The sequence below is a fragment of the Hydractinia symbiolongicarpus genome, chromosome 1 (genome assembly GCF_029227915.1).
Source record: "Hydractinia symbiolongicarpus strain clone_291-10 chromosome 1, HSymV2.1, whole genome shotgun sequence".
Taxonomy (NCBI): Eukaryota; Metazoa; Cnidaria; class Hydrozoa; order Anthoathecata; family Hydractiniidae; genus Hydractinia; species Hydractinia symbiolongicarpus.
This window is the reverse complement of record NC_079875.1, coordinates 30,220,317-30,292,405: the sequence shown is the minus strand read 5'-3', so window position 1 is coordinate 30,292,405 and position 72,089 is coordinate 30,220,317. Positions and strand designations below refer to the sequence as shown.

General features: G+C 34.8%; 5 protein-coding genes and 2 long non-coding RNA genes across 7 annotated transcripts; 3 read left to right on the top strand and 4 right to left on the bottom strand.

Moving 5' to 3' along the window:
• Positions 1-3,497: 3,497 nt before the first annotated feature.
• On the top strand, positions 3,498-4,246 carry LOC130640953 (uncharacterized). Its single transcript, XR_008982417.1, has 3 exons — positions 3,498-3,852; positions 3,939-3,993; positions 4,065-4,246. It is a non-coding gene; the product is annotated as an uncharacterized LOC130640953 (long non-coding RNA).
• Positions 4,247-5,596: 1,350 nt separating this feature from the next.
• Positions 5,597-7,167, bottom strand: LOC130629901 (uncharacterized). The gene is made up of 2 exons (XM_057443280.1): positions 6,760-7,167; positions 5,597-6,673 (listed from the first exon to the last, which is right to left on the bottom strand). Exons 1-2 carry the CDS (start codon positions 7,165-7,167, stop codon positions 5,597-5,599), a joined length of 1,485 nt encoding a protein of 494 aa, XP_057299263.1.
• Positions 7,168-8,552: 1,385 nt separating this feature from the next.
• Positions 8,553-9,883, bottom strand: LOC130629891 (uncharacterized). The gene is made up of 3 exons (XM_057443271.1): positions 9,842-9,883; positions 8,700-9,705; positions 8,553-8,626 (listed from the first exon to the last, which is right to left on the bottom strand). The coding sequence occupies exons 2-3, from the start codon at positions 9,673-9,675 to the stop codon at positions 8,553-8,555; spliced, it is 1,050 nt and encodes a 349-aa protein (XP_057299254.1). The 5' UTR covers positions 9,676-9,705; positions 9,842-9,883.
• A 6,522-nt stretch (positions 9,884-16,405) lies between these two features.
• Positions 16,406-17,102, top strand: LOC130649302 (uncharacterized). Its single transcript, XR_008983034.1, has 2 exons — positions 16,406-16,700; positions 16,902-17,102. It is a non-coding gene; the product is annotated as an uncharacterized LOC130649302 (long non-coding RNA).
• Positions 17,103-44,055: 26,953 nt separating this feature from the next.
• LOC130629882 (uncharacterized protein F54H12.2-like) lies at positions 44,056-45,369 on the bottom strand. Its single transcript, XM_057443263.1, has one exon. It carries the CDS (start codon positions 45,367-45,369, stop codon positions 44,056-44,058), a length of 1,314 nt encoding a protein of 437 aa, XP_057299246.1.
• A 2,692-nt stretch (positions 45,370-48,061) lies between these two features.
• Positions 48,062-49,072, bottom strand: LOC130629866 (uncharacterized). The gene has a single exon (XM_057443243.1). It carries the CDS (start codon positions 49,070-49,072, stop codon positions 48,062-48,064), a length of 1,011 nt encoding a protein of 336 aa, XP_057299226.1.
• Positions 49,073-66,326: 17,254 nt separating this feature from the next.
• On the top strand, positions 66,327-66,922 carry LOC130649277 (uncharacterized). Its single transcript, XM_057455534.1, has 2 exons — positions 66,327-66,437; positions 66,546-66,922. Exons 1-2 carry the CDS (start codon positions 66,369-66,371, stop codon positions 66,804-66,806), a joined length of 330 nt encoding a protein of 109 aa, XP_057311517.1. The 5' UTR covers positions 66,327-66,368; the 3' UTR covers positions 66,807-66,922.
• The last annotated feature ends 5,167 nt before the right edge of the window (positions 66,923-72,089 follow it).

Genomic DNA, 72,089 nt, shown 5'->3' with positions numbered 1-72,089 from the left:
TAAAATGGTTATGTAAGTCAAATCGGATTTTGAAATTTTTATTTTTTTCAGTCCAAAAGTTGAATTTTGGGGGGTAGGCTAAAAAATTTGTAACTAAAATCAGAGTAGCACTGTAAATATAATCCTTTTTTGGTTGTATTTTAGTACAGGACCTAGATCATGGAGTATTGAAAAAGTCTTGAAAATTTGAAGTAAAAAGCTCAAGGCATTTAAAAGTTAGCTTCGTTCAAATTTAGTAAAGTATGCAAAAATGTACAAATGCGATAATAAGCAAAATAAAAAAAAATTGTCCAAAACACATCAAAAGTTGCCAGATTTATAAAATTCCCCTCCTTCAAGTTCTTTCTCTTTGTCCACCCAACCTTTTCTAATAGCTCTCAATTGTCTTCTTCTATTTTTAACCTTTAAAGTGTCTTTTCTAGCCATATTCGACAAGCGGGCTTTATCCTTACGAGATGACGACAAAATGGTTTTAGCGCCAATTTCAAGATTCAAAAAATTCAAGACTCTTTTAACACCAGCTGTTCCCTCATTAAAATGCAATACGGCAGAATTGACTCCCATTTCGAAAGAAGATTTATGTAAGAATATATTTTTGGGACACCTTGATCAAATTACATTATTAAGACTCTCATTAGCGTTCTGTGTCTTTCCATGGGTACACCTTTTTAAAATTTTATCATCGCTTAATTCCTCAAAGTCTTTCCTTACAATATCGTATATCCAAATTGGCAAGTATGTGACGACGAGTTGTGTCAGGGAAATCAGTACAATGGTACAAAACTGCTCGAATGTTTTTTTTCATTTGGTACACTTTTTCTTTATCATTTAACGACTTTAAAGCTGATGTTTGACGTATGGCCATACCAAAATAATTTTGCATGGCATTAACTGCAACTTCAGTTAGTTTGCCATGGCCTGTCAGCTTCATCCCATTATGTTTTTCCTTGCGTCGGTTGCGTAGTCTGGTTCCAATACGTTTTTGTATATGACCAACACACAAAGTTCCTAAACGTTCTCAACACAATCCTTAATTTTATACAGTTTATAGCATTTTATACAAACTACGTACTACGTACCTGTAAAATCTCATTTTGTACATCCGAAATACTTGTGAAACATATGTAACGAGCGAGGAAACATATCAAAACGAATATTAAACGAGACCTTCTTTTGAATAACAGAGAAAAAAGCATCCAAAAAATTGAGCAAACATGCTATAGCTGTGTCCGTGATTCCAAATATATATATTACCATAGTCCCAGAAATGTACATAATAAAGAAATTAAACTTGCTCTTTTTATTGTATTCTGTTGATGAACATCTGTGGAAAAGTCCTGAACCAATTCATCAAAATTCCCATCAGAAACTAAATCTTCATCAACATTGTCTTCGCTACTTCTTTCAGAATATTCAGTATCACCATACTGAATCTATCCGCCATTATTTCTATTGTCATCTGCCATGCTGCGGTTCCCCGTGTTTTACCTTATATCGTCGGCGAAGAAGCGCAAGCTTAAAAAATTGACAAATCACAAGCCAGTATCTCATCATTCATTTTTTGCCGCCAAAATATTTTTAAAGAAAGAATTCTGAACAAAGAAGAAGGTTAAAAGTAGTATAGTAAAGTCGAACAGCATAATAAGTATAAGTACCAGGGATATAGAATTTACGGATTTTAGAAGCAGTTGCTTGGATCATTTTTCCAAAGCCAAGGAGCATCCAAAATCGCCATATAATTACACTTTTGAAAAAAGTACTGAAAACAACAAAATGGTTTGTTACTTATAGCATTTTTGCCAAACAAGTATTTAGTTTGATCAGGTGAGCATATTTGCTAAAGAGTTTATAATGAATAAGTTTTTACCCCCTGGATATCTAAAACTTTTATATGCTTTCTTTACTCAAAAAACTCCCTTGTGAGTCTAAGCCTTGAAAAGGTATTCCTTATCTATATTAATAAACATGAAAAGTTTTTAGAACAAAAATAGCACAAAATGCTGTTTAATCTACCACATATTTTTTTTTAGCTTGGATCCTTTGAAAAACGAGATTTTGGGGGCATCAATAGCGACAAAGCAATATGTTTTATCCAATTTATTACAATTTTGTGAAATTCTATAATAAACAACCTATATGCAAAAAGTAACAATTACAGTGGACATTTAAATATGTCGAATCTACTTACTTATGGTACAAAACGTCATGAAGATGAACAAAATATTCGTATCAATGAATATAGATAATGAACAAATCCTACAAATATATAACATAAACTAAAGAATAATGTAGATAATTGCTCGAGATAATTGACGTATTTTTCGGGCTATAAATGTTAAAGATGATGATGTGAGTATAGTTTTCAAAAGTGGTGGTAAGAGAAAAGTATTTGAACTAATACTGCAACCAAAAAAAACGAAGCCAACAAGCGTAAAGAAATATCTCTACTCTTTAATTGATTTATGTGAATTCTTAATCGCAGAAGATGTTGCCCTACCAAACGTTTCCAGACACGATATTACAACAATGATTGGTAAACTCAAACAATGGAGAAAGAACTTCAGAAAGGAGAAGCTAGTGAGATTTGAAAGAATGTCGGAAGATCAGGAAATGTTGGTCACTAAAGATCAAGTACTGAAATACACAAACAGTGATCGGGCTCGAAAAGCCACAGAAATTATTTAAAAAAGCACACTATGGGGCTTACCCCATATGTCAAACTGATTATTGTATGGTGAGAGATCATATTTACTTCACGATACATTTTGCATGCCAACATGACCATGAATGAGTTCTTGAAAACAAAGAAAACAGACGAAGTGTGGATTATCGATGTATGGAACCAAGAAACAGTCGAGACTTATGGACCAGCTAAAGTCACATTATCAATATTCTGAAAACTAGTAGGAAAGTTTTAAAACAAAATAATACCCAAAAATCTATCGTCGAACAAATAGAAGTCATTCGTTTCAAAATTATGCAATTCATTTCGGGACTACTTATTTACAAAAATAGTCTTACGACATTATTATTTTCATTACGCTTCCTGTGCTTTTAGTAATCCTACAATCTATTAGGAAATTTAGAAGGAGTATGTCCTTAATATGTTCTTTTTCGCACAACTAACAAAAAATTCCTATAAAGGGGTTGTTTATTAGACTTTTTAACCTCTCTAATACACTTGAAAATTAGTGTGATATAAATTCTCAATTTGATTCATCATATAGTTCTTCTGCCGTAAGTTTGATAGTATAATTCACTTTTTTCGGAGGAACACAAATGAGAATATATATAAAGCTGAAAAAAGTATTAAAACAATGAACACATCCGGCCTTCATCTTACCGTCGACACATCATACCTATGTATAGGAGATGCACATAGACAAAATTTAGCAATATTTGATATTAAACACGATTGGAATGTTTGTAGAATTTTTCATTACTTTTTAACGAAGTGTCATGACAGTTTTTTACATTAAAGATTTTTAGGACTTTGATGATGATTGTTATCAACCGTCTTTTTCAGACAGTATTACAATATTAACATCGCATGCTTTCCGTAATTATAAAATTCATGTTTCTATATCTTATAAAAACATATTTCCCAAGCGTAACTTTAATGGTTTTTCGCTTTAATTATAACTACCCATTAAGGAATTAATAATGACATTGTATCTTGCTCATGTAGGGAATTCATACCAGAGTTACTGATGTCCCATGACTTTTTAAGAAAAGAAATTAATTAACTAGAACGATTTTATTCCACGCCTAGTCGAGATAACCCATGTTGAGGGAGAGGAAAGAGTTTCTGACGATGAGAAAAAGTAACATGAAAGTTTGTAGTAGCCGATGGTAAGTTGCGTTTTTACTGATTCATTATCTATTTTTTCGTTTACCTCATCCAAAGAACGGTGCATCTGTTTTTAATTTATTTATAGAATGACAAAAGAAACTTCAGAAGCAAGAAAAGAAATTATGTCACACTGAAGGATGGTAAGTCGAATTTTTACAATTCGAACAATCTTACAATCTTAGTAAGTTATAACTTGCGATCATTTTTTTAGTTTAGTTTACCAGCATTTTATGTAAAGGTGGAAAAAGCAATTGGGGGAGCCCAGAAGAGGTTGGAATCGACAATCTGGATGTGATTTTTTTTACTTTTTAATATATCACGTATTATATCCTATAAAGCCGTGCACACCGGCTACCCGCTAAACAGCAAACTGCAATACACTCAAACATATAATTACCCACGTATTTATTTTCCAGCCGCGCTCCTTGCAGTTTAAGTAGAATAGAATCATTATGTACCGTTTTGTATGGCTGTCAAATACTTAACCCCTTTTATTAAATGCCAACCTGCATTTCAACTCCAGAGCAATTGTGCATATAGCTGGTCCTACAAAAATTATTTGTTTATGAAAAATAATATTCCGCGCACAAAACGAAAGTATCCCGCTTTTCTTAACAATATCGACGCAAAGGTAGAACTCCTCTAATAAAATTTTTACTATTTTCAACCTTGCGGGTTGTCTTAAAAGTTTCCACTATGGTAGATCTTGTTACGACAAACAATGCTTAATAAACCGTTTTATCGACTTTGTTTGTTCTATGTTTGTTCACAGTGCTTCTTTATCAAAGAATGATTGTAAACAAACACAGTAATAGGAAATGTTGCATCTAGTCACAAACAAATCTGTAGTTATCTTAAAACAGACACAAGAACTTACATTAACCTTTATATTTATTGTAAAACAAACTAATTCTCGGCTAATTTGTACTAAATCTGTTTTTAGTTGTTTGTTTTTGGGTAAGGAAATGCGCTAAGAAAATAAAGAAATGCCACGACCCAAACGAAGCAGTAATTATTTTAAAAAAGCCAGTTAGATTTTGAACCAATTTTCTGTTTTTGTATATCGTTAGCGCTTTTTTATAGAACCCGTTTTGTCACTGAGTGCACTATTGAAGCTTGCAGTTAGGTAAAAATCTGAAACACAAATAAAGTAAAGTCGTGTCTTCATCTCCAAGTCATTATGCAGAAAGATGCGCAAGTTAATATATGCTTATCCTTTGAGAAAATATGCTCTTTCGTTTTTGTAACGTAACTGGTGAGATATGACAGCAACATATTCCGTCATTGCATAATTGAAGGATTAATCGAGTACTTACGTATGATGATTGATCCAGATTTTATTTTCCAAATCTTCTGCGTAAGCATGAGGGTGAGAGCGAAGTTCGATAACCCAAAATCCTACTTTGAAGACAGAACGTGACTCGCTGGCCGAGTGTACCTGCTAAAGCCAAAAAGGCATAGGGCAGGGAGGGCAGGGCACCCTCATGCTTACGCAGAAGATTTGGAAACTAAAATCTGGATCAATCATCATACGTAAGTACTCGATTAATCCTTCAATTTTATTTCCCAATCTTGTGCGCAAGCAGAGTATGAGACTTCAAAGCATAAACGCGGCCAGCGAGTGTGGTGAAAACAAAACAAAGGGTGAGAAGGATAAGATAAAGAAAATTTGAATAACTGAGCAAACTTCTTTTAACAATATAATGTTACAATCAGTATGGAAATGTAAAAAAAAAACGCAAACTAAGATTCATGACTTGTCGCTTCCATAACTGAGTCCAAGAGCGAGGCACCAAGATCATGAAGACTTGTCACACTACCAATAACATCTCTACAATAATAACGATAAAAGGTAGAATCCCTACTCCAAGTGCCATACTTTAAAATGACATCTAGAGGTACCCCGGTAATTTTTGCTTTACTCCCAGAGGCTGAACGACAGCTGCCTGGGGAAAAAACGCTGGTATCAATACCGGCTGAGGTCATAGCTGATTTTATCCATCTTGATAGTGTATCCTTAGAGGCAGCATGATGAGGTTTCCCAAAAGTTACAAAAAGCGTAGCAATTTCCTTAGATATCAACTGTTCTCTTTTTGACAGGTAGGCTTTGGTACATTGGAGTGGGCATAAATCTGGGTCAGAAGGGAATGCCCTGTACATCAAGGTCCTATCAGTCTTTTTAGGCCGTGTTGTTTTAAGCAAGCCAGGTAAGTGACATAGCATCACATCGTCTGTCAAATCTATATACGGAACAGATATATTATGGACACTGTGAACTCTTTGACCTGCTAAAATAGTAAGGAGACAAGCCAGCTTGATGTTAATATCCTTAAAGGATAAATCTTTGTTAGGACTAAGAAACTTTAAATAAGTCAAAAGAACATTTGTATCCCATATTAAAGAGTATTTGGGGGTACTTGGTCTTATATTAAAAACTCCTTTTATAAAACGGCTTATCAATGGATGCTCTGAAAGAGAACTGTAACCACTGATTGAAACAACTGAAGCAATAGCACTTCTAGTTGTACATAAAACACTATATCCAGACCCACCTTTGAATAATTCAGTAAGGTGTATTAACACATCTTTCACATTTGGATGATAGGGATCAATCGACCTCCCAGTGCAATATTGTATCCATCGTCTGATTGGACCCGAGTATTGTTTCTGGGTACCTTCTCTCCATGATGCTGCAATGATATCGACAGTGTCTGATGGAAGCTCTTTACCTTGTAACGATTCCCGGAGACAGGCAGCATGAGCAGCGACAAGGTTTGGTGTAGAGGATGTTGTCCTTTTGTTCCCGGTAGAAACAATAATCTAGATGAAGGAGGAAATAACACAGGTGTCCTGTATAACATATTAATTGCTTGAGGAAACCAAGGCTGCGAAGACCAGAAAGGTACTACAAGAATGCCTGTGGCTTGATCTATATTTATCTTTGCAAGAACTTTTCCAATCAAATTAAATGGTGGGAAGGCATAAAAGTTTAAATTCGACCAGGTCTGAGCGAAGGCATTTACAGCTTTAGCATCTGGATCAGGTCTTAAAGAAAAATAATCCTCACATTTTGCATTGAGTCTGGATGCAAAAAGGTCAATATCAAATTTCCAAAAAATGTCGGAAATTATGTTAAATTGTTTTACATTCAAGGACCATGCAATGTTATCCTGAAATTGTCTTGATTTATAATCAGCTATAGTATTTAATACACCAGGTATATGACAAGCTGATAACCAAACATCACATGTTCTAGCAAATTCCCATATTTCAACAGCCAATTTATTACAAGCAATGAAGTGAAGGCCCCCCATCTTTGTTATGTAGGCCACAGCTGTGGTGTTATCCAATCTTAACTGAACATGTCTAAAATGTCTTATTTTCAAGAAGGCTTTGAGTGTAAAAAATGCAGCCAACAACTCTAAAGTATTGATATGCTCAGGTAATTCTCCTTCAGACCAACACCCCCCCTATTTGAGAGTTTCCGTCAGTGCCACCCCATCCTTGAAGACTAGCATAAGAGGATAAAATAAGATCAATTTTAGGCAATTGTATAGGTCTGGTAAACTGAGCCATTGTGAGCCACCACTGTAAATCCTTAATAGAAAACTCTGAAATAAAAACCTTTGAATCAAAATTTCCATGGCCTAGTTTGAGTGCTAGATTCTTATCTGTCTCCAAGGACCTGTAATGTAACTTGCCATACTTCACGGCATCAAAGGCAGAAACTAATGTTCCAATAACCCTGGAAACAAACCTAACTGTGGGGTGATGCATGTACAGCAAGTCCTTACATAGACACTTTAATTTTATGACCCTTTCCTCGCTTAAGGCTATTGTCATCTGAGCAGAGTTTAACACAAACCCTAAAAACACCATACATTGGGTAGGCACAAGAATTGACTTGTTTGGATGTACAGTAAATCCTAAGCTGCTCAAAAGTGAGACAGTTGCCGTAATGTTTCTTTGGCATGATTCATAAGTGTCACCTTGCAAATAAGAATCATCTATATATACAACAGATACATGACCTGCCCCTCTTAGTACTTTAAAGGGTGCTTTAAGAACTTTGGTGAAGATCCTAACAGCTGGACCAAATCCAAAGGGTAAAGCTAGAAATTGGTAAAACTGTCCATCCCAAGAAAAAGCTAAGAACTTTTGGAAGTCAATATGAAAAGGGATGCTGTGGTATGCGTCCTTTAAGTCAATACTTCCCATCCAAACACCTGGTTTGATAAGACATAAAACATCTTGCAGTGTTTCCATTTTAAAATGGCGATATCTGACAGATCTATTTAACTGTTTAAGGTTGATAATCATTCTTGAGCTACCATCTTTTTTAGGGACAATAAATATACCTGAAAGAAAACAGTTATTTGTTGCTTGTACCTGCTGGATTGCCTTCTTTTGTAAAAGTTGTTGAATTTCCTTACTTATAGTTATACAATCTTTTTGTGAAAACTTCACTGGGTGGTAAGATGACACTGGGACACTAATAAATTCAATTTTAACCCCATGCTCAATTATGTCTAGAATATACTGGTTTGAAGTGATAGTCCTCCAAACTTCCAAAAATTTGTGAGTATTACAAGCTTGATAACGCCTAACTGCTAACTCAAGGTCAGCAACAACAAGGTCTTTACCTACCATTGTTTTCTCCCTTTGTACCCTTTGTACTTCAGGGTTTGAGTGTACCTTCTCAGGGAGTGGTTTCGATCTTTTGAGAAGGTCTTCTCGTTTTTTGACTGGTTATACTTTGCAGAGGAGGAATAACTGGAGGATGGCTGTTTGTACTTTTTAAAATTATTTTTTGAATATGTTGTAGATGGTCGTGAGAGCACTTTACTAGCATTCTCCTCATCTTGCAATGATTGGATTCTTTTGTCCAAATCATCTCCAAACAGCAACAAGTCTTCTTCAGACACATCCTTTGCCAATCCTTTTAGGTGAGGCATTGCACCGATTAATCCGACTCTTCGATACTGATTTAGCTGCTGGTTGGCGTTACCGATTAGACAAAGAGCATCTTTAGCCAAATTTAATAAAATGGATGGTTCTATTACAATAAGGTTTCCTTGTTTGGGTGCCTTAATAATTTGGTCTGCCAATTGTAAGATATGCACTTGGCTTTTCGAAACAGTGGTTTGCAGTTTCTGCAATACCAGATCACTTGATCTTTTCCTGTCTGCCTTGGCCCATATAGGTTTATTGCAGCTCTTTACAGACAAAAAACGGCAATTCGTGGGAATTTGGACTTTTTCTAGTCTGCCTTTCAATTTTTCATTGGTAAGTTTCTTCGACCACATGAGTTTAGCCATAGATGCTAAAGGTGGAGCTACTTCTGTGCCAAAGGAGTCCTCATCGTTATACTCTTTGATGAGGTCAGACCAGACATCTTGGTCTGGGTCCTCTAACTGGTTGGATGCTGATGTACTTATGGCATCAACATCTTTTTTACTAGGCCTCCTAGTAGAAGAACTAGATTCTACATGACTGAGGCAAGTTTCTGCTGATGAAGACCTGGATCTTTTCCTTCCTCTAGGGTGATCTGCAGATATGGAAGCATTTGCTTCATTTTGTTTATCTGCACCATGACTTAGACCAGGAGAATTGTCTCCACTGCGGTCCACATGGAAGTTATTATCATTGTTTAAAACATCGGCTCGGAGGCTGTTCAAGGAAGTAGAAAATTTTTCTCCTAGGGCTGTGATTGCTTCCAGCTGCTGTTGTTGCATGGCTGGAAGGAGCTTAGTTAAAAAATCCATTGGAGTTTCTAACACTATGGGTTCACCACCTTCTTTTGGAGCTGAGGTGTCTGCCATTTTGATTGCAGCTCACCATAAATTTTAGATCTATAGCAGTAAGTAAATAAATAAAATTATATAAGAGAAGGCATAAATATAATTCTCTACTACTTATGGAAAAATAATAAAATATAGCTAGCTATAGAAAAAGAATTAAAAACGGATTAGCATAGCTGAAGTTTACCAATCGCAAACACCAACAAATTGCACACGTCCTTCACCTTCAGTAAGATTTGGGAAATGAATTGCTGAGGATTTTGGGTTATCGAGCTTCGCTCTCATACTCTGCTTGCGCAGAAGATTAGGAAATAAAATTGTCATTTAGGGACGACAATCTCGTCTCTTGTTCTATATATTTTAGTCGTAAAAATGATAAACGAGGCATTTAAAAGAGACAAATGTCTGATATATTTGCCAATTTTCGTATTGATACAAGATAATTGTCATTTAGGGACGAAAATCTCGTCTCAGGTTCTATATATTTTAACCGTAATATTGATAAACGAGGCATTTAAAAGAAACAAATGTCTCATATATTTGCGATTCTTCGTGTTGATACAAGATAATTGTCATTTAGTGACGACAATCTCGTCTCAGGTTCCATATATTTTAGTTGTAAAATTGATAAACGAGGCATTTCAAAGTAACGAATGTCATGTATTTGCGATTACAAGATAATTGTCATTTAGTGACGACAATCTCGTCTCAGTTTCCATATCTTTTAGTCGTAAAATTAATAAACGAGGCATTTAAAAGAGACAAATGTCTGATATATTTGCCAATTTTCGTATTGATACAAGATAATTGTCATTTAGGGACGACAATCTCGTCTCAGGTTCTATATATTTTAACCGTAATATTGATAAACGAGGCATTTAAAAGAAACAAATGTCTCATATATTTGCGATTCTTCGTGTTGATACAAGATAATTGTCATTTAGGGTCGACAACCTCGTCTCAGGTTCTATATATTTTAGTCGTAGAATTGCTAAACAAGGCATTTCAAAGTGACATGTATTTGTGATTTTTGGTATTGATACAAGATAATTGTCATTTAGGGACGACAATCTCGTCCCAGTTTCCATATATTTTAGTCGTAAAGTTGATAAACGAGGCATTTAAAAAAGGCAAATGTCTGATATATTTGCGATTCTTCGTGTTGATACAAGATAATTGTCATTTAGGGACGACAATCTCGTCTCAGGTTCCATATATTTTAGATGTAAAATTGATAAACGAGGCATTTCAAAGTGACGAATGTCATGTATTTGCGATTACAAGATAATTGTCATTTAGGGACGACAATCTCGTCTCTTGTTCCATATATTTTAGTCGTAAAATTGATAAACGAGGCATTTAAAAGAGACAAATGTCTGATATATTTGCCAATTTTCGTATTGATACAAGATAATTCTCATTTAGGGACGAAAATCTCGTCTCAAAAAAAAAAACGGATTAGCATAGCTGAAGTTTACCAATCGCAAACACCAACAAATCGCACACGTCCTTCACCTTCAGTAAGATTTGGGAAATGAACTGCTGAGGATTTTGGGTTATCGAGCTTCGCTCTCATACTCTGCTTGCGCAGAAGATTGGGAAATAAAATTGTCATTTAGGGACGACAATCTCGTCTCTTGTTCTATATATTTTAGTCGTAAAAATGATAAACGAGGCATTTAAAAGAGACAAATGTGTGATATATTTGCCAATTTTCGTATTGATACAAGATAATTGTCATTTAGGGACGAAAATCTCGTCTCAGGTTCTATATATTTTAACCGTAATATTGATAAACGAGGCATTTAAAAGAAACAAATGTCTCATATATTTGCGATTCTTCGTGTTGATACAAGATAATTGTCATTTAGTGACGACAATCTCGTCTCAGGTTCCATATATTTTAGTTGTAAAATTGATAAACGAGGCATTTCAAAGTAACGAATGTCATGTATTTGCGATTACAAGATAATTGTCATTTAGTGACGACAATCTCGTCTCAGTTTCCATATCTTTTAGTCGTAAAATTAATAAACGAGGCATTTAAAAGAGACAAATGTCTGATATATTTGCCAATTTTCGTATTGATACAAGATAATTGTCATTTAGGGACGACAATCTCGTCTCAGTTTCTATATAATTTAGCCGCAAAATTGATAAACGAGGCATTTAAAAGAAACAAATGTCTCATATATTTGCGATTCTTCGTGTTGATACAAGATAATTGTCATTTAGGGTCGACAACCTCGTCTCAGGTTCTATATATTTTAGTTGTAAAATTGCTTAAGGAGGCATTTCAAAGAGACATGTATTTGCGATTTTTCGTATTGATACAAGATAATTGTCATTTAGGGTCAACAACCTCGTCCCAGGTTCTATATATTTTAGCCTTAAAATTGATAGACGAGTTACTAAAAAGAGAGAAATGGCTCATATATTTCCGATTCTTTGTGTTGATACAAGATAATTGTCGTTTAGGGTTGACAACCTCGTCTCAGGTTCTATATATTTTAGTCGTAGAATTGCTAAACAAGGCATTTCAAAGTGACATGTATTTGTGATTTTTGGTATTGATACAAGATAATTGTCATTTAGGGACGACAATCTCGTCTCAGTTTCCATATCTTTTAGTCGTAAAATTAATAAACGAGGCATTTAAAAGAGACAAATGTCTGATATATTTGCCAATTTTCGTATTGATACAAGATAATTGTCATTTAGGGACGACAATCTCGTCTCAGTTTCTATATAATTTAGCCGCAAAATTGATAAACGAGGCATTTAAAAGAAACAAATGTCTCATATATTTGCGATTCTTCGTGTTGATACAAGATAATTGTCATTTAGGGTCGACAACCTCGTCTCAGGTTCTATATATTTTAGTTGTAAAATTGCTTAAGGAGGCATTTCAAAGAGACATGTATTTGCGATTTTTCGTATTGATACAAGATAATTGTCATTTAGGGTCAACAACCTCGTCCCAGGTTCTATATATTTTAGCCTTAAAATTGATAGACGAGTTACTAAAAAGAGAGAAATGGCTCATATATTTCCGATTCTTTGTGTTGATACAAGATAATTGTCGTTTAGGGTTGACAACCTCGTCTCAGGTTCTATATATTTTAGTCGTAGAATTGCTAAACAAGGCATTTCAAAGTGACATGTATTTGTGATTTTTGGTATTGATACAAGATAATTGTCATTTAGGGACGACAATCTCGTCCCAGTTTCCATATATTTTAGTCGTAAAGTTGATAAACGAGGCATTTAAAAAAGGCAAATGTCTGATATATTTGCGATTCTTCGTGTTGATACAAGATAATTGTCATTTAGGGACGACAATCTCGTCTCAGGTTCCATATATTTTAGATGTAAAATTGATCAACGAGGCATTTCAAAGTGACGAATGTCATGTATTTGCGATTACAAGATTATTGTCATTTAGGGACGACAATCTCGTCTCAGGTTCCATATATTATAGTCGTAAAGTTGATAAACGAGGCATTTAAAAGAGACAAATGTCTGATATATTTGCTATTTTTCGTATTGATACAAGATAATTGTCATTTAGGGACGACAATCTCGTCTCTTGTTCCATATATTTTAGTCGTAAAATTGATAAACGAGGCATTTAAAAGAGACAAATGTCTGATATATTTGCCAATTTTCGTATTGATACAAGATAATTCTCATTTAGGGACGAAAATCTCGTCTCAGGTTCTATATATTTTAACCGTAATATTGATAAACGAGGCATTTAAAAGAAACAAATGTCTCATATATTTGCGATTCTTCGTGTTGATACAAGATAATTGTCATTTAGGGACGACAATCTCGTCTCAGGTTCCATATATTTTAGATGTAAAATTGATCAACGAGGCATTTCAAAGTGACGAATGTCATGTATTTGCGATTACAAGATTATTGTCATTTAGGGACGACAATCTCGTCTCAGCTTCCATATATTATAGTCGTAAAGTTGATAAACGAGGCATTTAAAAGAGACAAATGTCTGATATATTTGCCAATTTTCGTATTGATACAAGATAATTCTCATTTAGTGACGACAATCTCGTCTCAGGTTCCATATATTTTAGTTGTAAAATTGATAAACGAGGCATTTCAAAGTAACGAATGTCATGTATTTGTGATTACAAGATAATTGTCATTTAGTGACGACAATCTCGTCTCAGTTTCCATATCTTTTAGTCGTAAAATTAATAAACGAGGCATTTAAAAGAGACAAATGTCTGATATATTTGCCCATTTTCGTATTGATACAAGATAATTGTCATTTAGGGACGACAATCTCGTCTCAGGTTCCATATATTTTAGTTGTAAAATTGATAAACGAGTCATTTCAAAGTGACGAACGTCATGTATTAGCGATTACAAGATAATTGTCATTTAGTGACGACAATCTCGTCTCAGGTATCATATCTTTTAGTCGTAAAATTAATAAACGAGGCATTTAAAAGAGACAAATGTCTGATATATTTGCCAATTTTCGTATTGATACAAGATAATTGTCATTTAGGGACGACAATCTCGTCTCTTGTTCCATATATTTTAGTCGTAAAATTAATAAACGAGGCATTTAAAAGAGACAAATGTCTGATATATTTGCCAATTTTCGTATTGATACAAGATAATTGTCATTTAGGGACGAAAATCTCGTCTCAGTTTCTACATATTTTAACCGTAATATTGATAAACGAAGCATTTAAAACAAACAAATGTCTCATATATTTGCGATTCTTCGTGTTGATACAAGATAATTGTTATTTAGTGACGACAATCTCGTCTCAGGTTCCATATCTTTTAGTCGTAAAATTGATAAACGAGGCATTTAAAAGAGACAAATGTCTGATATATTTGCTATTTTTTGTATTGATACAAGATAATTGTCATTTTGGGTCGACAACCTCGTCCCAGTTTTTATGTATTTTAGCCGTAAAATTGATAAACGAGGCATTTAAAAGAGACAAATGTGTGATATATTTGCTATTTTTCGTATTGATACAAGATAATTGACATTTAGGGTCGACAACCTCGTCCCAGTTTCTATATATTTTAGCCGCAAAATTAATAAACGAGGCATTTAAAAGAAATAAATCTGATATATTTGCAATTCTCCGTGTTGATAGAAGATAATTGCCATTTAGGGTCGACAACCTTGTCTCAGTTTCTATTTAATTTAGCCGTAAAATTGAGAAACGAGGTATTTAAAAGAAACAAATGTCTCATATATTTGCGATTCTTCGTGTTGATACAAGATAATTGTCATTTAGGATCGACAACCTCGTCTCAGGTTCCATATATTTTAGTCGTAAAATTGCTAAACGAGGCATTTCAAAGTGACATGTATTTGTGATTTTTGGTATTGATACAAGATAATTGTCATTTAGGGACGACAATCTCGTCCCAGGTTCCATATATTTTAGTCGTAAAGTTGATAAACGAGGCATTTAAAAGAGACAAATGTCTGATATATTTGCTATTTTTCGTGTTGATACAAGATAATTGTCATATAGGGTCGACAATCTCGTCTCAGGTTCCATATCTTTTAGTCGTAAAATTGATAAACGAGGCATTTAAAAGAGACAAATGTCTGATATATTTGCTATTTTTCGTATTGATACAAGATAATTGTCATTTTGGGTCGACAACCTCGTCCCAGTTTTTATGTATTTTAGCCGTAAAATTGATAAACGAGGCATTTAAAAGAGACAAATGTCTGATATATTTGCTATTTTTCGTATTGATACAAGATAATTGACATTTAGGGTCGACAACCTCGTCCCAGTTTCTATATATTTTAGCCGCAAAATTGATAAACGAGGCATTTAAAAGAAATAAATCTGATATATTTGCAATTCGCCGTGTTGATAGAAGATAATTGCCATTTAGGGTCGACAACCTTGTCTCAGTTTCTATTTAATTTAGCCGTAAAATTGAGAAACGAGGTATTTAAAAGAAACAAATGTCTCATATATTTGCGATTCTTCGTGTTGATACAAGATAATTGTCATTTAGGATCGACAACCTCGTCTCAGGTTCTATATATTTTAGTTGTAAAATTGCTTAAGGAGGCATTTCAAAGAGACATGTATTTGCGATTTTTCGTATTGATACAAGATATTTGTCATTTAGGGTCAACAACCTCGTCTTAGGTTCTATATATTTTAGCCGTAAAATGGATAAACGAGGCATTTAAAAGAAACAAATCTGATATATTTGCGATTCTCCGTGTTGATCGAAGATAATTGTCATTTAGGGTCGACAACCTCGTCTCATGTTCTATATATTTTAGCCGTGAAATTGATGAACGAGGCAATTAAAAGAAACAAATTTCTCATATAATTGCGATTCTTCGTGTTGATACAAGATAATTGTCGTTTAGGGTCGACAACCTCGTCTCAGGTTCTATATATTTTAGTCGTAAAATTGCTAAACGAGGCATTTCAAAGTGACATGTATTTGTGATTTTTGGTATTGATACAAGATAATTGTCATTTAGGGACGACAATCTCGTCCCAGGTTCCATATATTTTAGTCGTAAAGTTGATAAACGAGGCATTTAAAAGAGACACATGTCTGATATATTTGCTATTTTTCGTATTGATACAAGATAATTGTCATTTAGGGTCGACAACCTTGTCCCAGTTTTTATGTATTTTAGCCGTAAAATTGATAAACGAGGCATTTAAAAGAGACACATGTCTGATATATTTGCTATTTTTCGTATTGATACAAGTAGGCTGTTCAGTCACGTGACTTTTTGCCGTGTTCGGAAATTCAGCTTAAAACAAGCTCGCACACGGCAACGCGTATTTTGTTATTGCGCGTGATGGCACTTATTTTAAATCGTCGAATTCGGCACCTATTTCGCTTAAGACAGATGGTGTATGGGCAGATAGTGATTGTTAAGTACCTTAAATTTGTTTTTTTGAATGAGACTTGTTTAAACGACCAACAGTGTATTCAGATTTCGACGAGGGAAATGTAAACTTGGCGCAAACAGAGGAAAGTGCATGACGTATCAGGTATTCTCACTTGAAATTAGTTTATATTAAAAATATACTTTCAATTTCTATTCTTATTCCTAACTTTCCTGCATGACAAATCTGGAGAAAAAGCATTTTTTGTTTATATCGAACCCCCGTCTTAAAGTTCTATGTGACTTGCTGCAGTGCAACAACGAATTTCGACTTTTTATTTATTTTATTTTATTATATAATTTATAGTCTTGGAATGATGGCTATTAATCATGGCTATGTGCTAGATATTCCAGTTAACATTAGACACAGCTACTAAACTAAAGCACCAAAGCTAGCTAGCTACCTAGCTATATATATATTAGCCGAAGTAGTGGACCAGAAGATGGAGTGTGTGATGTTGTGTTTAATTATTCCATACCACTGTGTGGTTAATAGATAAAGGTATATTTTGCTTACTACTAGTGTGATTTGGTTTTTAAACACTTAAAGTATTAGTCTTGGAAATTTGTTGATTCCAGATACCAATTTGTTACCCACTCAGTTCTTGCAAACTGTTTACTGTTTACCATTATTCTTTTTTACAAAAACGTCTCTCTTCCAACTTTCCAGGCCTAAAGTTAGCTAAGAGTCAGAGTAGGTTACTTTATAGCTAGCTTATACTGTTTTAAAAAGCAAGATTTAGATAATAATTGAAGAGATAATGATTATATAATGTTATTTTTGTAAATATTCCATTGTTTAGTATGTATAGCTATATCATAATTGCTGACGTAAACTAGAAAGGCAGATAATACACAGTCTAGGTAGGAATGGTATTTTAAAAATAATATGCATTGGTTGAAAGTTTTGCAGCTTATGTTAGACAATAAAATTATTAGTGCAGTTTCGCTTGATATATTTTCAGCTTTAAAAATGAGTATTAAAAATAAACAAGTTTATGATCTTTTTTCTTCATTGAATGAAAAAAGCATTAAAGAAGTAAGTGATGGATTTGTTTTACTTGGTGTTGAAATAACATGTCCAGAAAAAGCGTTATATACAAAAGTTAAAAGACTAGTAGAGAAAGTAAATGGTCTGAAAAAAAGGAAAGCTAATTCTGCTATAGAAACTTTGTTGGAAGCTGAGTTTAGTGTTCCAGTGCAAATTACCCCACATCAGCGATCTATTGATGCGGCTAGTTCTAGAAATGAAGTTTTGTTTAAAGAGAAAATGAAACAATTAAAGGAGGAAAACAAAAGTTTAAAAAGAAAGTGCGAAAATTTTCAAGAATTAGAAATTCAATACAACACACAAGTCGAAGAGGTTAAGAAACTTAGTAACGAGTTATTTGTAGCAATGAAGGATGAAAATAAGTTGACAGCAGAATATCGTCGTATAAAGAACAATTATCTTGAAGTAGAGGAAAAACTTAGAAATGTGGAATTGAAATTTAAAGATAATAGCAAAGCGAGGGCAGATAAATTGAGAAATTTATCAAAGAAAATTAAAAACAGAGATGATAAAATTAATAAAATGGAATCAGAAATAGCTGAATTGATATCTGGTACTGAGAATAAAAGTGATGAGTTGGATGACATGAAAGTAAACTTGAACAGACTCAATGATAAATTAGAAAACAGTGAAACTATAGTTGATGATCTGCGGAATGAGAAAGCAAAACTGAAAAGAAAGACGCACAGTTTGTTGTTAAAAATTGAAAACCAGAAAAAATTGATTGACCACAAAGAAGTGAATGATATGAAGTGTTTAAAAAGTGATTATGACAAACTCTGTACAAACATGAAGCAACTTACTGAAGAAAATCGTGATTTGCAAATGCTCGTTTCGTTATTAAACGACAATGAAATTGTAACATTTGAAGGTGGTCGTTATTCAGACGAAATAAGAGAAGTTGTTATGGAATTACTTTCCTTGAATGTCAGCATGGGAAAGGTAAATGATGTGATCAAGGTTGTACTTGAAAAACTTGCAAAAAAAAGGGTTGACAGGTTGCCTTCACAAGGTTTAAAAAGTCATTTAATGCAAGAAGCATTAATTTTAGCACAATTACAGGTTGCAGAAGCAATGATTGATAATGACAAGGAGGCGTTTGGTAATTGTTTACATGGAGATGGTACATCAAAATACCATAAACATTATCAAAATTTTCAGATTACAACATCGAAAGGAAAAACTTTAACATTTGGATTATCAGAAGTTGCAGGTGGCGATGCGGCAACAGTAATGAAAAATTTTACTGACACAATTGATGACATGTGTGACATTCTGAAAGAATGTGACAAGGATGCAAATTTTTCCCGGCTTGTCACATCAATCAAATCTACAATGTCGGATCTTGGCCCTATTAATCCTTTATTTAACTCACAACTGAAATCTTTAAGGGAAAAATTATTACCAAATGTTGTAGAAAACTGGAATTATTTAAGCGAAACACAAAAAACGGACATGACCGATATGGGAAATTTCTTTTGCAAATTACATCTTCTGGCAAATTTTGCCTCAGAGGCAGATAAAGTTCTGCATTCATTTGAGAGAATGGTCCTCTGTGATGACTATGAAACAGTATTTGCCTTCAATAGTGCAAAAGAATCTTCTGCTTCTAGATTAGTGCGTACAGCTTGTAAAGCTTTTCATGTGCGTGGAAGTGACGAATGTGGAGTAGCATCGTATTTTAACTCGTTTTTAGCTGGTCGCAATCAGAAATTTTACTTTGTACCATTTATTGGAAATCGTTTTAACATATTGTTTTATAACGCTGCTGCATTATATTACCATCGTGATGCAGTCGTATCTTTTCTTTCATCATGGCCTGATCCTAATAATTTACTGAAAGCTGTAAATGAAGACGTATCAAATAAGTTGTTTCTTAGTGAAGTCAGAGCACTTGGCATTATTGATAAATTATTGACTGGTCCATTGTGGCGATTAATAGAGTCTTGTGAAAGTATCCTCGAAATAAATCCATACCTGTTACAACTTAAAGTCAAACTATCTGCACTCTCCAACAATTGTTCATCACTTCTATCTGGCAGTCATATTTTCCAGAAGGATGGTATTATTGTGCACAACAAAGATGAATTATTTATCAAGCTATTTGAGGATACAGGTGATGATGAATTGGATATTCTAACACAGCAAGCCCTTGAAATTATTTGCCATGCAATTCTCATCATCTTAGAGCGTCAATGTAAGGATCAACTGCCTGGAGGAAAGTACTGGAGCCCCAGTCAGATAATAAAGGAGACGTCATCAATTGTACCAGTAACCAATAAGGCTTCTGAAAGTGACTTTGCAATTTTGGATTTGTTAGTGAAAACGAAGCCACGTGCCAATGTTGAAACATTGCAGGCTTTAACCATGTGGTCGCGTAACAAAACACTTGATTGGTTTGAACAGAAGTCTTATGATGAGAAAAAAAGTATGATGGAATCAGCCAGACATAATGTGGAAAAAATGAAGGCGAAGTATAAATCAAGGAGAAAAGAACTGTTGGAGGAGAGGAAAAGGAAATTGCTTGCTAAACAAGATATGAAAAAGAAAGCTGAAGAGAAAATAGCATTGAAGAAAGTGGAAGCTTTTAACAAATTGCTTGAGCTAAATGTCCAGGCTTGGATATCTGTTGATGAACTGAAAAAAAACATCATGGATATATCATCACAAAAACGTGCAGAAGTTTTGCTAGCGCAAATGAATTTTTGCAGGCATGTTATGCCTTTCAAATGCAATTCCAAATTGTTTAACAAAACAAAACAGAGTGGAAACAAAAGAGTTGATTTGTCTTGGGAAGAGCTTCTTGAAAACTTTGTTAAAATCATGCATGTAACATTTTCATCATCTGCAGAAAAGGTAACAAAGGATAACCTGAAGTCGAAGGAAGATAGAGATGAAGTAGTTGCAACCCAAAAAAAGGAACTGATGGAAAAGATCAAGAAAGAAAGGATGAAAAAACTGTCTGAACAACAAAAAAGCAACATACTCCCTTCCTTCATCAAAGACCCTGATTGTTTAGTTGGTTTACACATACGGCATCATTTAAAGGAAGAAGATGAAGAGGATGCATATTGGTGTAAAGGGGAAATTCTAAGTGTAGCAAAACGACATTCCAATCCTAAACGCACGTTGTTTAATGTAGTATATGAGTCAGAACCTGAGACAGTTTGGAGTTTTCCAATAATTTTAGATTTTGAGAAGGGAGACATTATTATGTTATCTTTATATATTTATATATTTGAGGGAAGAAATTTTTGTGGTAATGTAACTCGTTCAAACCGTGGAACTTTTTTATGGCAAAAACTTCTTCCTTTGAGGATCATTGTTTTGTCAACTTGTGACATCTCTTTAATAATAGCCGTATTCCGTCTGTCTGTCTCTGCGCAACATGGCGGAGCAAGTAGCGAGACCCGCCGAAAATCTCCGCGGCCCTGCAGCTTTATTTCGAATCCCCGGCAGACCCCGTTTTTTTACCGGCCTTGCTTTGCCGCTCATTGTAATAAACCAATCACGAGGCTCCATTTTCACTAATGACCAATCCAAGTGCTTCGCGGCCTCAACATGCCGACGGGAGGAAACATGCTACCCCTACGAAGGCCATTTTGGTTTGGAAGTGATGGTGTGAAGTTTGTAGGTTTCCTTTCAATCCTCCTTGTTTCTTCTAAGTACTTTTTATCCTATAGGATTATTTAGTTTGTTTTCACATGTTAAGGTGAATATTTCATCACGTTTTCTAGCTAAACAAACCAATTTTAAGTTTTTGGCTAGCTACAAAATGTACATTTTGAGGCAGCTAGCTATAGCTATCTTATAGCTATCTATTTATTCCTATTCTTTTAAAGTTTTTATTCAGTTTGGTATATTGTTCTTTATTTTTATGTTGAAGTTGGGTCTACCTATCTAGCTCCTTTTAGCTCTACCTCTGGCTAAAAAGTGAAAGTAGCTAAATGCAGTTATAGGCAGCTACCAATTTTATTACTGCTATGAAAGCTTATGCTGAAAAATAAAATTGCTGAGTATACATTTTTTTCACTGAACTTGATCACGACAGGCGGTTTCCTGATTTTTTTTAAACTGAAGTCGCGATAAAGTTTTTTTAAAAATGGTGTTATACCTATACTCATGTGCGACAGAGTCTAGATGTACTAACGCTTAGTCCGGTGGTAACAACGGGCTGTTTCCTGTGTTTCTGTTTAACCGAAGTTGTGATAACGTTTTTTACAGAAAAAAAGTACACACTGTTTACTTATACTAAGCGCTCAGCTTAACATTTTTTTGAACTTTTCCCGGGAACATTCCCTGAAAAATGAAGAAGGTTGGCCAGCTGCTTTCGCTATGACGGGGTAACATTGAATTGTAATCTGGGTTTTTATTTTACCTAAGTTGTCGAAAGTTATTTTTTGAATAGTATATTACACCGGAAAAACCATAAAGTTGTGTGCACTTCACTTGATTTTCTACACACTATATGGCTGTACTAAAGCGCTTTACCTGAATGTGTGGCACAGTTGACGGTTCTTATTAATCACTCAATCTGGTGTTTAACGCTGGGTAACACAGCTACTTGTGGCTTAACCCGGCATTTCACCAGAGTGTATTCTGTGTTGTGTAAACCAAAGCTTCAATAGTTTTTTTGAATAGGGTCTTGAGCCTAAACGCATGTGTCGCACGATTTACCTGTACTAAGTGCCCAGTCCAGTGTCACAATTAATTTGTTAACCTTTACTGAAACTTATTTCGCAAAATAAAATAAAATTGACCAATTGTTTTTCCTATGACGGGGTAACAAATGGTTGTAAATTGTGTTTTTATTTTGGCTAAAGTTACAGTAGAGTTATATTTTCAAAAAATACACTGCAGCCGAAACACTATAGTGTTGTGTGCGCTTTACTCGATTAACGACATACTGCGTACCTGTACTAAAGCGCTTCACCTGACCGTGTAGTACAGTTTACGGCTCTTATTAAGCGCTCCACATAGTGTTCAATGGCGGGTCACACCTTGACTTGTGGCTTACCGCGGCGTTTCGACGCCGGGTTTCCCGGCTAGTCTCGTTAATAATAGCCGTATTCTGTCTGTGTGTCCGCGAAAGCCGTGTCCCGTAACGGAAACACGAAATTTTTAAAATACGCACGAATATCAAATGCGATAAATTTTTGTCCACTTTGTTTTGACCGCTCGCGCGTAGAATACCATTCACAACGCCTGATTCTTTAAAAAAAAACCAAGATTTTCGCGACCAGAAAGAATCCAAGATCTTCGCGGAACGAAGGCCATTTTGATAATGGTCGTGTTTGTGGTCAGTGTGTGAGGTTTGTAGGCCTGTTTGACTTTTTTATCTTCTAAAAGCCTTATATATTTGTAATATTTGTTTTCTGTTTGTTTTCAATGTTAGGATAAATATATTGTCACGTTTTTTAGCCACGTACAGATCTTAAACGCATCAGTTTTAGGATGTTTGGCTAGGAACGAAAATTAGCTAATTATAGCTACTAGCTAGCTAGAGCCTCACTTATTGCTATTCTGTTTGGTATAAGAGCTTTTTATCCTAGCCAAAATTTATTTTTATGTTGAGGCTGTGGCTATTTAGCTAGCTCCTTAAAAAGTGAAAGTATAAAAATGCAGTTTGGCTACAACAATATTCTTAAGCAATATATAATTTTTATGCTAAATGCAGTTAGCTAGCTAGGTATAGCTACATATTTTATTATTTTTCTGCAAACTTTTTCTGCAAATGAAATGGCTGAGCGATTGTTTTGGCTGGACGAGTAACGACAGGCTGTTCCCTGTGTTTTTATTTAAACCGAAGTTGCAATGAACATTTTTGGAAAAAGGTAATATGCCTTATGCGCCTGTTCAACTGCGTTTAACTGTACTAAGCGGTTAGCCCAGTGTTAAAAACAGACTGTTTTTTGTAAAAGCCTGTTACGCCTATGGGCATGTGCAACACCGTTTACCTGTATATACTAAAGTCAGCCCACCACTGTGACAATTAAATTTTAAACTTTCTTGGGAATCACGCCTGGACTAACCGCTTAGCCCTGTGTCTGCGAGAAAGTTTTTTTCAAAAGGGTATTATTCCTATACGCTGTACAACACGGTTTAACTGTACTAAGTGCTCAGCCCAGTGTCACAATTAATTTTTTAACTTTTAAAAAGACTTATTCCACAAAATAAAATAATATTGACCGATTGTTTTTGCTATGACAGGGTAACAACGGTTTGTAAACTCTGTTTTCATATCAGCTATTGTTGCGGGAAAGTAATTTAAAAAAAAATATGTTACAGTCGCACACTATAATGGTGTATGCGCTTAACTTGATTTACGCCTGTGCAACACGGTTTAACTGTACTAAGCGTTCAGCTCAGTGTCACGATTAATTTTTTAACTTGCGCAAAAAGTTATTCCGCAAAATGAAATAAAATTGACGATTGTTTTTGCTATGATGGAGTAACAACACTTTGTAAACTCTGTTTTTATATCAGTTATCGTTGCGGGAAAGTTATTTTTTGAAAAATATGTTACAGTCGCACACCATAATGTTGTATGCGCTTCAAATGATTAACGACATACTGTATACCTGTACTAAAGCGCTCCACCTGATCGTGTGGGACAGTTTACGGCTCTTATTAAGCGCTCCACAGAGTGTTCAATGCCGGATCACACCTTTACCTGTGGCTTAACCCGGCGTTTCGACGCCGGGTTTCCCGGCTAGTGTGGTATATATTGTTCTATTAAAACATTTAGCACTTATGGTAGCTTAATATTTTGCGTTCTTTTTTTTATTTAGGTGCTAAAAGGTGCAGTTGTTCCATTTTCATCTGGTCTGCATATTTATACTCTGTCAAATATTTTGCAAGCTTTAAGAGTGTTTGTCAAAGTTTTATAGTTACCAACTTAGTGTTTTACAGTGGTTCCTGTGGACTTTCTTTTTACATTTCCTTAAATTTGAAATATCTTTTCAGCTATTACGTTATTTTCTCTGGCTGGTCTGCAAATATAAATTTCGTACATTTCTATGAAGTCTCTCAATGTTAAGATTACAGTTTATAAACATTTTTGCCGGTTATTGTATAATTGTTTTGCTTTTATACATTGATTTTATGTTATTTTTGAGCTACAGCATCATTTTTTCTATCTGGTCTGCAAATTTACACCCTTGTCCGAAATTTCGTACACTCTAATGAACTTTGTTTAACGTTAAGATTACAGTTTATAAAATTGTTTACTGGTTGTTGTATACTTTCTTGCGCTTTTAGAGCAATTTGTAGTAATATTTGAGCTATGACGTCATCATTACGTCATTTCTAAAAATAAACCATCAAAAATTAATATATTTTTTCTTTTACAAATATACTATCTACTGTAAAAATTTTAAGTTCTTACCATGTCTCAATCTGAAGTTATTGATTTTTAAAGATAGAAATTGTTAAAAAAAAAAACCTATACATGACCCCCGTCTTTGTGCCGTGTTTTGTTGCGAAATTGGCCGAAAAACGCAACAAAAAAGGGCTATACTATCTATCATAAAAATAACAATAACTAGAGAATGGCTTGGAGTTAGGAGTTGCGCGACCCCTCGTTGAAACCGTAGAAAACATGTAGAAAACGTTGCATACGGCTAGAAGGTCGAGCGGCGCATAGAAAAATTTGACCTGAACAGCCTATTGATACAAGATAATTGTCATTTGGGGTCAAGAACCTCGTCTCAGGTTCTATATATTTCAGCCGTAAAGTTGATAAACAAGGCATTTAAAATTGACGAGTGTCTCATATATTTGCGATTATTCGTATTGACACAGGATAGCTGTACTTTAGGGTCAACAATTTCGTTTTGGGTTCTTATATTTTAGTCCTAAAATTGATAAACGAGGCTTTTAAATGAGACGAGTGTTACATATTTGCGATTTTTCGTATTGATACAAGATAATTGTAATTTTGTGCCTCCAACCTCGTCTCAGGTTCTATGTATTTTTGCGGTGAAATTGATAAAAAGGGTATTTAAAATTGACAAGTGTCTCATATATTTGCGATTTTTCGTATTGACACCGGATAGCTATACTTTAGGGTCAACAATTTCGTTTCGGGTTCTTTTATTTTAGTCCTAAAATTGATACGCTTCATTTCGCATTCTTCTACGAACGCTTCGATTTCCCCTATATTTGACAGCGACCTAGAGCTCTTAGTTTTGTGGTAATCAGACACATCGCCCCCACCCTTGTAAATATGACAGCTAAAGCTGTACACAACCTTAACGCGCATATCCACATGTGGTATAATTTTTTGGATAAACGAGTCCTTTAGATATTGGTTTAGATGCTTGTTGAATTGCCATGTTCTGATCCTATTTCAGTCCTCCAACATCTGGGTATCGTCCTCGAGGCCTTGATATTCAATATCCTCTACGTTGTCCTTCCTTGCCTCCTGTTCAATCTCGTCGTGAAGGGTTGTCCCTCCCGAAATTTGATCCCTTGCCTTGTTGTAGTAGAAGGCAACGGTATCCCGCACACTCTGTAGTCTATCAGCAAGGTCGTCGCAAGTTATTGCCAGTGGTGCTGATGCGGTGCTGTATAGTTTGCGGATAGCACTCTTAAACCAACTCATCTTTATTATATACACGGTTTTTTTGGAAAAATGGTGCTCTGGCCTTTGCTCAATTTTTTGCCTAGCAAGCCTGGATTTTTCACCCCACTTGCGTTACGGACTTACCCTTGATATGCATGACTAACCACCGCTTATTAGTGATTTTACTCCACTTGCGTATGATAGCACTGAGCTTTACTGCGCATGCGTTGATTTTTTGATGATTATTAGCGGCATTATGTGCAATAAGGCGTGACAAAAAATTGTGACGTCGCAAGTGAAATTGTGTGTGATATTTTTTACGAGAGTTTGACCGTGTATTTTGGAAAAGTGTGGTTATCGTTACCCCCTAAACTAGCTTCATGAGCTCCAATGTCTTCACGAAAAACGAATTAATTCAATAATGAATACCTCTGTTGACAACAAATGTGTCTTTTGTTATAATCTTGAGAAGGCTAGAAGTGTTTCTAACCAATGACAATATCTCCACCAAGTAACGAATCTAGAAACTGTAAACCTACTTCTCATTTGCTCATTAAAACCCAGCTTTATTAGCATTTAATTTCTTATTAATAATTTTTATTAAGTAATAAGTACAAAATAATTGTATTTTTTCTCCGTTACCATGTAATTTTGGTGTCACTTGGAATTATTTTTTCTGGTTTTACAATTTCAAACTTTCTTCATCCCTTAATTAAGTAAACAGTGCCAGCAACTTCTCACACCTTAGGCCTTTAAGTTCGCATTTCTTTTTCATTTTATGTATTTTACAATAACAGTCGTATTATGTTGGGCAAAGTTTTATTTCGCATACCCACAGAATTACTTAATCACTTCATTCCAACAACTGGCCAAAATAAACGAATGTGAATGCGGAAGAAAAACAAAGCCGTAGGCTCTTTTATGAGCTAACTCTTGTCCTACGATGTTATATTTCTGTGCCATAGACACACGATACACAAAAATCTAAAGAAATCCTGGATTTACTTGTGGGATAGTCTTTTTAAACAACATTTATAGATGTATTTATAGATACCTTGGTGATTATGCCATTTCTGTGCTTATCAGTTTTGATTTGGTTTTGATTAATTTTTTGGTTTATACTGCGCAGTTTGTGTTTTTGAAATCTCTGACGTCACCTTTTGATATGAAACTTTGAACAAGTTCGAACAAGAAAATTTTAGCATAGCAGACAATATTAAGGCAGTAAAGTAAGGAGTCATTCCTAGTTTATAATCATATTATTTCTTGCAGTGGAGAGATTTTTTCTCTCACATTTACTACGCCAAAACTCAAATTTTTTTCAATGGCATTTACGGTCAATTGTATTTTTAAAACTGTTTTACTGCCTCAGGGTGCGTTATTCGGTAACCACAAAGACGTTTTCTCGGGCAGAAACATAAGCGATTTTTGGTCTTTTACGCGAAAGATTTTGATTAGGATTTATTTTAAGCTACTTTCATATCAAGGGATGCCTTTTATCAATACTTGGGAAAATAATACTTTAAATGCACTCTACACATATTTTAAAGTTTTTCACCTGTAAAGTTTGCTCTTATAAATAAATCAGTAGCTACTTTATATGACGTCACAATATGACAGACATATCTTACAAGCAGGGCTCAGACCAAAGTATGGTGGTCGGCGAGAATAAAAAGACGCTGTCATTAAAAACAACCTTCACAGATACTAACCGTTATTACTCATATTCAACAATTTTTCTTTAGTAGTATTACACTGTATACTTTGTGTTACGCTTTTTTATAAGCAAAACGACAGTTTGGCTTATAAGAAATGTAACTTAAGTTTTTCTGTTTTAAAGGCTCGATTGTTTTTTATCTGTTGCACAATAATAATCCACCAAGGGAAGTCCATATTTTAGAACCAGAAAAATAAAAAAGCTTGCATGTCATACTATTGTATTCCTATAAGACTGTTTATTTATAAAAATGATAGAAATATAAATTTTCTATTAAATACTACATCATCGTTTTATTAACCCTTTTCTTGTTTTGGTTTTTTACATCTTCATCTTATTTAAAATCGCTTAAGTCCTAACACACATGGGCTATAATTATCTAAAGCAGGCCTGCCATGGCAGTATAACGTGTGAAGGAGAACAGATAAAGACGTCTTTACGACGTTTTGGTGCCTACAGGAACGTCTTTAAAACGTCTCTAACACGTCACAGAAAGACGTCTTTTTCCCGTATGTCAAAGACGTCTTTAGGTGTTACGCTTTTAGATGGGTCAGAGACGTCCCAGCGACGTCTCATCTGGTAAACGCGTGTTTAAGACGCCTCGTGTTTATTGGGAGGGGCTAGGATTAGTGTCACAGTAAAAAATGACTTATTTTTATTCATTTTTAAATAAAGTGCTAGCAGATCACCCGATTCCTTTAAGTTTGCGAGAATGTTATTTCTCGCAGTGAAAAAGTCTCTATTGTCACAGTTAATACGTCAAAGTTCGCAATAATTTTACTGCCGACCCACGGTCAATCGTTTCACTATCAGGATCAAACTAAGATAATAAAGGTAAGGGAATCCAAAGGTGAAATCGCAAAGTATATAGGTGTAAACATTAATTGGTAAATTATTGTGGACCGTTGCACAAGCATCAAGGGAAAGTAAATTTTATTGTTCACTTTAGAACCTAAGGGAATAACATTTAAAGTATGTAATATGTGTAACAACCGATAATTGATCACACCATTTATTAAAATTTAACGATGCATAGATTTATATATCTCAAAAGTGCATTAATTATTTTTTCAAAAAACCTAATTGACCAAATCTGCCTGATCAGATAGCGTGTGTAGGCTAAGCATGTCAGTTTGGAAAGAATACTTCCTCACGTAATTCATGATTATAATAAAGATGAGCAAATCCGAAATCGCAATTGCAAAGTAAGTATTTGTAGTTTGTTTTCAATAAATGAATTAAATTATTTAAAAGTAGTCGTACCATGCATCTTTTAAACAACTCATTTGAAGGGGAAAAGATTCCCCTTTAAGTTTCGTATATACATTCTTTTTTATAGATAGATCAGTTATTTAAAACCGCTCGTCGATGAATATTAATGTGAAGAAAAAGCCAAGTATCATGCGAAAACAGTCCTACAAAATAATTTGTGAAGACGCTAATTATTTTTTTTAAAAAGCAGCATTGCAATAGCTAGGAAAAAAAATAAAAAAATAACTCAGCCCTCGTTAACCGAGTTTTCATTATTTTGCAAAAGCAAGTGGTCAACTTCTTGTCTTTGTATCATTTTGAAATTAAGCGACCAACGACCGCGACCAAAGACCGCGACAAAAGGACCAAGATACACGCCCATTTTTTTAAGCTCTAATTGATATTATTCGAAATTCTTTGACATGTTAGTTTTTTGCGTTAAGTGATATTTATACAGAATTTTTGAAAAGTAAATTGATACGCGCTGGCGTGCTTAATAACAAATATGATCATCACCAACCAAATTTTAGGCAAAGCCCTTACGAGCCGGATATTGGTGGTTGACTACATAGGGCAATTTCGACCTACATTACTATTTCGACAAATATTTAAGTACTGTGCTAAGCTTTGTTCCAGGATACATACTTCATTTTTTGTTACTAGCGCAAACTCTAAAAAGTCGTTCAGAAGAATGATAAGATTAAAAAGAAAGAAAGCAAATAGAAAAGAAGAAGAAAAATCAAAAAGAGAATGAAAATGAAATGAAATCGTTAAATGTGAAGTGGTGGTATGAAATGTTTTTATTTTTTTTTTAAAAGTGCGCAAATTATTATATGCATTTTCCTCTCCACAACAGCCTTCGCATAAATTCTTGCTGTGCTAAAAATTATTATATTATGGATACCTGAAATTACTGTTCAAAATTCTGAAAATTCCATGATCAAAGCATAAACCAAGTAGTACAATCTCTATATTAATACGCCTTGTGTGTGTGTGTGTGCGCACGGTGAGGCCATGGCACACAAATCACGGGTCACTTTCTTACGACGTGGCGTGACGCTAAAATTTAACAAATTAAAAAAACGGGAATAGGGGGTTACTGAAGCCCCACGGGGCCGTTATAGATAGTATCTCACGGAAACAAGTTGTTTATCAACTGAAAAAAGAAAACCAAAGCGAAGAAGGATGTCTGTTTTTCAAATTAATCCTGGAAAAGTTATTTTAAATTCGAATATGAATGTAATTCGAATCTATAATGTAAAAAACAAATGATTGTAAATGCATCATACATTGTAGCTATACATTTTCATTTCTCTCTCGGGTGTTTGTTTTTAACACTACAGAAGAGCTGATTTCGTATCACTGAAAAATGTTGGATATATTTTAATTTGTTATACTTTTTTTCCTGGTGTACTTCTGAAATGGCGAAGCAAGTATAAAAGTTTTGTGTATTTCGCTTTTTACGTAACGGTTGTGTTTTTGTTGCACTTGCTTATGTTTTTAGACGCTTTGTTTTCGCGGTTATAAACATAGAATAATGCAGACTGTGAGCAGCCTCGATCCCATGGCTTTAAACTCTTTTTGTCATCTCGTTATAAAAGAGACAAAGAGTTCGGTGTCGAGGTTGAAATTAGAGTTTTGAAAATTCAAATTACTGTGTTGTTATTGTTTGGTGTCTCTTACATCGTTTAATAAGAGATTCAGTGGATTTTCCCACAGGAATTCGGCTAGTATTCCAGTCGTCGATGACTTAGCTGAAAAAGAATTTTATAAATTTTTTTTGACTCCATCGGATTGGGTTTATTATTTTTTGCGAAATTTCTCGCTAAAGTCAAATCGCAAAAATAAGTTTCAGGGAATTACCCTAATTAAATTATATTAAAAAAAAATCTCAATATGCTTTGATAATGAAAGATTCTCGACAATTATTAATAGTATTACCAATTAAAGATAAACCCTTATATTGTCTGACTTGATTCTCCAATTCTAAAATTAGAAAAAGAGACGGTTACATAGCGCGACTTTACGTATATATTGCTTTAAAAAGTCCTCCACTTTAACATCAAGAAGGTCTCGGCTTTTAAAAAGACAGATAGCTTTTTCCTTGATAATACTTCCGTTGACAAGAATATTTTGTGAACGCGCGTTTTTAAAACCATAGAAAAACTTCAAGGTCGTTGTTGGTACTCGTTTTCATTTTTTTTCGTCTGGAGTTGATTTGATCTGAACGTTTGATTATTTTTATTTTGTTTGCACTCCAGGTCAAGACAGTGCTTTTCTTGACACCATGTTCTTCAGCGATGCTTTTGTTTGTACTTTTGCCCTGTGCAATTTTCTCCAGCGGTTTATATTTATCGGTTACAGAGATGTTTACTTGCTTCATTTTCATTCACACAGTTTTAAATTGCCTTTTTCACCCCAAAATTTTAAATATTTTTTTGGACGACATTGGATGACATTGCATTGCGTTCTTTTTCTGTACGTAAATTATCTACGTGGTTTAAAAACATTGGGTGTGCTTTGGTTTAGTTTGTCGTATTTTGTAGCATTTGATATTTTGAGTTCGTTATATAGGGGATTTATTGGTTCAGGGGACGGAAAATTCGGTTTGCTAATTCAACGGTTCGTTATATCGGGGTTCGTTATATAGAAGGAACTTAAGGTAGAATCCAAGGGGAACGAACGAGAGTAAGGAAATATTCCGATTGCTGCATAACTTGTCACATAAACAAGCACTGATATTGTATATAGCCTACACCTTACTACATGCCGTCTATAATAGATTTTTGTGTCCTAATATCATGTGGTTTAAAATATCTAACAGGTTAAAAGCATCACACACAGCACACAACAAACGTTCGTATTACGTGATACAAACGGGTGGTCGATTCCGTTGTAAACTAATCTTGTTTCGTTGTAAGTGTTCAGACCTCAATGTTTTTGTTTACCTTTATTCGTAAATTCATTTTCAAATACGAAACTTCCTACCAACTTTATTGACATGAACTATTGCTAGTCGCAGGTACTGAGGCCAGCTTTTTACTGCAATTGCACAATAAAAGAACGGATTTCGCTACTAACCTAACATAAAAGAAAAAAACAAAATGCATTGAACTTGCCTAGAGAATACCTAACTTGGTGATAATTTGGCTGCTTTTTAGTTTGCATCGTTCTTTGTGAAATGCAGTCAGTGTGTTTTATCGCAGATTCGCAAACATTTTTAACGAATATGTTTCAGTCCATGAATGCTTCAATTTGTATACACAAGGTGAGAAAAACAATTTCTAATATTTGCATTTTGATTTTTCTGTACTGTACCATTCATGTGCTCAACTTCCGTCCTGTTTTTCTTTTATTACTTAATACGTGTCATAGCTTTAAGGGTGTTTTCTATGGTGTATGTTTTTATATTTATTAAATTTTTTTGTATTATCTTTAGACAAAAAAAATTGACTTTGCGTATGTTTCCAGTAATTGACATGACGTGAAAAATCAGTAAGATAAAGAATACACAGAATACGCGTGGACAAAGAGACATTGGTAGTGAGATACGGAGATGTAGATTACGCTGTTTGGTACACTTAGCTATTGATGTAAACCATTCTACTTCTGTCATTTGCTAATGCTTACTTTCTTACTACCATCTGCTTAGAAAGACTGAGACATGTTTTATGCTTTCATTTTCAACATGCGCAAGCGTAACAAATTGTAAAATGTTTCGTGGTGACTTTTTGTATCAAATACTTCTTGGCGCTGTTACCGCAACTTTAATATTCAAATGGCATCTATGGCAGATAATTTCCTTCTTTTAACATCTTCCTAACAATAAAGAAAAACAACAATTTTGTAGTGACTTTGACAATTAGTATGGATGGCTGATGGTATAGAGTGGTACATCGCGTGACACATTTTATAAACCATATTTAACTTTGTCAGTGTCCACGGCTCTATATGGATTACATCCTTTGTGCGTATTTTTGAAGAAGAAAACCATAAAGCCGGTCACCATTATTTTCGCCGTTGAGGTACACAAAGCATACATTGTAGTGCAGAATCCGAAAAGAAACTTTGTTGCCGACTTACTGCAGAACGTCGGAAACGGAGCTTCTAACTAACTACAAAATGTCCATTGTGCAGCGGTTGTTTCTTATCAGGATGTTCGCACTCATCCACCAGTATTTTGACGAATTGGGTGAAATAGGACGATTTATAAAGTTTGGGAAATATTATAATTGATAAATATATTTCATTCTAATATTTAAAAATAGAGGACATTATTATATTAAACGTTGGCCATTATAGCACTCATGAACTGAAATCATCTTCGTTATCGTCATGTTTGTGGTATACCCAACTGCATTTCACAAACAACAATATGTAAATGGATGCATTGCATCATTTTAGAACGGCGTAAAGCGACTACTCAATTTCACTATATATTTTCCCCAACCTGCTACCTTAAATTTACTGCTTAATGTCCGGCAATTCAAGTCAGTCGGCTAACAGTGTTAGTTTGTTTTGGACAAGATGTTTTGTCTTTTAACACACGTGTTTTCATTGTCTTTCCTTGGTCACTTGGTCACGAAAAAAGTTAGCTAAAGGTTGATACTATGATAAGTAGTTTAAAACGGTTATATGTGGCGATGTTACTAAAATTACGTGATGACGCAAATCAATAAAATCATTCGGATTTCATTTATTTGTAGTTATTAAAAATCAAATCAAAACATGAGCACCTCTTTTTCTTATTACTAGGGGCGAAATCTAAATATACCTAAATAATCACGGTACACTGTGAAGAATTTGTGCATTAATTGAATACGAGTACAAAATTTACATACATTGCGGAGAGGTTAATGCGTGCTTAATTTTTTACTTTCTACTACAACTTTTCAACCGTTTTAAAATCGTGCTTCTTAAAACTGTTTCTAGGAATTCAAAATTCTTTTCAATTAATTTTCGCAGAAAACACTACCACGGTGATCCGCAAAAATTTGGAATGCTAAATCAGCTAAAACTGCTATATTTTTCATTATTGTAGCCTCAGCTTTTAGTTCCTTCTCACTAACGAAATAAATATCCATACAGCGTTCGTTTTAAAACCGTCTCCTTTTACCTAATAACTCTTTTTTCCTATAAGGAAATAATGTTTCAACCATTCGGGTATGCTTTATGTAATTATCACATGAGGTGAAAAAACGCCAATCTCTTAGGAAAAATCTGCTATGAACTCTCGTCGTTAACCTAATGTTATCAAATAATAGCGAATATCTTTTTTTTGCGCCTTTATATGAAAATAAACGGAATATAAAACTTTTATTTGGCAATAAGAAACTTCTATCAAAATAATAAACCTTGTTTTGAACTAAAGTTAATTTCTTAACTTACATAATATTCAAGCTACGTATATTTCTTATATATTCTCTATGCATTTATTTATTTATTTATTTATTTATTTATTTAAATACCACAATATGTTTCTTTCTATATTGATCTGTTAACATATTTAAAAAGGGACGTGCGATTCATTGTCGCAACACCATATAAAATGGCGATCGCGCTACGATGTTACTTTACACAGCCGCCATATATGTTACAAAAAACAACTTACCCGAGTACGTAATATTCTAAAACTTCTTCCATTTTAATCTGGGCTGGCACAGCTAAAAAATATAGAAACGTTATGAGTTTGCAATTAAGAAACTAGCTACTTCATCGATCAGAAAATAATTATGTTCAATATTTGACGGCGATGTTTTGGAGTAAAAATAAAGTTTTAGGCTTTTTTATAATGAGGTATTAAGAACATATTTTCCAATATTTATATAAGGGAGGGGAATATTGTATTGTATTGCAAGAATTGATGTTTAATTGATGATGTCGTCGTCAACACACTTCCAAATAGCTTCAAACTATTCAGTATTCTAAATTGTGGAATATTTAGTGCCTTCTCACTGTGTGACATTTTTGTTTAGATTTTATGATTACAATAAAAATGCCGGACTACGTGATACCAGAAGCTCTTGTTTGCGCTAGATTATACATAGTATAATTTAAATAAATTGTATCTGCACCTATCCCTTTATTATGATCAAATTTAAAAAAGAATTCGATTAAGAGTAACATATAAAAAGAATTTTGAAACAGGCATTTACTATTTCGTGTTTTTTTTTTGCCAATTTTGAGGAAGCATTTGAGACTTTCTTTACAAGAAAAATTTAAAAATCTTGTTGCTGACACTTTTTATTACTTAATATCCCGCCCAAGAAAACACCATCACACACCACTGAGAAATAATAAAAAAATAAGTTAGAACTGACGTGTTCAACAATATGTCCAATCTGTATGATTTTTTGGCCGACATTTTATATCACATGGGACTCTTTCACTTACGTTACAAGGTCGGATACATCCAACATACATAAGATCGTCAGATCTTTTCGTTGGAAACGGTACAGTACCATCGTATCTTGTACAAAGATATGAATCCTGTTGTAAGGTATACGACTTCACTAACGGCCAAATATGTCTAGCTAAGACTCTTTGGTCGTTCAATTTTGTAGCTTCTCTATTTTCAGTTCTTCTCTCAGCATTAAGCAAAACCATATTGACAATTTTTTGTGCCAATACTCTGTTCATAGCACTTCGAAAGCCCCATAAACCCGCTAAGATTTCAGTTGTATGCCAATAATGATCTCGCATGACGTGCATAATGTGACCACTTCCCAACCATTCGGTTAACCTAAGGAAGATTCAACAGTGAATTGTTGGTTTCCATATTTTCCGCTTTGACATTTTGTGCATCATTACTTACCGTTACCATGAAGTAATGAAAGTCACCAGAACGGGGGTTGTTATTATAATTATAGGAGTGATTATAATGATGTAATTGACTGCTTAAACCACCTGTCTTAAAATTAACTCACAGACAGTACCTGTGTAACCCGACGTTAAACATACGGTAATAGTCTAATTTAAGCCGTAAACTGTACCAAAACTCCCGAAAGAAACAGACTAAATTCGACTATTATTAAAGAGATAGAATAAAAAATCCAGGTGAATTTTTTTATTACAACATTACATATGTTCAGTTCTAACACCTATATTTCACTAGTAGAAAAATATTAATTAGAGAGAGTTCTGCTAGGTATAAACTTTTCGTAAGGCCCATGTTAAAATTACCAATTCTTATATTTTTAAAATATATTTCTCGGAAGGTAGGTTCGATGTTAAATATTTTGCCCACTCGTCACGTATTTTTCTAGTTTTCCTCTACTTTTTCCTTAAATTTAAATTTCAAAAATTTTAAAGGTGGCATTTTAAAGTTGATTTATTTTCTAAGCAAGCTAAATTTTATTTAGTGGGTCGTGACATAATTTACCTGGCATTTTGAACTTATCATTGCACAAATTAGGGAAGTTCAACCAAATAAGTTTAGTTTTTCTTTAAATTACAACAAAAAACAATCACTTCCTGGCCTTACAGGACCCATTTTTCTAAATTAAAAAATAAGTAATTTTATGACCGCTTTACTGTAATTCTAACTTTCTTCATATATTTCTATGTAATGTAAAAGAAGAAAACAAAGTTCGTAATTTTTATTTTCACTAATGTAGCTATTTAGTTGTATATAGCTTAAATTTATTCTGATCCACAAATTATTTTGTGGATAAGAATAAATTTCTCTGTTTTCTCAGTAACATTTTTCCCGAGGGAATATTGCTAAAACAACATCATTTCTATAAAACAACCTTGAGATGCTAATATATTTCCTGAATTGAGAAAAGATTTTTTTATTTGGGCAATACTTAACATCTTCATGTACGTGTGATGTTTACTAAATTGTGTAAAAAAATGTGTTCCTAATCAGGGGCGATAGATTTAATAGATTTTTTGGCAAAGTAATGTCCAGTGTTGTGGTGTTGTACGAGGTAAATCGGGTGTTTTGTGTTTTTTCTGTAAAAGGAGCTAAAGATTTCCCTGAAGTATAGTTTTTAGTTATTAAAAATCCTTCCTAGATTAGAAACGAAAGTTTCTTTATAGCTAAATAAAACACAGTAACCTCCGTAGTTTTAACACTTTAACCTTGTTAAAAAATGCGGATGGAAAATGCATGTCAGCAAATTCAAAACAGGGTTAGCGTTTCCATAGTTTCGAGTTTCTATAGTTACTGGTATCATCATCTAAGCATCTTTTTACGTTTTACGCACATATTACGAGTACAAGTAATAAGTTGGGGAGTTCGAAACTACACTGCTATGATGCATTTGATCAAAAATGTTTTGCCTAAAATTTTATCTTAGTATAAGTAAGTTAATCTACTTATTTAATTAAAATTGAACTAACATCTTTTTTATATTTACCTGTTCCCGCATTACCTTGCTTCATTTCTAGTGTCATTGCATACTTGTTTCTCTATATAAAAGTTGTTCATCATGATCAACAAGCCGCTCCTAGTTACCCACGCGTGAGATAACGTTAGTCATTTTTAATTGTTTTTAACTTATTTGGCCTTACAGTAAAGTGATAGAGGCTTTAACGTCCAGCTATTTGACGGTATTTTAATTTTATTAACGTCGCAATGTTCAATTTGACTGTTATTTCGTAATTCTTTTGATCTTAGCTTTCGATGTATAACTAAATGCAGCAGAGAGTGTAGCGCTTGCAGCATTATGAAAAAGGTAATATACACGTGCCTATATAATTGCTTGAGCGGTCATATACGTAACAAGTCACTACTGTTACCCGTCGCTATCAGTCACTTGTATGCAAAATTTACGGTCAGATCCTCATAAATTGAAGAAAAAGTTTGCAAAATTGTAATATTTTGAAGTTCACTTTCCTAGAGTTAAAAATGCAAACACCCAATTGTTTGGAGTTTAGGTGACGTCATTAGGAGTGACTTGTTTAATAATATAACCAATCTAGCCGGGAAACCCGGCGTCGAAACGCCGGGTAAGCCACAAGTCAAGGTGTGATTGGCGATAAACGCTCTGTGGAGCGCTTAATAAGCCGTGACCTGAGCCACACGGTCAGGTGGAGCACTTTAGTACAAGTATACAGTATGTTGTAAATCAAGTGAAGCCTTGAGAATTCACGAGTGATGTTGGGATTAATTCACATCATCACTCGCAGATTTCCAATGCCAAATTCCAGGATGGAAAACATATTTGACTATTTTTGTTAAAGAAGGTAAAAGGGTTCTGAGCTTGCGGGTAAACTTGAGGAAGCGTGTAAATGTTTAGCTTCTTCTTTCATCAAACTATTAAAGTCGATATCCTTTCGTGCAATATCTACTAGGAATCATAGAAAGTTTTTCATACACTAATAAAATTGTTACAACAAAAACACCACCAAACGTAGATTTCCTAAATAAATTATTTACTAAGGAATCACCTTTACGTCTACATAACGTCTATATAAGATATGCGTAAATTCTGTAGGACAACTTTTCAAAATACTTGCTAACGTAGGCCTTAAGGGGAGCTTATAGCTACACCATCAATTTGTTTTTAAACTTTGTTAAAATGCTAGCAGGCTAAATTGGTCACAAGTCCTAGGTAAATTGTTCTGGCTACGAGGTAGTATTTTAGACACAAACGTGCGAGATCATAAAACATCGTTGTTCCTCACTCAAATTTTCTGACATGCGTGACAACCTTGTCTTTGTAAAGAGCCAAAAATATATAATAAAATATACTCTTTTTCCAATAAGAAGAAATATGAATTACAATTAAAATGCTATGTTTTGTAAATAGAAAAACATTTATAGCAAAACTTAACAATAAACTGAATGTTCTATAATACTTTTAATGAATTTCAAGCCATGATTTGATCAAGTCAATGACTTGTATAAATTTATTTTCATCTTATTGCGAATGTTTGATGCATGTTTGTTGCAAATGTTCAATAAATATCGCGGATGGAAGAACAGATAAATTTTAGCAGCTCTGAACAAGATGTTCCTATTCCATATATAGTCTTCTGACTCCCTACACTTTCGCTAGTGAATCATCTTTGCAATTAAGCTAGCACCTAAAATCGATGTAGATTATAATACGGATTATCAATTTTTAACCGATAAGTGTATGTTGTCATTATATATTGTCATATAATACTACTACTTTGAGTTTTTAACCCTTTAAACTGTACTAAATAATAATAATAAGTTCTAATTCGTATTGCAACTACTGTTTAAACTGTGTAGCTGGTTTACTAACTAGGTAACTTAGACTAATAGACTAAAAATACTTACAATTAGATTTATCACTGTAGACGCTTCTATTTAAAACCAGCTTACTCAAAAGTTAACGTCCTATTACTAACTGGCATCCCAGATTTTCTTTTTACTCAACTTGATATAGTGAATTTGCACGCGAATCTGAATGCTAGTCCAAGGATGAGATCATCTTGTCGTTAGCAGATTAACTGGAGTTTGGACCAATCTTCTTTTATACACAGCACCAGAAATTTTTATTAAAAACAGATAGGTACTTGACATGATGCTGATGCAAAAAAGCGAATGTAACAAATCATAACTCTAATTGGGACATATCGTTTTTGCTTATGAACTACGAAACGACGGATATCACTAAGAAATCGAAGTAAAAAAACCGACGCCCAAAAATTATGAAGCCAAAATATTAGCGTGAGATGAAAAAATATTAGCGTTTTTTCACATATATTTGGAAATGCACGCAAAAAATGATAGCTAATTATTTATATGGAGAATGTCCTGAAGATTTATTTTTCTTTATCAAAACCTAATAGTTAAAATAAAAAGACTATTATATATTATGACTGAGAAAGAATAAAACGTATCTGCTTCTAATAATTTTCCTCGTAAGAGTTGTTCTAAATCACTGACATTCACTTCTGTTAATGTGTCATACTATTATCACTTTGATGAACTAATACAACATACTAAATGTGTAGTTTCATGTTTCTACTTATAATATAACATACCTCTCTAAAATCACAATTCCTATTATTTCTAAGTACATACTTTTTAGCAGCTTTCTTCTTGCATGCTTCGACAAAGTCGTCAAAACTAACTCCTTTAGCTATCAACTGGTCTACTTTATAATAATTTTCTTTATTAGTAACGAAGCTTTTATGACGATCACTGTCGAGGTGCTATCAAAACAATAACAATTGCTAAACGAGTCTTTCTGTCAAAAAACTATCAACTTTATTTTTTCCATCAATATAACTCTTGTATCCAAGAAACAGATTTGGTCTACAAAAAAAAAGGGGTCATAGCATACATATAGCTGCTGTAGTGATGTGTAACGTATCTTGCAACATTCACAAAAGCCATCATCGGCAACATCTTGAGGTCTAGGAAGAACATATTTATTACGTGAACATTAATAGAAAGGATCTTAAGAGACGTTGTTGGAGTTATGATAAAACGAATACTTTTGCGCTTCCTTTTACAAATGCGTAGATTATTAGATGACGCTCAAAAACCTTGAAATCGTAAAAACATTTTAGGAAAATCCCCAGTTTCAGCTTGTCAAGATTCAATTTTTAAAGACCTTGATATTTAGATTTACAGTTACCAAAATCACCGTATTTTCAGAAGAACACAATCAAGTTTCTTTTTTTTCGGTAAATTAGCTATACAGCATTCATGGATCTCTGGAGGCAAAATGTATTCAAAATAGTGGAATTAATTACTAACAAAGTTTTATCCCAAAATAAAAAAGAGGTCTTTTTTTCTTAATAAAAATGTAATTTCAAATGTCGATAAAATATCGTAGTTATTTATAAAGAAAACAAAGAGGAATAAAAATTAAGAAAAAAATAAGAAAATTTGAGCCTATATTCAGTCATTTTGCAAAGAAAATTGAGGCTCAGGTCAAAATACGGTTATCTTTCAACACAACGTGTAATGCAGGAATTGTAAAAAATACATCTAGGCATTTTCTACGTTGTTGATTTGTCATACTATAAAAAATATTTTTTTGCCGGCCACTAGCTGCAAAGCACCAAGTGATGCTTTTCCAGAAACAGCTAAAAAGCTGTAGTTAGCATAAAATTAAAACACGAAGACTCTAAAGATACTAATTTAGATATGAACTGAACAAACTAAAAACATAATAAAGAAACAGGCATATTAACAATACGTTAACGGTAGCAATTCAAATTTAATCATGAGATTCAGGTTGTAATAAAGCCAAATCATTATTATTTTTATTTACTGAACACGTTAAAACTACACAAGAAAGAAGAGCGCTACTTACTTTTCACGATCTCTGATAATCATGTAAGGCTGTTTTAATACTATAAAAATAATTGTGTCACAATACACGTTTATTGATAAAAGGTTATACTTCTCATTGTAAGTGTGCTCACCTTCTACCTCAATTACAGTTTTTTGCCCTTCCTACAATGAAATCATTGATAAAATTGAAATAACAAGCAAAAGTTTTAGTTTAAGCAATCGTACAAAAATTCAATAAACAAGAATGCTAGTTTTATATATTAACATCTCAGGAAATAAGCACTGAACATACCTAAGAAGCACTGAACATACCTTTCTGGGTGGTTGACTAAGATCATCTGCACTATTTCTCTAAAGAGCGTGTAATATATGCAAGTTAGAAAGCGTCTAACATATAAGTACGTAACGGGATAAATGGACATCTCTTTTTATTTTGATTTGAATATAGCAGTCCTAGTAGATAGCAAATGAGGTTTCTGGAACAAAAGAAAGCAATTATCTTAAACAATGGAGAGTAATTATCTCCAGGTAATTACCCTAGCTAGTTTATAGCTAGGTCCCAAAGTAATTAAAGCTAGGTCCCTAAGGTATGCAGCTTCTATTCTATTGTTTTGTTGATTACCTAGCTTCCTGGCACACCTGGCCAGCTAGATTTGCTAGCTAGGTAATTAAAGCTAGGTCCCTAAGGTATGCAGCTTCTATTGTCCTATTGTCATGTTGGTTACATAGCTTCCTGGCACACCTGGCTGCAAGATTTGCTAGCTAGGTTATTAAAGCTAGATCCCTAAGGTATGCAGCTTCTATTGTTCCAGTATTTTTTCTGGTACTGACCAACTAGATTCGCTGGCTAGATAATTAAAATTTTCCTTGGATAAGTACCTTGTTCTAATGTTGGCTAGGCAGGGGTATTCAGGGTATTGTTCTTATATAGCTAGGTATTTTAGCTAGCGAATTACCCTATAAAAAGACTCTTCCTCCCTCAAAAAATGTATCATCTGTAAATTACACTTATTTGAAGATGGCTACTAAACTCTCTGATGGTACACAGCGTTTTTTAACTGGAGGTAAACAGTTTGCAAAGAGTCTATCGAATCAAAAAGTAGTATATGCTAGAGAAGGTGATCCAGAAGACACTTGTATCGTTCGTTCCTGCTATGGAGATGATCAGTTTGCTGTTTTTGGAATGAAAGGTATCAAGTCAATTCAAGATATATTTTTTTCGATGATAAAGCTGATTCATGCTCAAGAAACCACTTTGAGAGCAAAGTCTTGTTATGTTGAGGATAAAATTTTTGATAACGTTTTATCAATTTGGAGCGAATATTCAAGTAAAGCTGATTATAATCTCGAACTTCGAAATGAGAAAACTAAAAAGACTAACAGTAAACTGTTATGTATCAACATTGAGACTCTTGGTACATCGAAGACGAATACATCCGTTCGTATTGGAGTAATGGCAGATGGAAAATATCCAAAGATAACTTTATTCAACTACAGTAATGGCGAGATAATTAGCGGGGTATATTTATTTGTGTCGGAAGCTGTAAGGTTATTGAAGTACATTAACAATAGATTCGATTTTGTTTCTGGAGAAAATGCTGGATTTTTGATGAATAAAGTCAAGGTGACTGCTACAGACAATTTCTTTTGAGTAAACAAGGAATTTGTATATATTATTACATTTGTTTGTAGGGAAATAAATAAATAAATAAATAAATAAACAATTTATGATATTTGTATTTTTTCTCACAAAAACTGTTAGTAATAGTACACAATGATGAGAAGTGAGGTTTTTACTAATTATTTCGAAAAACTTGAACTGAAGAAGTGACTTTTTTTCAGTCATTCTACGTTTGCTTACACAGAGGTTAGTCGTGTTGATAGAAATTATCAATATTAATATTTATTCACTATCTTATAAAATTAAAAAATAAAACTTTTGAGAGTGAGAAGAAGTATTTTGTGGTATTGATCTTATTATTGATCACACCTTGGAAAAAGTCAACGAAGGACTTTTTTATTGTCATTCATAACTTGGAAAAAATTAACTACTACGAAGAACTCTTAGAAAAGTAAGATTTTTTTTTTTCTATTTATTTATTTTTCTATCTTAGTTATGTTGCCCAATATTGATGCTCTGCGTAATCATCGCTTTGTTTGTAATTAGGGAAAACACTTGATACAAAATATTTCACTTTCATATCATTTTCTTCCAAATCACAGGAAAAGAGATTGAGTATTTGACTCAATTGAACTGTGTAGTCTGATAAGAGGCAACTGAAGGTCAAACAATACTCTCCACAAACACTAGACCAAGGGCTTTGCAAAGGAAAATGAAGATAATAAATAACATTTCCGATCTCTTTTAACTTTATTTCTATACCATAATGATGAGCAGTGCGAGCTAAAGAATCTAGAAAAAACAATTCTCCATTTCTTCTCAACACGAGAAACCAGTGGCTACCAGGCATTTCTTTCGGTTGATCATTACAAATGAACAAAAAATTCATATCATTTATATGCGAATTACTTAATTCTAACAATTGATCTAGAGAAAATACACTCCTAATTGGAAATTTGTTCTTGAATAGTTCTGTGTTGAGTAGTGTTTCCAATTCTAGGGTATTCATCATATGTGTTTCACAGTTTAAAAATCCTTCAAGATATTTCTCGCCTTATTCACATGGATTGTGTTTTCGAAATCTGCATACATGAAAACTGTAATCGTATTAGGTAGGGCAGTTCCAAACTCTAATGCGATTCGAATACTTCCTTGTCTTTGAGGTTCGTAGTGTTCTCCGTTACAAAGAGAAGGTGACAGGTCGAAGCCAAATAAACTATAACCATCTGAATATTCTTCTCGATTAATGTCCAAACCTTCGTCTCTATTTATTTTACCAGTTGCAGTGAAAAGGCTTCGATAGCCTTGTAAATAATGTCCGCCAGGGAAATTTAACTTCATAGGATTAGCTGGTAGTGACTCCCCATTGACATAAACACCAATGGATGTAACATTGAAATGTTTGAAGTTAAAAGGGTTTTTCACGTAGGAACCTGTATGAGCATCATTGTCTGCGAATGCGATGAATAAACGATTGGGTAGTTTTCCGAGAATAGCATTGTCCCAATTCAAACTTGTTAAACCAGCAGCCAAAGAGTGCGTTTTAATTTGTACTCGATTGATTGGATAGCAGGCTGGAGTTCGCTCCAAACTAGTTTGTATCATTTCAAATTTCTTGGGAGTGAGTTGTAATTTTCGTAATCGAAGGGACACATCCACAAATTTTACTTTGACATCAGGATTATCTCCATTAGTCATTAAACAAAAAGCATCCTTATTTCTATGTAGTGTAATTTTAAGAGATAGACCATTGAGCAACAGGCGACCTTGATTGAATATATCACAGTGTAATCTTCCTGAAAGCTCAACAATTCTACTCCGTGCAGTGTATCCCTGCCTTTTCACTAAACCAGCATTATCTCCAGCTGCTGCATCGCTTGCATCCATATGTCCACTAGTATCCTTTGCAAACAACCCCATCGTCAATTGGCTCTTTTTAGCTTCTTCTCCATAGTTCAACAATGTCTCGATAAAAGCTCTATATGAATAGGTGTTAGTGGAAGAGGAAATAATACTTCCTCCAATACTCACATCTACTTGACTGAATAGTGATGAAATAGGATAATTTATTAGTGCAACAGCACCATCTGTTGCTGTAAGATTTGTTCCATCTGCTTTAGTAACTCGACATTTAACATTCAATGTGCTGCTGACTAAATGCAAAAACTTATTCGTTGCATTGTCAATACTAAACTCAACTGGACCATTATCATCAAGGTTAGTTATCGGAAAAATATCTTCAAAACAGCCATGTTCAATATCAGATTGAACAAATGCAGGTGTGAAAACATCGGTATCAGATAAGGTGCATTCAAGATGACTTGAATTTGTTTTAGCCATACCTTAAAGTATACCAAATGTCTCGCGTTTTCTCTTTTTCGAAGGCACTTTACGAGATGCTCTACCTTTCACAGACTGAGAGTGAATGAGGGAATTGGATGTTGCTTTTCGTTTTTTATTGTGCAGAGCTGTTGCAACCATTTCATTTAGATTTTGTTTTGCTCTTCTTTTGAGTGCCACCTTAGCACTCTCTCCATTTGCTATGTCACTTAGTGTTTCCATACTTGTTTTCACAGCTCTTTTTCCAACGTCGATTAATCCCTTCTTGAGAACAGGTGCAGCACTTCGTAATAATCCACGAAATATTCCACCAAGACCATACCCTCTTTGTATAGCACCACCCCGAAAAACGGGTATTCCTGCACCATATTGTGACCAATGGTAGGGTGAATGATGAAAGGAATAATTTGAGTGTCTCATGACTAACTATAAAACTTTGCTTGTTTCCGTCTGAATACAAGTGTCACTATCACCTTCCCAGACTCAAATGAAATCAATTCTCCTGCGTCACCTCTTAAATCTATATTTATAACTTGTATGTGTCCTCTGCTTAATGGTAGAAAATGTGGTCTGTCATAACTTTTGCATACATAATCACCATAGTTGGACTGAACAGGTATAACACGTAGGAGGGGTACGTTGAAATCGCCAGTATTTTGGTTTTGAATGATGTTTGTGTAGCAATAGATAGTACTATAACGATGAGTAGTGGAAGTTGACATTCCCCTCACTGCTCCAATCGATGAATCTATAAGTTTATTTGCTTCAAATCCGAGACAATGTGCAATATCGCTGCCAGCATTATCAAATTTTAATTCGCATTCTTTTTCCAGTTGAATGGATGTGCTATTCGAACGTTCACTGAAATGATATTTTGTCTGTCTCAACAATTTGACCTCTGTTTTCTCCAACTCTTCAATGATCTGTTTGACAGACGAATAATGTCCACTAGGAACTTTCAACTCTGTACGATAGGAAAGGTGATATGAACTATCGTCTTCTATACTTGTCAATAACTTTTTTCTTTTTTCGTTCTCAGTGTTAATATCTTCCCCATTGAGTGGGGGAAATAAGATATTTATTTCTTCCATGGTTGGATTTTTCATATTTTTCACTATTGTGTTGTGATCTTCTCTGATATTATACCATGAATGAGGAAATTGTATTTCAGATAGAGCAACCTCCCACTTTGTAGGATCCAATTCAATCGGTTTTGGTAGGTTAACTTTGAAACTAGATGTTTTGTTATCTGGGAATGTTAACATCGAACTATTGCTTGGTAGTACAATATAGAATTGGGACATTTTGTTTTACTGGCGTTCAATATCTTCCTCAGGCACGTAGCTATTGAACTTACTTGAATAACCCTGCCACTTGACCAGGTAGAAAATGCGACCAGTTTTCTTATCAGTCTTTTTACGTATCACTTTCTCAATGCGATACCTTTCGGGAGCAGGAACCTTCTGAAGTTCTTGTTCATAAAACACTCCATTTATTACTTCATCAGACTGATCTTTCAATTTATAGACAGTTGGATTACCTGGTAGAATATGAGACACCACAAACAATTCCTCACTCCAACCTTGTAGGTAACCCTTTCTAAAAACACCACGTTCGATGCTTATGCGAACTGTATCATCTACATTGATTGATTTTTCCTTCTTCTTTTTGCTCTTGTTAATTGTTTTTATAGGGTGCAGTCTATTCTCATACAAGTTTATCCAAATTTCCACTTCATTGTCTTTACTAACATCGATTCGGCGACATTTTATAGATCTGTGATAGCTTTTATTGTAACCTGATACTAGATCTTGTAATACATCTACATACTTTCTTGTTTGAAATTTCGTAAAGTAACGCCACATTCGAGCTTTCAATGTCCTATTCAACCTTTCAACCACTGAAGCTTTTCTTTCGCTGAATGTGGTGAATAGTTTTATATTTCTCGATTTCAACAAAGATCGAACATTTGAATTTAGAAATTCTGTACCCTTGTCCGTTTGAATAACTTTAAGTGTTCTTTTGCTTCTTTTGAAAACTTTTTGTAATGCTTTAGTTATCTCAATACCAGTTTTAGTTTTCAACGGTTCAAGCCAAGCATACTTCGAGAGGACATCAATAATGACCATAAGAAATTTGAAACCCTTATTTGATTTTGACAATTTGCTAAGATCAACTAAATCTATTTGCCACTGTTCATCAATGTGATAAACTACAACTGGTCTTGTCTTGAAACTTCTTGTGATAGGTTTGTGAAGTGAATAAGCTAATTGCCCTTTCAACCACTTTTCAACTTCATCAAAAGTAATAGAAGAATCCCTTTCACTTGCAGCTTTGTATAATCTTTGAACGCTGCTGAAACTAGAGGGAGAACCAATCGAATAATACAAATTCTTTAATAATTTATCTATATTTTCTTTTGAATAAGCAGAGTGTGAAATACTTTTGTCTGAAGTTCTTGTGGGGGATGAGTGCTGTTGTTGTTGTTGTTGTTGACTCTGTTGTTGTTCTATTCTCCCCATCCTCTATGTCCAACGTAGATTTTGAGATGGTAATTTTCGAACCACAGCAAACGAACGTACACTGAACTCTTCTTAAGAAATCGCGTATTCTTGTACGTATTGCAGGCATGCTTGTCTTACGGCAACATTCACGATAATGAGACGGTCAGTCATTGAACAGTGTTATTTATTCATCTACGGTTGTTTGTAGAAGAGAGCCACTTCACATCGCTTACTTTTTTCTTATTATTGTTATTATTGAAGCTGTTGGATTTCTTTCTTTTCACAACTGGACTTTCATAGGATGCTGTACTGCTATAATATGTACGATTCATCTTTTTGCTGTCTTGTCTCTTCTCTCCTTCTACTTCTTCTTCTTCTTCTTCTTCTTCTTCCTCTTTTTCCTTGTGACTATCACGTTGACGATAAGCATGATACAGATTTAATTGTTTCTCATTTCGTATCCATTCTTCAGGTACATTTAATTCAGCTAAAATCTTTGTAAATGTTGAAGTCGGCAAAGTACCTGACTTATCGTGCTTACCAGTTTTTGTGAGTATATTTCGAAATAAATCGCTAACATTTGAACCACGAATGATGTCGCCACGATATATCAATTCACCTCTCTCATTCCAAGCTACTCTATCAGAGTACTGTCTCAAATATTGCTCCAACAAACCTGCTGTCTTTTTCATACTCTTGGGTAAATTGCTTATAACATACTCCGTAGATGGTGGCGGCCGCGGCTGTAATGCTTTGGCGGCGGAGGCGTCAGCGGCGGTGGCGGCGACATGTAACTTTTTATCCTTTTCAACGGTATTGTTGTCTTTGTTGTTGTTCTTGCTGCTGTTGTTGTTCACATCGAACTTTACTTCCATTGGTCTAGGAGCTGTTAATGTATCATGGAATGTTTTGAAAGTGTTCATTTCTTTTGTGTACTGCTTTACTTTCTCATCGTCACTCAATTCAGGTCGATTCCAAACATCTTTCATTTCTCGATCAGCTTTAAGCATAGCTAATTTTTCTGGAGGTAACATTAACTTTCTTATGCTCGATACATCACCATCATCGTCATTATCATATGGATTTAGAACCATACCCTCTTGTATTGCTTTATTTGACTTTGTTCTTTGATTTTGAATCAACATTTCATACGTTTCAGGTGATAAAACAATATACTTTTTGCCTGGTTTTGCACTCATCTTTTTCTTCGTTTTCTTCTTATTATTATTATTATTGCTATTATTGTTTTATATACTGATTGCACCCACAAGGGTTTGTAAAACAGGACCAAGGATAGAAGAAAGAAAGCCACCACCGTGTTGAACAAGTAACTTTTTCTTCTTAGTTACAGCCTCCTTAGGACTCGAAAGCTTTTTCAGCACTGATACTTTCTTCCGAAGTTGGCACTTTTTATGATTGCTGATAGGTACTTTACCATACACAACATTCACTATGCAATCACATATAGCATGAATTAAATCAGGTCGTGCTACACGCAGTATTTGTTTTCTTTCGTCGGGAGAGCATTGCTTCAGTGCATGAAGCATATGATAATTTTTCTTAATACGTTGTGTCATCTTGATTGAGTAGGTGAAAGAAAAATTATAGAAAAATAATTGTAAACTGCTGTTGATGTGTGTCTCAACTGCAGCACTTGTACTGTAGACTAACTAAAATAATAGTCAATACGTTATTTATATAGACATCATCTTTTCTCTCGTTTATTGCATGTATACAAATTGTGGTTCTTCACCAGGCATTATTTTCGTTCTCACTCTATGTTGATCATTTGTGTTTGATCTCAAATCTAACATGAGATAGGTATGAGGTTCTGTCGTTGCATCTTCATAAGCCCAATTCAGGAATTTAGTGTTGGTGGGCATCACTTGCTTTGCAAGGTTTCCAAATTGTGATTTGTCTCTTACATTTTTGAAAATAAACATATAATCAGAATTCAAACTTATACTTCTTTGTTTTCCATGGAAAAGATTTTGTGTAAGGTAGATAATGGAGAGGTTATCATGCCTTCCTCTTGAAAATAACTGTGACACTCTTTTATCTTCACCTGACTCATCCATCAAGTCGTCCAATATTATCAGATTGGTTTTACTTCGATCGAAATAAGAGTCGAGATTCAATGGTATACCATGAACATATTCTAATGAGGGAACCATTTGCTTCAACTCATAAAATAATGCAGGTTGGTGTTTTGCATAACACCAAACAATTCTCTGTATTGAAGGTTGTATCAATTTGTGTCTAAATTTCAAAAGCTTCTTGGTAAACTCAGTTTTACCCAATCCTCTTCCACCAGATACTAGCATACTGAAAGGGTGTACAAGATGAACATCCATCTTGGTAACTTTGAAAAGAAATGACCTTGTTGTGAACATTTCAGTTTCATCTTTTCTGAAGTAAATCATCAACACGTTTTCTATTTTCAGCTATAACTATGGGTGGAAATTTCATCTGTGAGGTTTGTTGGAAAGCATTTGGCACCAACCAAATGTTGAAACGCCACAGCGTGGTGCACACAAAGGCACGCCCCTATCAATGTGAAAAATGCAAGAAGAGATTTGGTCGTGACGACACGTATAGCCGGCATGTCAGAGATTGCATTGGTAGCAATATCAACTACAAAAACAACAAAAACAACAACAATATCGATAATAGCGTCAACTACAATTTTTACAACATGTACGGACAACAGCAACTGCAATTGCAACAAGAAGAATTGCAACAAATAGAATTGCAACAAATAGAACTGAATCAAATGAATGATGATGATAATGACAATGATGACGATTTCTTCAAAATGTTAGACGTGATTCAGAAGAATATAATGGAAGAAAGGGAGAATGAGGAGGCAGTGGTGGTGGTTGACCAGTTATTTGATCTTGGGGATCTAAGCGAATATTTTAGAAACAATGATTTGACACTTGGAGATGATAATGACATTGCTCTATCAAATCAATCAAATAGCGAAGATGTTGATTTTTGTATAAATGCAAGTGATTTAATTTTTATCGAATAATTTCTGGATTTTTATTGATATTATTTATTCTTATTTTCACTATGAACATTTACATATATATGAATATAATTATATACTTTATATAGAATTATCAGCAATAGTTTTGGACAATTCAAATGTTTTCCATTCTCATCCCCAACAACCCACCAGCATGAGTTTTCAACTAGATCTTTTTCATTTATTTAGGCTGTCAGTCCTATTGATCTTGAGTTCGACGAAGACGTTGTTATCAATGAAAATGAAGCGCAGGACTTATCATTTGCAGATAACACAGCTGATAACGATCTTCAACCTAGCGAGGGAAATATAGCAGATAAATCACAGGACTTTTCCTTCCCAGACAACGACATTCATGACTCGTCAAATATAAGCTTGAATGACTCCATCAATATCACAGACATAGAAATGTTGACTTTTAACGAATTGAATGCTACAAATCGATGCCAATACTGCGCTAAATCATTCAAAAGAAAAGCAAATAAACAATTCCACGAACGAAGTTGTTTTCGAAGTGGAAATGGTGAACAACAAGGACAGCAACAACATGAAATTGCGACAGATATTCAGTCGGGTCATGGTAGCAGTGATCCTCAGGACATTTTAGATGAACCAGAAATAATCTCAAGTTCATTAAATTCAGACTCCAAAATATATAGGATCAACATCAATGATACCACCGATGCATCCAAAGACATCATCATAAAAACAGCAGTGGAAAAGTTTAGGGACATTATAACTTCGCATGATCAACACAAATACTATCTATCATTATCAATGATATTTCACAAGTTTTCAGATCCAAGTGTATTAACTGATCCACCAGTGGTTTTGAGAAGCCGAGTATTCCGACAACTGAGTGGAAGCGTCATAGAAAAAAGTCTTCAAGACATCATCGATGACATATTACAACAAATTGACGAGTATCAAGCCAATGGATCCGGATGGGTTATCCATCGTCTAGAGCAGTTGGATCTTGGTAAGTTTTCATTGCTTCGAATCATTCAAGTTTCACACAGAGTTAACGTTTTATTTCCTTAAATTTTTTTTTTTTTTTTTTTCACACAGTTTTTCCCATTACATATTTTATTTTGACATTGTTTTATTCAAATCGTCTTTTAGGTTTAGCCAAATATGATCCACTCAGGGGATCATCATATGTGGAATTACCAAAAAAGTTGGAATCAAAAAAGGCTGTGATAAATATAAAAAATTCCGATCAAAAATGTTTCCTCTGGAGTGTCTTGGCTCACATCCATCCTGCAGCCAACAATGCACATCGTGTAACCAATTACACCGCCTACGAAGATGAATTGAATATGCTGGATGTTACATACCCTGTTCAATTGAAAGATGTAGCAAAATTTGAGAAGTCCAATCAAATTAGTGTAAACGTTTTTGGATATGAAGAAGATCTAGTTTTCCCATTGCGTATCACTGAGGAAAAAGATATGGATAATCATGTGAACTTACTGTTATATACACATGAAAACAAGACACATTATTGCTTAATCAAAGACATGAGTCGTTTGCTGAAGTCACAACTAACTAAACATAAGAATCCGGTCCACATCTGCAACTACTGCCTCCATCCGTGCTCCACTCCAGGTATTTTGGAAAAGCATTTGGAGAGATGCAAGCTTCATGGCGAACAAATGATCCTAATGCCAGAAAAAAATGATAAACGTGGAAGAGACAAAATTAGATTCAAAAACTTTCAAGGTCAACTTCGACTACCCTTTGTAATATATGCTGACTTTGAGAGTTTACTTCGACCAGAAACAATAGCTGCTGACAATACATCAGCTAAAATCAAAACGTCTGTTGTTACATACAAGTGTATCTTTGAGGTTGACTTAGGTATGTATATTTCAATGAACTATGTGTGTGTGTGTGTGTGTGTAATATGTGCAAGATGTTTGCGTGTGCCTGCAATTTATAATGCGCATACAATTGGTAAAATTTCTACTTTCTCATAGATTACCCTGATGAGCTACATGATAACCATACTGATTACCCACTGGCACCGGAAAGAATGCTCACTACACCAGATATGTTGTCACCAAAACAGCTTGAACTACTTGGTGTCGAGTCTGCAGATGAAGTGAAGAAAACAAAAATTAAGAAGTTAACACCGAACTTATTTGATAAAAAGAATTATATTACACACTATCGCAATTTGAAATTATATTTAAAACATGGAATGAAGGTGAAGAAGGTTTGTGAGAAATTTCTTTCAATGTGTTTCAAGATGAGTGTTAATTGTTTTAAAGGTATAGAGTTTCTTTGCATTTTCAATTATTTATTTATTTATTTATTTATTTATTTATTTTTTTCCATTAGATACATCGAGTATTGAAATTTCAACAATCCGCATGGTTGAAACCATACATTGATTTTAACACCGTAGAACGTACAGCGGCAAGAAATGATTTTGAGAAGTCCTTTTTCAAATTGATGTAAGTATAATTTTTATTTCCACACCATCATTAAAAAGAACAATTGATTGATTTTGATTTTTATTCATTTAGGAACAATTCTATGTTCGGAAAGACGATGGAAAATTTAAGGAACAGACGTCACATTAACTTAGTAACATCTCCTGAAAAACTTAGGAAACTAGTGAGACAACCTTCTTTCCGTCAAGTGACAAATTTTCACGAAGATCTTGCCGCTGTAGAGCGTGTTAAAGTTCAATTATATCTCAATCGCCCAATCTATACAGGATTTTCGGTTTTAGATATCAGCAAGGTCCTCATGTACAAATTTCATTATGAATACGTTAAGGTTAAATATTCAGGTACTATGTCCAAATTGCTCTTTACAGATACTGATTCGTTATTATACGAGATCAGAACAAATGATATTTATAGCGATATGAAGAATGATGCTCATTTGTTTGACTTTAGTGAATATAATATAAATCACTCATGTTTTTCAAACGCTAACAAAAAAGTCTATGGTAAAATGAAAGATGAATTATCAGGTACGCCTATGTTGGAATTTGTTGGTCTGAAGGCAAAAATGTATAGTTTCAAGACCAAAAACGAGGAAAAGAAACGCGCAAAGGGCATACAAAAAGTTGTCGTCAAAAAAAACGTATGACCCATGAAGATTACAAAAGCGCCATTTTCGAAAATACCATTAAACATGTCACCACGCATTCCATTCGTTCGTACAATCACGAGTTATATACAATCAAACAAAAGAAGAAGGCCTTCAGCGCTTTCGATGATAAAAGGTATATCTTGGATGATGGCATAAACACATTACCGCATGGTCACAAAAACTTGAGAAAATAACTAATTATATTTTATTTATTTATATTATACTTTAATAATATATTCAACATTACATATTTTTGTAATAATCACTAAATAGATTCTCCACAGCTGATTTCCATTCATTATCATTTTTCAATTGTTCATAAGTAATGTTCACATTTCCAGAATATTTGTATTGATTTGCGCGCGAAATTTCCAAGCACTCCTTTTTTGCATTCTCATTATCAACACGCTGTAAAATTTCGTCAAAACATCTTTTTAACACTACACTTTTATCATTTAACAGACAGTCATGTTCGCGTTGACTTGGATAACCAAAACAGCATCCCTCGCATGTTTCTTCCATAAATTCACAAAGTTTGTACTTCATCTCTCTAAAGTATATATCCGCCAACTTTTTACGGTAGTATGACTGTGCGGAATCAATATCCCATTCATCGATAACAATTGGGTTCGATTTCGTTCCAACATCATCAATAATAATAGGATTTGCCTTCGTGCCAGTTTCATAGTTTTATTCATCTGCTCATCCACTGCCTCTTCATTTGATTTTTCTTCTAACTTCTTGTTGTTGATAACCTCGTTGCATTTACCCAAATTATTTATTAACTTTTGGATATACGATCCATGTACGACAACTGCATTATCAGCTTGACCCTTCAAAAGCGATTTTTGACGAAGCATTATGAATAAGTCATTTTCCAACACAGGAGATCGATGCTTAGAAATTTCGATTTCAGTTTGTGCATTGTTCGTTTTTTGCCACTGTGAAATTCGACCATTAAACAGTTTAGCTGCATCAGATCTATTAGCTTTTTTCTTCTTTGGTGCATCTGGTGTTTTCAAACTATCAGCCTTTCGTTTAGGTGTACTTGTAAGAATTGGTGAGAATTCCATGTTGTAAAAATATTGAAGATATATCAATAACAAGATGATACTTCACAAGCAAAATACTTTTCGAAATGAGGTATACACAGCATTTGATATATTTATACAGAGAACTGGAACAATGAATATGTAATTAGGGAGAATAGCTTACTAGCTAGATAATAATAAGACGTTTGATTACAATTACTCGAGGGATAACAAATTACAATGGGAAATACTGGAACAATAGATAGCTAGCGATCCAATGGGACATTCTAATTACCTAGCTAGCAAATCTAGCTGGCCAGGTGCGCCAGGAAGCTAGGTAATCAACAAAACAATAGAACAATAGAAGCTGCATACCTTAGGGACCTAGCTTTAATTACTTTGGGACCTAGCTATAAACTAGCTAGGGTAATTACCTGGAGATAATTACTCTCCATTGTTTAAGATAATTGCTTTCTTTTGTTCCAGAAACCTCATTTGCTATCTACTAGTCCTGATATAAAAGAGAAAATCTTTTGAAGAAATAAAGCCTCTGGTGTTCTGCGGTACTCAAATTTAAGACTTTTTTAAAGTTGGTTTAAAATTTTTCTGTACAAATTTATTACGAAGCAGTACTAACTCTACCAGATCCAAGTTCAGGCATCAGGCAACTTATCAGGAGGATATCAACGGACCCATTCTCTTCCACAAGATATTGTATTATTAGCTTTGTGATATATAAAACTTCTACGCGCTTGACTTGATAGCTCACCCCATACCATTTCCCTGCCCGCATTACTTTCTTTACTGGGAGACTTAGAGACTTCCAAGTTCTCTACAAACTTTCTACAACACTTTCTTTCTTCTTTTTACTCTTGCCACTTCTTAGATGTGCATCACCATTTTCTTCAAATTCAATATCATATGCGTATTCTTCCCTGTCAACAACTAATTCAGTGCACAGTCAAAGTCTTTTCGTTACAGGCCTAGCCATAATCATCACCGGTGTTTGTTTACAACTAGCCTTGGGCAAAACTGATTCCAGAATTTCAAAGCATGATGAACACTTTTTTCAAACTCGCTGTGATACATCTTTTCTGGTGACAAACACACCTTCTTAGTATCAGTAACAGGCTTCCTTTTATGTATCTTCTGACATGATTCATTAGTCTTTATGAGTTTTAGAGACTTTAAGCCTAGATACGGCACTTTGTCACGAACCAGTAACACCATTTTACAATTGGCACACCGGGATGGGGCATCGTTCACGAATCTCGCCAAGCAGTTGAAATGTGTTGCATCAATGCTTAAATATAGTAAAAAAACTATTCAGACACTATTTACGGATTAGAAACAAAGTTTAAAATATCTTGAATTAGAGTTTTTGGGCAACATTTGGGTACCATTACCAAAAGCTGCAATGTCCTGTCTTGTAATATATATACATTGTTATCTTATGTATTCCTGTTAGTAAAATAAAAAACAACATGGAAAAAGATTCCCGTTTTTTAAGTTGCGTCTCGCTGAAAGATCTGTTAATTATTTAAAAAGACCAATCACTCATACCATTATGGTAAGAATATCATGTTAACAATCATGATGAACAACTTTTATGTAGAGAAACAAGTATGCAATGACAATAGAAATGAAGCAAAAATTGTTGTGTTGCAAGGTAATGCGGAAACAGGTAAATATAAATAAGATTGTTAGTTAAATTTTAATTAAATAAGTAGATTAACTTACTTATACTAAGATTAAATTTTAGGCAAAACATTTTTGATCAAATGCATCATAGCAGATGTAATGCGTTAAGAATATAATGTTTTAGTAGCAACACCGACAGTAGTCATGATCTACTTATACACTAAACTGCACGTTTTCCTTTTTAACCTGGTTGTACTGAAGTCTCCTGTCTACAGGGACGGTGGTTGTCAAGACTGGGATTCGGGTCCCAGAAGTAGGTGCTGAATACACTTTTTTTCTTCTTACAAGCATGAGTATCGTCCCACTTGGACCTAAAAGCATTTTTTATTAAAATCGTAAAGAGAAAAGCAATTCTTCTATCACAAACAATACGACACAAGAAAGAGCGAACAACATAAACGGACTGGTTAAAGATCGAACACATATAGAAAAAATGTATATGTCAAAAATATATTAATATAAAAAAGAATTAAATAAAACCCTCCTGTGCGTCAGAACTTGTAACTCTGGCTGTAGCTTTCCACGTGTTACAGGGCCCCAACACTCCTTCTCCTTAGACAGGAGATTGTCACGACAGGATCAGCCTGTGAATATTTTGACTAAGGACAGCAGGGTTGTCAAGCCTGAAGACCAAGTTAGTGAACTTTACTGAACTGGGACACCTTACTGAACTGGGGTAAAAAGTGGGGTTGTTACACCCAAAGACAGGCTAAAACCAAAGCCCCTTGCTAAACATTTTTATAAGTTACCAGAGAAGAGTTCACTCTTTATCCTCTGGGTATTTACGGTAAACTGGCCTGTACAAAGCCGCTCGGATTTACATTTTCCTCCCCCATAACCGTGGAAGTACAGGTTTAAAGCAACAGCAAAGGTATTATAAAGAGTAAAAAAAAAAAAAATAGCAGCGGTTATAAAAGAAAACATATGATGTAGTGCTGTTGAGCGTTCTTGGATCAACTTTGGTTATTGCCTTATCATTGCAGAGATACCAAGATTTTGTGGTCCGATCTTTGATATGGGCCCAATAGTGGCCTGCATTCAATGTTCCAGATCGGGATAATGAGATAAGGATTAGAAGAGGAAAAAATTTCAACCAATTTATTGTCCTTAACCAGATGTTCTCCATCTCTTACAACCCTTTTGAGGTGCGAAGTTAAAATTTCGCTATTCCTCGTAATCCTTGTTTCCCTTGTGCTCTCTTGGTCTGAAACATTATGGGAAAAACAATTTATTTTCACATGTGTTACAGCTAACTGACACCGATACGTCTGTCGAGATCTTTTAAGACGCAATTACCGAGAACCCTTTCAATTCATCGAAGACAAGAAGTAACATCACTACTACATCTTGCTGAGAATTGTATTGGAAAGTTGAATTTCCAGAAAAGTGTATCTTACGTTCTAGGGCCTAGAGAAAGTTTGAAGGATCAACGGGGGTCAAAGAACGGTTTAGCATGGTCATGTTGAGAACAATCGCCCTCATAATTGGTGACAAACGGGATGACTCCGAAGCACTCTGGGACCATACGGATGTGATAGTACTTAGTGCTTGCAAAAGAACTTTGGCATAACACGCATTGCCTTTGTTGACAAAACCTGCTGCATTTATAAAATTTGACTTTGTTTTGGCACTAGTTTTGTTCCAGTTTCCCAACAAAAAATGGTTGCAGTTAGGTGAAAAAGGTGAAAATGGGAAGCACCAAAAATATAATACAAATCACTTAAAAAATTCACCTTGATTTATGCTAGGTTTTCTCTCTCAAAATCCTGAGAAAAGAGGAGAATTGTTTCTTCTATCTAAGGTGCGTGATGAAGGAGATAGAAAGGAAAAACTCCAAAAATTAAAGAACACACTAATTAGTGATAGAGTCAATGTTCAAAAAAAGCTTGAACAAAAAGATGGTAGAAAGAGAAGTTTAAAAACTGGAGGTTCGAAAGTACCAAAGTTCATTGGAAAAAGGATAAGGCATAAGATGGTTGATGAGACAGGTGCATATATATGGTACACTGGGTTAGTGACGTCTGTGTTAGACGATGACGAGTTTGACGATGAATGTGAATTTCAAGTAGTATATGATGGGTATGATGAGGAGTATGATGTTGAGTTAGTGAAACTTTACACTGGGATCTATAATTTTTTAATTATTATTTTAATAAACTAAGCAACAACACTTTTCCATGTTAAATTGACATTTTATATTAAATATAATACTTAGAGATTCCTCAAATAGTTATTTTTAATTGCATGAACACTCAAGTTAAGGCTATGGTAGTTGTGTTTGTAGGTCGAAGTGAAATTAGATTGATTTCAGGCTTTAAGGCTATTGTGGGTATGTTTGTAGTACAAAAAGAAATTGATTAAGCATTAAGAGCATTAAGTGTAGGAAGAGGTCTGTAGGAAGATAAAAAAAAACTAATTTAATTTAAGAGGAGTGTATATTAATTAGAAAATATATAAAATATTTATAAATTAAAAAAGCATAAAAACGTGTTCAAAATATAGATTGTTTTTACCGTGTACATTGTATATAGACAGATCCCTGGATGTGAAGGATGGCGTTCCTACTAACGTCTCAGGTGTCAGCCTGCCCAGCTGACTAGTACCTGATATGGGCCCCAATTACTCAGGGTAAGGAGAATATTGTAAGTAAATGTTATAGGTTAATTGAGTTGATATATAAGTTGTTATATATTGTAAATAATATGTTGAAAAAAAAAGGTGACAGTATACACTCAGAATACTTGTCATGAAAAAACTTAACCATGAAAAAAGAAAAATTGGTGCAGAAATATGCGCACAACAATGCAAAAAAAAAAGTTCCCCACATTGGCTTTGCACATCATGTTTGATGTGGGTCCGAGACAAGCACCAGTGGCTTGTTTAACAAGGGGACAGTACCTTTGATGAGTTTCATGTTAATAATATTCATAACTATGAAACCGATCAAAGGCCAAAAATCCAACCTTTTTAACATATATTTTAGCACATTTTTCCAGTTTTTGACACCAAAGTGGGGCCGTAAATGTTTTTCCGAGGCACTACGTTTCCGCGTCCCCAATGCATGAGTATTTCACCACGACATACCTTGACGGGTCTCTCTTACTATATACCGCAATTTTCCAGTTTCACACGGCAAAGTGGAGGCAACAACCATTTTCAGCATGCTCCGAAGGATGTACTTTTTCCGGTCGATAACTTTTCCTAACGGGCAATGTAGGGGTGCTTATGACCTTACATGACTGACCGCTCGTCCTTACTATATAGCGCAATTTTCCAGCTTCTGACATGATAGTGGGGGCACCCCGTGTAATATAAATATTAAATGGTACGCCACTCCACTGAGTTGATATAAAAAAAATTGGCCTGGTCGAAAGGCGGTTGGACGTTAGGGGGCTCCGAAGGATGTACTTTTTGCAGCCGATAACTTCCCCCAATGTGCAATGTAGGCGTGGTTTCAGTAAACTGTCATATTACCATGACATGCCTTGTCTGCTCTCTGCTACTATATAGCGCATTTCTCCAGTTTCCGACACCGAAGCGGGGCCTTAAATATTTTCTGCAGGTAGGCGTAGTTGTAGTGAACTGTCATATTAACATGGCATACCTTGTCCGCTCTTTCTTACTATATAACGCATTTCGCCAGTTTTCCACATCCTGCACTTACTATATAGCACTTTTTCCAGTTTTTGACACCAAAGTGGGGCCGTAAACGTTTTTCCCGCGCACTACGTTTCCGCGTTCCCAGTGCATCAGTATTTCACCACGACATACCTTGACGGGTCTCTCTTACTATATACCGCAATTTTCCAGTTTTACACGGCAAAGTGGAGGTAAGAACCTTTTTCGGCTACATACGTTAGCATGCTCCGAAGGATGTACTTTTTCCGGCCGATAACTTTTCCTAACGGGCAATGTAGGTGTGCTTATGACCTCACTTGACTGACCGCTCGTCCTTACTATATAGCGCAATTTGTACTCTCTCACTATACAGCGCAATTTTCCAGTTTGTAACGCGAAAGGCCTTAGGGTAGCGTGGCGTCCCTATATTTAAGATTTAAAATTTCCATAACTTTAGAACTTGGACGTCCCCAAAAGAAAAACGACCCATTTAGGTATCTACCCCCTCCCTGCCACCCATCGCAATAGGAAAGATCAAATTTGAAATTTCGTCGTTAACATGGATACATCTTGCATGTAATTACTAGAGAGGGGAGTTTTGTGGCGTACCCCCATACCTGGGTCTAAAAGGTCATTTTGTGAAACTTCTGTTAGTTTTTCACACGGTTACTCGTATTGGGTTGCTCCTATACAAAAGGAAGTTAGACATTGTGGCAGTGGAAAAATTGTTCTTGAAGATAAATCATTTTTCACATAAGAGCACCATTTTGTCCAATTGCCTTACAAATGCAACTGTACAGCTCTGGCATGGTAAATATCTTCTTCATTTTCTTCAATGATACTGGAAACAAGCTTTCGGTAAGCATAAGTGCCTTTTGGTGGTATATTTTTGTGGTCTAAGAGCCCTAAGCCAGCTCGACCAGTCTGATGCAAACCTTTAATCCTTTTGAAATTGAGCTGACTATGCACCGAAAGAACTGCCTCACTAACTTTCGAATTTCCAGCTTTTAAATCTGGTACGCATTTAGACACACAAGGGTGGACAGAATCTCTTAGTAACAGATGTCCACTGAGTTTGGCAGATTTAAGAACAGATGCAAGACTTTTCAGGGGAAGAGGACAGTTACAAGTATGTTAAATCTATTGCTTTTGACTTAAAATTGGCACAGTAATAAATATTCCAAATGCCTTTATCTTGATTCAAAAATGAATGCTTCAATCACACCATAAGATAAAACAAGACCACTAATTTACAGCCCAAATGTGTAAAGTGTGATGTGCCACAAATAATTTTTAGAGTTATCATCTTCATCATCATCGTCATCATCATCATTCTCGGCTTAACGTCCGTTTTCCATGCTAGCATGGGCTGGACGGGGTATATTAATGATCCTCTTTCAATCTGATCTAGACTGTGTTAGATCTAAACTCAACTTCCTCTGTATCAAGTCTGTCCTTATAACCTCCTACTAAGTCTTTCTCATTCTGCCTTTGGGCTTTGCCCCAGGAACTATCAAATCTCTACACTCTAACTACAGATAAAAAATAATTATTTGAGGAAATGCTATGGGACTTAAGTCGCATCCTTTAAATATGCACAAATTACACACACATACGCACACACAGACTACGCACTTAACTGGTCATTTTTACTAAAATAAAGTTAAATATAAAGCTAGGTATCTAAAACTATGGCTTCACTAATTTTTACTTACAGTATTATCTTCTAACTAAATACTTTAAATTTCATTTGGTTATTTAATCTCCAATTCAATTTCTCCGCTTTCTATTTGATATTTAGGCTAAAAATAGAAAGTAATAATCATATACAATGTTATTGATTGCTGTCCTTACTGACACTATTTAAACTTGTCGTTGGATATTGAAGTGAAATCAAAATAATTAAAAAACGTTTATATGCAGCATGCTAAAAACATATTGGGGTAGCGTACCATTTAATTTTTATATCACCCGGGGTTCCCCCACTATCATGCCAGAAACTGGAAAAATGTGCTATTTAGTAAGTGCAGTCTTAAGGGGTGTCATGGTCAGGTCTTGTCATAGTCAGGTTATACTTGTGTGGGACGTCCACCCACCGCCCTCGCCCATACGCCCTCCGCCCGGTTATTTTTTTTAATTAATGCAGTGGAGTGGCGTACTATTTAACATTCATATCACACGGGGTGCCCCCACTACGATGTCAGAAGCTGGAAAATTGCGCTCTATAGTAAGGGAGAGCCGTCAGTGTGTGTAATGTGAAATCAAACTTTAATGTCACAGACTTAAACTTAGCGCCATAAAGTCAGAGTACGCCGTCTATGCATGTCATGTGAAATGATATTTCTCTTGGGGTACGACGCTTAAGTCACGATAAAGTAGCTACTGACCTCCGCTGAGACGCTGTCACAGCATTACACGTTGGTCCATCTTGACGCGGTCTGGGACGTATTTTTTTAAACTACCGTAGTAGCGTAGTGTACTATTTAACTTCCCCACTTCGGTGTTGAAAGCTGGAAAAAGGCGCTATATATTGAAGGGACGATGTAGAACAGCGGGATCGGTAAGTCAATGTAATCACGTACTGGCTGGGCGCATTGACTTTCTTCTCGTTCCTTATGCTTATTATTCTCATTGGTGGCTCTAGTGATGTTGGCAGATGCTGTTCAACTGATCCTGAGTTACTGAGAATAAAGGGTGCTGGAAAAATGCGCTATATATTGAAGGGACGATGTAGAACAGCGGGATCGGTAAGTCAATGTAATCACGTACTGGCTGGGCGCATTGACTTTCTTCTCGTTCCTTATGCTTATTATTCTCATTGGTGGCTCTGGTGATGTTGGCAGATGCTGTTCAACTGATCCTCAGTTACTGAGAATAAAGGGTGAACTGAATATTGTAGTCTAACATGTTATGCAACTTTATACAAACTGCAAATAAGACTGTGCATACCACCTGTTCAATTGTTAACGCCACACTTCAATGATTACTTAATTAACACGTTGCGCGCAGCAGCAATTATGTAAGCCGAGCAGCCATTTGCCGCATCCCTGCACCCACGTCGCGCGAAGAATCCTTTGTCCGTGAATGAAGCAACGTATTTTATAGTAATGATTGTAACACAAGTAGAAACTATGTAGGTGGTACAAAGCATTTGCATAATCGGGTAAACGGTACTAGTCGCCATTAGTGCTCTGTGAAAGAAATGAGATATCGTTATAGCGGTTGTAGCTTTTATTATGTTGGCATATGTCTGTTAGACGGATTTAATAAACACAATGCTACACGATCATTGTGAAGGTGTCTGTGTCTTTGGAATAGTACAATGGTTACCTTTGTCATAATGAAAATTGGTGTCATAATTGTAACACAAATAACTTCTCCTTCAAGCCATAATTTCTTTTTTCCACTCTTTTTAGTGCACCTGCCAATTTTTGCATGACTTAGGAAGTTGTAATTGACATGTCATATTGTCATTTATTTTGCGTACTATTGCCTTTTTTTTACATTTTAAAATGGAGCGTGACGTACCATTACAATTTCACCAGCATTAACACAGTTATCTTCTAAATAATTTGTTTAACATTTTGTAATTTGTTTTGAAATGGTCATTTTTTTGTGTTCTTTATATCACGCTCACCTATCCTATACAATACTTTTTAATTGCTAATTACTTTGTATAAGTTTTTTTTTTTAAATTAAAAATGTAAGGTAGCGTACTATAACAACATTTATTTGAACCAATTATTATTATGGCATTGACTTTACGTTTCCCGAGTAAATAAAAAGGGGCTTCCCATTTTATCTTATCACAGTGGCCGCACCTGCAACATAAAATTTCCTAAATATGGAACTAGAGAGTAAAATGGTGTGATTATTTTTATCCAATCATATTAATGTTGAAAACATCATTCATTGGATGAAATAAAATGGAATGATACAATTTCAGCCAATTAGACAACGCAAAAAATATTAATGCGCATTTCAAAGTGGTGAGATAGACGTTCAACAAATCAGATTTCGCTAGAAAGTCTTGGGGTCAAAGGTCACTTTAATTGTTATGGAAAAAAAGTATAAATACTGATGACAGCAACTGCATTTTCATTCCACATTTAGCCGTCGAAACTGACAGTTTCATATTCTACACCGGTTAGTATTTTACTGTTACACTTTACTCTTCAATATTTAATTACTTAAAAGGATTATTTTTATCTTTCCATTATCCTCATTTTTTCCTTAATTTAACAAAAAAACTACAAAAACAGCTGGCAATTTCTTAGACCAATTCGCTAAGGATTTTATACGTGGTTATGGTCCTGCAACCAAAGAAAACAGGTTCGGATGATGATTTTCGCAAAAAGTTAACGTCATTCACATGCGAATGGCTGAACCGACCTAACGTAGCCTTGTCAGAGTTATCCGAAACACTTGAAACCAACTCTGAGACAATTGAGGAAAACTTGCCGTTGCTTGGCGATAAGAAGCTCAAGAACATGGCAAAAGACCGAATATCTAAAGTGAAGGAATTACTTTGGCAGTAACAGGTGCTACGCTGCCCGAAAAGGATGAAGAAGTAAATCATTTTAAACATTTATTGACTAAATTAATGCACTAATGTCACAATGTCTTATAATTCTCATTTTATATTTAGATATTCGATAAGTACTTAGATGTCGCTCTAAAGACTAGTGCAGCGCTGTACTCAACGGCACTTCATCTAAAATGCGCTCGATTCGTCCATACGAATTTACCCTTTGTTGCGGAGCAAGGTGGAGCAGGGATAAAAAGTTGGAAAACGTTCAAGGACAAACCGACTTTAAAAAATTATTACGACTTGTGCATGGATAAGTCACCAAGCACGTCTGCTTCATCTTCCTCCGCTTCAAAGAGGTCTTTATTGGCCATGAGCCAGTTTCAGTGCGAATTGAACGTGTAGAAGACACAAACCAAAGAAATATATTGCAAGCTGCATATAGTTATTTACATGCAAATACAAATTCAACTTACAGGTTTCATTTCTTCCATATCTTTGGTCCTTTATGTAATTCTTACAAACGCTGTATTTTAATTCATTACTTCTTTTTAGCCATTACGAGCAAATTGTCAGTGATATGGAATGTGCTTCCAAAATACCTTTTTGGAGAATCTTCAGAATGGAAGGCATAGAATGTGCACTTTGGCTTTGCAAATATTACAACGCCAACTTGTGTGAAAGCACAATTGAGGGTGGCTCAGGCAGGCTAAGTGCAAAAAAAGCATTTATTTTAAAATGCTGTAGTGAAATTATTGATTATTCCGTTAATTTTGAACTTCTACAATATCATCAGTATGATCGTTGGATGTACAAAACAGTTTCTGGTAAGTTTTAAGTACTTATTACATTGCAAAAATTAATATCTTTTCATTTAACAAATGTATATTTCAATTTTTTATAGGTGCTATTGATCGTGGAAAAAAATTTGGATCTACTCCAGTGGCATCCCTAGATCGCAAAATTTTTAGCAGTGGTTACTGGAAATGGCAACATTGATACTTGCTAGATGCTGTGCGCCAGTTTGGATATCCCAAACTTTTTATGACTATTTCACCATACGAGTGGACATTTCCTAAGGTACTTTCACTTTAATTATGAAAGTTGTTGTAATGAAAATAATTTTTATAAAACATACTTTTAGCCACCGTGGTTGGAAGAAATAATGGAACTCACTTAACGTACGCCAACAAACTTGTCGGGTCCAGAAACTTTGCATATTGCACACGTACTAGAGCAAATTATGAGAGGGTACATGTACGGCTCAAACACAAATAGGTGGCGACACCACCTCTTTACAGATATCAGGTCAGTTGAACTTTTGTTCTACAACAGACACCTTCATATACAATTTTCTCAATTTTTCATATTTGTTATATTTAGACACCCCGAACGTTCCAATCTACACACATTTTTATCGTTTCGAATTTATGCGCAAAGGAACGCTTCATTGCCATACCCTGGTATGGCCCAAAAATATGAAGAGCATATATGTGTCGCAAATAACCGCTCACATACCGAATGAAAACGAAGACTACGATTTTCAGGTAATTACTATCGTTACATTTTATCATAAACAATTAAACATATCGTTTCGCAAATACGCTATCATGTTCAAGTGACATATTTTTTATTATATTTTTCATTTATCACAGATTTATCATTGCCAAAAATCTAATCAAAAAGTCTTAAATATGCCAGTGCACAGCGAGAAAACGAGTTATGACGATAATGGCCTGCATATTTACCACACAGCTGAGGCAAATAATAATAACGTCCGAGCTTACATCGACACGTTAGCGAGAAGCTTACAATGCTCAATGGACGTGCAATATGCTGACGGAAAAAATTTGCTCTTAAAATACGTTGCATCCTATGTATCAAAATTTAAGGATACATATATTTCAAATGGTTAGTATTTTTCTACTTCCTTATGCACTTTTTTACGCACAAAACTTATTACTTTCTCATTTATTTTAAAGCTGTCATTGCTGAAGGTTTAACAGGGCATCAAGCCGCATTTCGTTTTGTTCGAGATTTAACTCCTTGTGAACCAGAGATAAAAGCTGCGTGGACAAGTTCACGCACAAAACGATTTGCCATACCACCGTATGAAAAAACAGAAAACAATAAAATCGCGTGACTGTGACGAGGATTTAAATCTGTTACAATATCTACGACTTTATGATACTGAAAAAGCTCAACCAAAGAAATATAAAGGTATCACTTAATAAACCGACATGTAAAAGAGAATATTACATATTTAGCTACTTCTATAATACTTATTTTTATTGATTTAAGGTAACAACACTTTGGTTGGTGTGAAACTCCGCAATATTTTCCAGCAGTTATATTTCTGGCAACACACCATAATGAACGTTCCATTCAGATCGGTAGACAATCTCAAAGTCTCAAGAAATATACCGGAATACTTGAAGTTCTTTGTCTATGCAATAAATGCAAATGGTACTTTTTGGCGTAATAGCGAATTAGTAAAGTCGTACTTAGAAAAAGATGGACACAGAAATTACTATGTTAATAATTTCATTAATTACCTACAAGGCATGTTCAACACCTTGACTTTATGGGAATTACAGATTTTAAGGTATAATGGTTACTTCAATACAATTACTAACGTTCTTACTGCATCACTTGCATTTTCCTATGTATCATAATTTTTTTCCTTTTTAACGTTTAGATCTGCTGAACTATCTTCATTACAGAATTTTGACTCATCACAAAATGTATTGGTTGGGCAACAGATTATGTGCTATAAAACGTTTAAAAGTAGTATCACTGATTTACGTAACGATCAACAGATCCAGTATCCATTCCTGTTAATAACAGGAAAACCTGGCACAGGTAACCTTCATTTTCATGAACTGCAATGTTATGCTTTCTTCCAAAATAACGCTTATTTTCTTATTTAGGAAAATCGGAAGTATTAAAACACATGATTGAACATGCTGTGAAAGAAGACTGCGAAACTTCAGTTGTTTGTTCCACTGGATACCTGACGTGCTCGTATCAAGCTATATTTGGTCCTAGCATAAAATGCGATACAGTTCATTCGTCCTTTTACATCCCTGTGAATAAGGAATATAACGCAACTATGAACTGGAATTTATGCTATTATCATGTAATTATATTTGACGAGGTAATTTTTTTAAAACATTGTCATTACTATGTTAACATTACAAAATGCACATCTTTAATCTCTGTCTATTTGTATTTTAGGTAAGTCAAATCCCTCTTGCGTTCGTAAACCATATCGTTCAAAGCATCTTGTCTTTGCCGAGACCCCCAGTCGTCGTTTTTTATTGTGACGGGCAACAACAACAACCTGTCGGGACAGAAGGAGAGGAGAAAAATCTTTTGCAAGATCAGACGTTAAGGAAAATGTGTGTTCCTTTTAACTTGACAGAACAGCACCGGTGTTGCGATAAAAAGTTGCACAAATTTCTGGACATAATTCGTCACTTTTCCCCAACGGCCAAACAAATCTTGCAAGCCTTCACGTCCTGTTCCGAAGCAACATTTCTGACGGTCACAAACAAAAACTGTGACAGAATAAATAATGTCTATATCTTTTCACAGTCCGTGCCTGTTTGTAATGTGAAATTATGTGACAATGTAACTCACAAGCTTTATAAGAACGTTCACCTTGTGATAACAGAAAATAGAGACAAAAGACACGGCACAGCTAATGGTCAGCTATGATGTCTTGTTAACATTGAAGGCAAAACGCTTTTTGTGAAGCTTGAGAATGGGAAAGTACGTCCAATATATATGGTCTCAACACCTGAACAGCGTACATATTATCGAGACTGGCGTACGCTACAACAATATATAAAGCACAAGGTAAAACAATAAAAAGAGCGATAGTCTGGTTTCACATAGACAAATTAAGCGGTGGATGTGGCTACGCAGCAGTCTCTCGAGTTAAAAGATTATGTGACATCTGGTTTTTGACCGCACCCAAAGCAAGTCACCTTTATCCGGTTGTTTAGCTAAAAATTTGGAAATGTAAATATATTGTAAAATTGTTTCATGGGAAAACAACACATATTTTTCCATTTTCTTACATGTGTTTCCCATGCGGACCAAGTCAACTAACATGCCACGAAACAGAAAATTAAATAATAATGCGCTATATAGTAGGAGAGAGCGGACAAGGCATGTCATGTTAATATGACAGTTTACTGAAACCACGTCTACATTGCACATTGGGGGAAGTTATCGGCTGCAAAAAGTACATCCTTCGGAGCCCCCTAACGTCCAACCGCCTTTCGACCATGCCATTTTTTTTATATCAACTCAGTGGAGGGGCGTACCATATAATATTTATATTACACGGGGTGCCCCCACTATCATGTCAGAAGCTGGAAAATTGCGCTATATAGTAAGGACGAGCGATCAGTCATGTAAGGTCATAAGCACCCCTACATTGCCCGTTAGGAAAAGTTATCGGCCGGAAAAAGTACATCCTTCGGAGCATGCTAACGTACGTAGCCGAAAATGGTTGTTGCCTCCACTTTGCCGTGTGAAACTGGAAAATAGCGGTATATAGTAAGAGAGACCTGTCAAGGTATGTCGTGGTGAAATACTCATGCATTGGGAACGCGGAAACGTAGTGCCGCGGAAAAATATTTACGGCCCTACTTTGGTGTCAAAAACTGGAAAAATGTGCTATATAGTAAGTGCAGTCTTAGGGGTTGTCATGAACAGGTTTTGTCATAGTGAGGTTAGGTATTCCGCGCCAGAAAATGTTTACGGTCCCCGTTTTGATGTGAGAAACTGTCGAAATGCGCTATATAGTAGGAGAGAGCGGAGAAGGTATGTCATGTTAATATTATAGTTCACTGAAACCACGCCTACATTGCACATTGGGGAAAGTTATCGGCTGCCAAAAGTACATCCTTCAGAGCCTGCTAACCGCCTTTCAACCATGCGATTTTTTTTATATGAACTCAGTGGGGTAGCGTACCATTTAATATTTATATGACAAAGGGTGCCCCACTATCATGTCAGAGACTGGAAAAATGTGCTATATAGTAAGGACTAGCGGTCAGTTATGTGAGCTCATAATCATAGTCTTGTTAAATTTGCCTCGATTTGAACGGTTTCAGAGAAAAAATGTCATACTGGTTGGAATTATACCAAATTTGGATAAGGAACCACCAACAGATAAATCCCTGAAGCCATTAAAGTGAAGCCACTTAGAACTGTTAAACAGGAAACATTCAAATTGACATTGATATGTATAGGTTGTGATATTCCAGCTTGTAGGAAATTATGTGGCTTTCTTGGTATGTTTTTATAGTCAGAACCTTTTACTTGTTATTCGTTTTGATAAAATCCAAAACGTAATGTTTTTATTTTCTGTTTAATTAAAATAAAGGTCAGATATTAATATATAACAACAATTTATTGCTCTTATTATTTTAGGACAAAGTGTAATAAGGTCTTTCCTGGCGAGTTCGGAAATAGAAATTATGGTGATTTTTTAGTCCACTTATGGGACAAACGTACAACAGGGCAACACAGAGAGCAAATGGTTTCAATTCTTGATGCTACCACTGTTCAGGAAAAGGAAAGATTGGAATCACTGTATGGAACTAGGTATTCTGTTTTTGCTGAACTACTATATTTTGACACTGTGCGAATGTCAATAATAGCTCCTATGCATAATTTGTTTCTTGGAACTGCCAAATATATTCTAAAGATTTGGAAAGAGCTTGGATACATAGACAAAAAGGGTTTAGAAATTGTACAAGCAAGAGCAGACTCTTTTCATGTTCCATGCAACGTTGGCAAGATACCAGAAAAAATAGTTAGCTCTTTTGATGGCTTTACCGCAGATAAATATAAGAGCTGGACTCTCCTGTTTGCCTTATATATTTTAAAGGATATTGTGCCAAAGAAAGATTTGCAATGTTTCAACAAGTTTGTCCTTGCTTGTCAGTATCTATGCCATTAAGTTATATCTAAAAGAGATGTGACAGTTGCTCATCAGGTTCTTGTAGCATTTTGTAAATCACTTGAAGAGCTTTGTGGCAAAGAAAGAATAATACCAAATATGCATCTACATCGTCACTTGAGGGATGTTGTATTTGACTACGGGCCAGTATACTCATTTTGGTTGTTCTCTTACCGTTCTTAACCTTGTTCAAATTGATGAATTCAAAAACGTATTTGAACCGTGTTTTGAACAACTTAACCATGCAAGCCATCAAAGAGGGACCTTAAATCACATGACAACGGCCAGCTACATGGACATTGTTAAACTTTCATCCAGGTTAGAAAATAGATGACAATTTAACAATGACGTTATTAAGATAAAAAGATATAAAGTATAACCTACCTGACCCTCTCTTATTTTTTTTTTTTTTCACCACGTCGTATAACATCTTTATTTTTCGTGTGCTTCTTTTTTTTTCTTCTTGGGAAGTCTATTTGAAGTTCAAAATGTTATGAAGTTATGAATGCAAGAAGTTATACCTGCTTTTTATCCTGATCTGTTACCCAACCATGCCTATACAATGGATGATGTCAACATGGAAAAAATGAGATCTAGAAAATTATACCCAACAATGCGCAATTCTGGTAATTCGTATTAAGCTAGAATAAAAGAAAGTTGCAAGGCTTTTTTATTTCCACATCCATTTTAGAAGGGCAAGTTGATGTATCGCTGCAGTTTCTGCGTATCTTGGACGAATGTGCATTTCTTAACGCATCATACTTTCCAATAACCAAGTTGCGATTGCGTTGTCAGATTATTGAAATTAGAAACAAACTTTTGCTTTCGTAAATTATAATTTAAAGAGCCGTATCTTTATTTCTTTAGAAAATTGCAAGGAAAAAAAAAAGAATGTAACTTCAAGGAATATAAAAGGCAACAAAAGTAGTTTTTACAATACTATGAGCTCAATTATGCCAACCATACAATCAGAAAAAGTGAAATGTCTATTTGTTTTTGGTATTACGTTGCACAACAGCCAAAAGTTTAAGGCAATTGAAAATAAAATTGAGAATCGGTACGTATGTAACCTTGCGCGCATGCGATGAAATGATTATACTGAATTATCCTTCTGTTTCCTATTATTTCTGTGTTTTTGTATTTTAGTAACGTTATATGCGATAATAAAGAAATTTGTTCAACACTCCAACCTCAAATTGTCAATTATCGTTCCAAGTCA

Bases quoted from the DNA above. Each gene is read 5' to 3' on its own strand.
- LOC130629901 (XM_057443280.1), bottom strand. From the start codon at position 7,167: ATGGGGGGCCTTCACTTCATTGCTTGTAATAAATTGGCTGTTGAAATA. The intron at 6,674-6,759 runs GTACCTTTCTGG...TCCTTCATCTAG, and splicing joins AAGCCACAGGCATTCTTGTA to ATTATTGTTTCTACCGGGAA.
- LOC130629891 (XM_057443271.1), bottom strand. From the start codon at position 9,675: ATGGCAGACACCTCAGCTCCAAAAGAAGGTGGTGAACCCATAGTGTTA. The intron at 8,627-8,699 runs GTAAAGTGCTCT...GCCATCCTCCAG, and splicing joins GCAAGATGAGGAGAATGCTA to TTATTCCTCCTCTGCAAAGT.
- LOC130629882 (XM_057443263.1), bottom strand. From the start codon at position 45,369: ATGGCTAAAACAAATTCAAGTCATCTTGAATGCACCTTATCTGATACC.
- LOC130629866 (XM_057443243.1), bottom strand. From the start codon at position 49,072: ATGAGTGCAAAACCAGGCAAAAAGTATATTGTTTTATCACCTGAAACG.
- LOC130649277 (XM_057455534.1), top strand. From the start codon at position 66,369: ATGAAGAGCATATATGTGTCGCAAATAACCGCTCACATACCGAATGAA. The intron at 66,438-66,545 runs GTAATTACTATC...CATTTATCACAG, and splicing joins ACGAAGACTACGATTTTCAG to ATTTATCATTGCCAAAAATC.